Source organism: Euphorbia lathyris, chromosome 6 (genome assembly GCF_963576675.1).
Source record: "Euphorbia lathyris chromosome 6, ddEupLath1.1, whole genome shotgun sequence".
In the NCBI taxonomy this organism is placed as follows: Eukaryota; Viridiplantae; Streptophyta; class Magnoliopsida; order Malpighiales; family Euphorbiaceae; genus Euphorbia; species Euphorbia lathyris.
The window spans coordinates 15211396-15283484 of record NC_088915.1 but is presented as its reverse complement, the minus strand read 5'-3'; the positions used below and the strand labels follow the sequence as shown (position 1 = coordinate 15283484).

Genomic DNA, 72089 nt, shown 5'->3' with positions numbered 1-72089 from the left:
TCCGGCTAGTGCTTCTGACACAAGTTGAGAAGGTATCGTTGAGTTTCCAAATTATGGATACCTCTATAATTCCAAAAGAGCACACTCATTTAAAGCGGGCAGGGGGCTTACTGACTCTCTTAGATCGAGTTGTGGGAATCACTAAGATGCTATTTTCTGACTTACTCTTCCGGTGTCGGGTTACCGTTTTCCAAGAACTGTCTTCAAGCTCAGCCTGATCCGCCCAGGAAAGGACCTCACACTGCTGATTGTTTCGACCAGGTGAAGAAGAAGCATTAAAAGGCGAGACAATATTATCATTTCCAGGAGAATTCGGACGTGGAACATCCTCCGCAGTAAAGTCTTCCATTAGCGGATCTTCAGTAGCCATAATCTGATTAGCAACCGTTTCAGAGTCGGATCCCTCAGGGGCCTGTTTCAAGACCTGCGCTTCTTCGTTCCTGATATGGTCAGCTTTTTTCTTTATGACATGATCCTTAACGACATGTCCATACGGCTTCCTGTTTCTTTTACAATCATATGCCATATGACCAATACATGAGCAGACCTTGCAAAAGCTTGGGAGTTTCTCATATTGGATATCAATCCACAATTTCTTTCCATCCCTCTCAATCCCGAGCTGAACTGAAAGATCCGTAGCTAAGTCCACATCGATCAGCATACGAGCAAAATGCCCAAACTCCCCTTCAAGGGTGGCATTATCAAAGCGCATCAGGTGCCCAATTCCTTGAGCAATGTCTGATAATATATGCGTGTCCTAGTATTCCCATAGAAGTGAGTACAATCGCACATATACTTGTGTTGTCGTTGCTCTTTCAGTAAACAGGTCAAAGTCAGGAACCCAAGCTTGAAGACGGAAGGAGCCTGGCTTTACTGCTATGATTCCCTTACTCAACACCAAATCATTGACCATCTGGGATGGTAAAAATACATGGAAGTAACCCTTCCCAATTGAGATCAAACGCCACGGATCCGTAATCCCCCAAACTGTAGTGAGTTTCTGTTTCAAATCCTGCACTTTCCAAGGCGAATCTCCCTTGGATAAAACGAGTCTACCAATTAAGGAAAACTTGCATAACTCAATTCTTCTATTATATGCCTCCTGTGATATCTTAATTGATAGAATACCCCCAAGATTACTAACCTTGGCCGAAGACATAACCACTTCACGAAGAGTCTTTTTCAGTGTCGAAGAATCGAAGGGAGAGCAACCGGCAGAGGCGGAGGAACGGAACCAACAAACCTCAACTTTGGATTGAAGAGAACTCTAATGCCAATGAAATCCTCATGAGGAGCCGAGGAACCCATCGAGCAGCAAGAGGGGGGGAAGCGACGACGGCAGCCAGCGAGCGGCGGTAGGGCGGAACCCTTATTTAGCACAACCAGTGAGCGTCGCTTTTTCTCTCTTTCTCTTCGCGAAAAGTATCATTTTATCTATTAATAATTTATTTCAGGTGAAAAACGAAAAAAAAACATGAAAATGGTAAAAACATGAAAATAGTAAAGATGCAAAAAACGTAAAGAACGGAAAAACGAAAAAAAAATACATAAAATTGTAAATATGTGAAAATGGTAAAAATGAAAAAAATGTGAAAAAGGGTAAGAAATGCAAAAAAAAAAAAAAATCATAAACTGATAGTAATAATTAAAATTCACATTTCACGTTTCTTTTTTTTTTTTTTCCATTTTTCATATTTTTACACGTTTTAATCGTTTTCGTACTTTTTACATTTTTTATATTTTTTTACCATTTTTCACATTTTTCTTTAAATGATATATTAAATATTGGGATAAGTACAAAAAAAATGCCTGTGGTATACCGGTTTTGCGAACTCAAACCTGTGGTATTTTTTTTTGCAAAGAGAGGTGTGTGTTACAAACCGTTAGCAAACAAAGGCTAAATTGACTAACGGTGTTAAAATTCAAAGAGAAAAGAGTTAATTTGATCCTTATATTTATTTATTTTATAAATTAACCCCTCTAATTATTACAGTATTTAGTTTGGTGCTAATCTGGATGTGCTTTGGTCTTCCTGGTTCAAACAATGCAAAGGCGGAGAGAAGAAGAAGAGAGGAGAGAGAGAAACAATAATGAAAATGAAAAAGAGATGGAAAATATGGTATTTTTTATTTTTATTTTTGATTTTGGGGTTTATTTGTGATAATTAGATAATTAGGAGGGTTAATTTATAAAATAAATAAATATAAGGACCAAATTAACTCTTTTCTCTTTGAATTTTAACACCGTTAGTCAATTTAGCATCTGTTTGCTAACGGTTTGTAACACAGACCTCTCTTTGCAAAAAAAAAAGACCACAGGTTCGAGTTCGCAAAACCGGTATACCACAGACATTTTTTTTGTACTTATCCCTTAAATATTTGAATAATTTATGGTAACAATTAAAATTTTAAAATAAATAAAAAATTAAATTTGTGGGTAAAGTTTTCTTTTGAATTATAAAAGTAGCTATTCCATCTTATTCCATTCCACCAACCAAATATAGGAATAATTATTTCTAAAAAATATATATTCTATTTTGTTCCTTAATAATACATATTTTATGTTATTTTATTCAACCCATGAATCAAATAGCATTAAAGAGTATCCATTCTTATAAAAATGGGTCCGACCCTCCTCACAAATGTATGGTTTATATGATTCACATCACGCAACATAGTCAAGCATTCAATCCTTGGTGTTTTCCTCTTTAGACCATAATTGACATCAGCGCCAGAGTATCTCTCACACCAGCGTTCCACCAAGTTATGTTTTGCAAGATACACAAGGAAAACAACCATTTTCTACATTTGTTCACCCTCAACCTACTCCAGCTATAAACACAATTCGAATATCACGCAACATGCTTTACTAAATATTCAAATGGTGGAAATTTCTCACGATGTTATTAATATATACATAAAAATAAATCAAAAATTGATTTTGGGCTTAAGATTAGAGCTAAGTTGCCTAGGATTTATTCTCATTGGGACATATTGGGCTTCCTTAACCCAATTCTAAATGAAAATAGATTTTATTTAAGCGAAACGTATAAGACCACTTTCTTCATCTTGCTTTCATGATTCGGTTTGGTTTATTTCAATGTTTGCTATTTGCTGTTACGGTTTATTATTGAAAATATTGTTTTTTCAAAAAGTAAAGATTCTTCGTTTTTGTAAAAACTACTTTTCATGTATAAAATGCAAACGACAGTTTCCTAATCAAACACTTAAAGCTTTCATTTTTTTATATGAAAATGCAAATAATAATAGAAAATGGAGTAAATAATTTTTAGGAACATTTAACATATTTTGAACGGAAAAGTAATTGATTTGTTAGTTTTTAGCACATGCCACAATTTTTGACATGTGATAATTTATTATAATTTTTTGTCCATATAAACTTAATATGTGGATAAGTAAAAAAATTGTTTTTCCTTATTATCTATGTATTAAATCTATATAAAAACAAAAATTAAACAATTGTTATATATACATGCCCCATGTTAAAAATTGTATCATGTCACAAGAGTTAACAAATCAGTTAACTTTTTTTTTAAAAATGGTTAAATGCTACTAAATTTATGGACCCTTAGCAAAATAAGAGATATTAGGCCTTTAATGAAAAAGATTTATAGGTAAAAGTTTAAAATATATTCTATTAATTGATAAATTTTAGACTTAAAATTTCATATTAGTTTTGAATGGTATTATAATATATTTGTAATAAAAAAAATTACTATATATATATATATAAAAAATTTTGGATCCTGTCAGCCATGAACTTTAGGCGGTCACATTTTTGGTCTATATTCAAGATCGGGTTTGATGTCACTTATGAAAATATCTCATGAAAGCAAATGTTACTAAATGATACCAAAAACGACAAATGACAAGATTTTAGATCAATAGATAGGCTGTTATTCCTTTTATATTTAAGCAAATGATATGGGGTAAGTCTCACTAGTCTTTTCGCTTATTTTGAGCTGATGTCATCTTTTGGTTATGAAGTTTTAAAATAGGTCAATAAAATTATTAAATTTTTGCTTCGACCTTCATGGTGCCAAAATGATGGTATGAACAATTTATAAGAGAACTCGATATCATGTGACAGTGACACATGAAAAAAATCATGTGGCAGATACATATTTGCCACATGGCAACGAATAAAAAAAATAAACATTGACTATGATTATAAATTTAGAAAAAATAAAATTAATTGGAGTTTGATCCACATATCCCTCCTTGTACATCCCCTCTAATAAACAACGTATATAAAGAGTAGACTTGTGCATGGGCCGTCCGGCCCATTTAGTCGGGTTTGGACACATGAAATTGGTGTCAGGCCCGGCCCAAGCCTGTATAAGCCCGCCAGAAATTGAGCTGGCTTGGGCTATATGAATTTTCTATCGACCCGACCCGATATATTATATATATATATATATATTTATATATATTATAAATATAAATTAATTATATTTTTTATGAGATGATATATATATTACCTTACCACCGATAGACAATTAGTTTATTAGAATTTTTCCAAACTTATTAAGTATTGTGTTGTGTGTACTATTTTTTTTTATTAAGAAAAGTTGGTGTAACATTTTAATTGTATTTTTTTAATATACAGATGGACTTGGACGGACGGGCTTGGGATCCATATTTTAGACCCGAGCCCAGTCCGACTCAATTTATTGCGGACTGGGATGGGCTTGAACTCGTCAGGTTTTATTTAAAGCCTGATAGACCCAGCCCGGCTCGAGCTCGATCCAGCCCGGCTCATGCCCAGGTCTAATAAATAACCACTTTTTTTATTTCTATCTCACATCATCTATCCCCTCTAGTAAACATACAGTTAGTGTATTTAGGAAACCATAAAATACCTTTTTTTATTCAAAACCACGAAATACCTAATGGTATAATACTATGACAATACTCAAAAGCTATTTAAATTATTTATTTAGGTTTTTATTTGAGAGGAAGTTGGCTTAAACCCTCCAGATCCACTCCAAACCCTGGTTTCTTGCTCTTCAATTGACTCATATCTCTCCCTCAGTGTCACAGTTCATTGCCTTGCACGGTCTTTTTCTTTGGTTATCCTAGGTCTTTAACGCTCAGAAATTCTATACTTATATTTCCGGGTAAGCTCATTGTTGGAGCGACCAAATTAGGGTCCATAATTTTCTAGTTCCTCAGAAAATTCATTGCCAATTTCTGCTCCTTTTCTTTTCCGAGGATTCTTATCTTTGGAACCGATAGGTCTACCACGCTTCATGCGTGTGTGAGATTCATTAGCAGTTTGATGTTGTCCTTCAGGGACATCAATTATAATTGGAGCATTTATATCTGGAATATGTGACTTGGTCACTCTCTTTGGGTCAGTAAATGCGTCTGGCAATTGATTTGCTAAGTTTTGTAAATGAATTATCTTTTGGACTTCTATTTCACATTGTTTAGTACGAGGATAAAAATGAGACAGAGATAATTCATTCCAACTAATTTCATGTTCCAGCTGTTTATTTTCTCTCCCTAATGTTGGAAAAACTGACTCATTAAAATGACAGTTAGCAAATCGAGCCTTAAATAAATTTCCAGTAGCTGGCTCTAGATACTTAATGATTTTCCTAAATTTGTGAATGCATCTGGCAGTTGATTTGCAATATTTTGCAAATGTATTATCTTTTGAACTTCAAGTTCACATTGTGAGGCTCAAAATGAGATAATGCCAATGCATTCCAAGTAATTTTTTTTTCAACTTCTTATTCTCTCCCCTAATATTGGAAAAATGATTTCATTAAAATCTCTTCATTTGTAACAACTTCAGGTGTTTGCTCAACTTCAGGTGTTTGCACTTCTTCAGGAAGTGTGTTTATGTTAGTGTTGATATCTTCAATAGATTCATTCTTATCATTAACCAATTTTCTTTTTTAGGATTTTTATCCTTTGAACCAATAGGTCGTCCACGCTTCAGCGTGCTTAAGAACGATCATCATGTTTTTCTTCAGGATTTGGCTATAAACTTGGTCTTTTATGCTCTTCTCCATGAATGTTCTAGCCCATAAATCTTATCAAATATGCTCATATCAAGTAACTTCATGATCGACATCCATCGTTATGCATCCCACGAGCCCTCATCGATAAAACTCCATGAATACTGCACTTTGCAGTCTCACAGATCCACAAGGATAACGATCGCATCGACACGAAGTCACGACCCCGAGCAGGCGATCAATCCTCACACTCTCAACACACAACAATCTATTGACCCACAAGGGGTGAGGGTTTACAACGCCACCGGCTCTAATTTCCTTTTGTGCAAAACAAACCACCATGTCTCGATGATTGACACTCTTTTTCCATGGACGACCAAGCACTTGAAGGAAAATAGGCAAACGTTTGGCACCGGAAATATAAAATTTTTACCTATTTCCTTTTCCCAAGATCCGTTAATCGTTATTTCATATAAGGAAGGATTGAACATAAATACCTTTATGACGATCAATCTACCGTTGCAAACGAAGTGCCCACAACTTCAAAAGAGATGGAAACTGTCTACCAATATGCCCCCACCCGAACAGACCTTCTAGACCTCCTAACGATAATCCCAACGGTGGAAACGTGGAAGAATATGTCTAGAAGCTCCTGTCCAAAAATCGTGACGATCCGACGGTTCAATCTCCGGGAATCTGTGAAATCGTGAACTAACGAATTTCTCCTTTTGTATGTCTTTTCTACATTCATGAACATAACAAAACATATAAGTAAACGATTAGAACTCAACCAAATAATAGCAATCAAGATAGATTGCCTCTAATTAATCAACACAAGATCAAGGAGAAAAAGAAAGAGATGAAATCAATTGATTGGAATTTCGTCCTCTACTGTAGGGTCGAAATTCTCAGTCTGCAGGGGAGACTAGGTTAGCCGAAATTTACAGCTAAAGGGGATTTATATAGCCTCTTCCATCTAAACCCTAGTTAGATAGAATTAGGTTAGTGAATAAGAATTTAATTCGGAATAAAACTCTTATTGTTATTATCTGTAATTATATCTAAATATAAAGATAATAATAACTTATTAATAGGATAATAATAGAAGCAATTTAATCTCATTAAACCTCCTAACTTATTTATCCTATAATTAATTTAATTCACAATCATAATCTGATTATAATTGTTTAAAAATAAATTAATTCCTTTATGTATTTAATACATAAATTCGCCCCCCTCATGTTACTGGGCCTTAGTGGACTTAGTTGGGCTTCCGTCAATTAATTAACATTTGTTTCTCTTTTGGGTTCCAAGTCTTATGTGTGACCCATTAAGTTCTTATTGCTTCTAGCCGTATACAACTATTAAATTAATTTTCTCAGAATTATATTTAATCTTTGTATAACGGAATGAGTACGCGAACTGTGATTGGCAGATCCGAAACATTCCCCCAGAGCTATAAGAAGACAGATTGATTCTGTTGTTGATCTTTCCGTATTAGTTACAGTATAATTCGATCCTTCATCAACTACATCCTTGAACTGAATCTTATGACTATGGATAATGTCAAGTCATATATAGCGAGACGTTCGTTTTACTTGTACAGGCCGAGTTAACTCCAATTGGATAGGTTAAGTGAAATATGCATTTCAAGTCTTAAGTTGTCACCTTGCAAGGATTTAGAGTTAAGTCTTCCACAAGCGATCCTTGGACGTATCTCCCATTTTATCAGGAGTGACAAATGCTCAATCCAATGTATAACTATCCTGTAATTACTTCTTGTGATACCCAACGTCTGCCGTACACACCCCAGAGTCATCCCTGTTATGGATCGTGTTACAACAGGATCAAACCATCACATTCCATAATTCAGAATCACTAATTAACATTTCTTTGAGTCTTAGGATTACTTATACCTATTAATACAATGAGATGAATAGGTGACAAGGATAAATCTACCCATCTTGTTATCTCAAGTCGGGTCCCCAATCCTAATGAACTCTTTTCATTAGATCCATATAATTGTCCAGATATCTGCATATCTGAAGCTTGTGAGATCAGCTCTCTGTCTTGACAGAAAACATTGTTACATGTAAGTCTCAACAGTGTTATGTCAATCCCTATTCAAAACATATCACTTGACTTGGGGTGGTTTTAAGTTTATTAGTTTATTATAATGTTTCGTCCCACTTCATGCTTGTATGAACACTTTATAATCACTTTAAATAAACTTAGGGATTTCCTTTTATTAGACTTGTTTAGTTCTTTAAAAGAGGTTGCCTTTATACAGTTATGAAACCATATCTTATTAAAACAAATGACATAAAGAACAATTCATTTACCTTAGGTTTATATCCTGGAACAATTGTCTATAAAACACTAAACCCCAACAGCACTCGCCACGGCATCACAGGAATCTATCATCGAACCTACTTGCGAGAAGGATGGGCTCGCCCTAACAACTTGATTCCTAGGACCATCAGATCGATGTACCCAAACAGGAGATACATACCTACTCTCCCTCTCCAAACCCATACATAGGGAAACTGATGGCTCATAGATGTAAAGATGAGGCATCACAGAGATAGTCTGCTGAACCTTAAGGTTCTTCACATATTCGATCACGTCCCGCAATGACATTACAGAACTTTCAACTATATGCAAGAACAAATAAGGAAAAAACATTCTTCTCAAAGCAGATATAAATAGATGGAATAGAAGAAAAATCATAAACCATCATGAAGAAATGAGACTAAGCAATATAAAGAAAATCACATGAAGATAGGATGACAAGCGCCGAAAATACATCTTATCTCAAAGATATGTATCACATCGAAAGTACAAAATTACATCAAAATCTCAACCTCTATGTCAGAGAACTGTTACACAAAATCAAAAGTACAAACTTTACATCACTTCAAAGATTGGTAGTAAGCGACCGCTTTCTTCTAGGCCTCGGTATCATAAACATCGGGCCCGAACACCACTTTCACAGACATCTCGTGCCCGGCAGCGTGTGAGGCCTCCAACACTATCATACGGTCTGTTGAGCGATTTTTGCAAGTGCACGGTTTCGCTTGTAGTAATAAAAAGATATTGATCCCATAGAGAACGCTTTTTAACGAAAACTTATTTTAATTTAGTTTGATTCACGTTTTAGATTTATAATATGGAAAATAGTTTAATTGGATTTGGTTTTGAGATTGAATTAATAAGAATCAGATTAGAATATATGTAGAATGTTAGAAATCAATTCTTTTTTGGGTATGAATTACAAAACAGAAACATTTAGTGTTTAAAATAAGAGATCAATTGTATTCGTTTGCATTAAGCAAAGAAAACAGCTTTAATTGTAAAAATTATAAAAGTGTAATAACATAAACTCCTTCAATTAAAAGGCTTTGAACTGCAGACAATCCTCCTACGGTCGGGTTATATTGCTACCTTAACCAAATTGATTCTCAAAGAATGAATTTGCCTAAGTGTTCTACAAAGTTTCCTTGTAAAGATGTTGAATTTAACTACATTTTAATGAAAACGCCAGAACTCACTTCGGATCATTTACAGAAGTGCTACATGAAAATATATTGAATTGCATGAACTTTATTAGATGAAGTGTGAATTGATACAAGTTTACAGAGAACAAAAAGCATGGAAGCATTCAAAACGACATTGGAGTTCCAGGTCGTCAATCCTTTCCTCAAACCTCGTTAGAGTTTGTCAGGCTCCGGGGTCGAATCCGCTACTTAATCTTCTCGCTGAATCTTCGGAATAGAGATGGTTCTTCTACTACCAAAATGTAAACTAGTTTGAACATATCTTAATCTAAATCTAATTGCTACTGTGTTTGTAATTAATTTAAGAACAACTTGTGTACGGCAAGATTGCTTTACAAAAATGAAATCTAATCTCTGACTCATTTCCGAGTCAGATTTTCTGCATAAATTCTGCACTCTTCTTAATTAATCTAACTCTCTATGAACTCTGAAATCAACTCTTTATTTATAGATGTTGAAGAGTCGTGTTGAAGGGTCGTGTCCTCTGCGAAGAGATGTTTCTATCCACCCGAACGGTCACGTTTCTTTGAATTTAAACATGTGAAAATGGTGGTGAAAGACCTGCTGATCCTACCGAGATTAATTAAATCTCTATCGAGATTAGGGAGCAATTTTTATCCTTCAGAACGAAAGGGAGGGAGACCGGATTTTAGCGTGTCGCGATCGAGATTAGGAATCTCGGTCGCGACTCGGAATCTATACCGAGATTCCGGAATCTCTGCTGAGATTCAGGATTTTTCTCCCGTTTCTGACTTCGTTCTCATGTCATCGTATTTGTGTGCTGAATTCTTCGTCTTTTGGCTCGTAACTTAGAGTTTTTCCTTCGTTTTTGACCTGTTTTCGTTCCTATTTGGATTTTACCAAATATTTAGGTACCTTGCATGAAAAAAACATATTCGGACGTAAAAGTACTCTAAATAGATATAAACAGCACGATTTCATAGCAAAACTGATGTAAATATTAATGATATTTTAAGTATATTTTGGGCTTAACAAATCTCCACACTTAATCTTTTTATAGTCCCGAGCAAAATTTCACTGAATTTATCCTTTAACTAATCTCTTTATGAAAATAAAACATATATCTTTGTGTTCCTTTTTAAATTAGTTAAGCCGAAAAGATTAACTTCGCATGGCAAATTTATACGCAAAATATCAAACTAACTAGTATAAAGCCGATATATCATTCGTCTTGTATTTTCAATTTTAAAATTGAAGTATTCGGGACGATATAAGCACGCATGTTATTGAGTCTTTCGTCTCAAGGCATTTCAAAGCACAAAATTTTCTTTCCCAAACCTAAACTATTATATGAAATATATTAATTTTAAATAAGTACTTAGGTTAATTTATTTACTTAGTTACGCCCAAGATAAGGGTGGTCTTGATCGTAACTTTATATGCTTTTTATTTGTGTTCACTTAAGAGTTACGGACCATGCCATGGGTGGACGCAATCGTTACTTTAAACTTAAACATGCTTAATTTCTGCTTTTAAACATTCCTTCCATACCTCGATTGTGATAAGGGTGGTCGCAATCGTGGGCAAAAGTACCGTTTACTTAATTTTCTTCCCTTTCATACCTCGATTGTGATAAGGTTGGTCGCAATCATGGCCAAAAGTTAAGAATACGACTAATTGATTTAATTAACATGAATTATAAAATTAAAATTGTAAATTGGGAAAAAAGAAAAATAGCACATTCATCCTATATTGACTTAAAATTTGACATGTATTATGGCTAAAGTTTCCTTAAAAACTTCAATTGGTTTTAATGTAAGACGAAATCAAACTGAGCTAAAAATTGTTAGTTCAATTTAATGTCTGTAAACCTAATTGAAAATTTAAAATAAGATTTATTGTATCATGAATTTTGCATGATATAAAATAGAGATTGAAAATAAAGAATTTATTTACTTAAATACATTCACTCGAGAAAATTTTACTTAAAATCGTATTGGAGATTTGTGAAAAATGTGAAAAATATTACCCGTATAGAAATATTATTTCTATCGATAATGATAACCTAAAATTAATCATAAGTTATATATTTTTTAAACATATGAAAAATAATGTAAAGTTTTAAATAAATTGTGTTGCAATATATGTTGCATTTATAAATTTTGCTTAAAAATTTATTAACATGTATTTAAGTTAATATGGATGTCATTTATTCTTATTCGTTGCATTCATTCGTACTAAAAATATATATATGCAATATCTCCTCCCACACTTAATTTGGACCATGTCCTCATTGGTGCAAAAATGGATAAAACACGAAAAATCGTATGAAATAAAGCATACGAAAAGAAAGAAAAATTATGAAATTTAATCATCCAACATAATAGAATAAAATTTGAAATGGTACCAAACTTAAATAATAAAAGCATTGTACCAAACTAAAATAACATAAGAGATACATGAGTGGATAAAAGATAAGATAAAACCTATTATTGTGAAGGTGAACTCTGTGGAGACGGTGTGGTCACGACGTTTTGACGACGAAAAAATGATAACATTCGGCATCGGGTTGACGTGTGCTCCCTCCTTAAAGTATGGATATTTGCATCCACCGCGGTAATCCTTGAACTCATCTTGTGATTGTTCTCAATAATATCATCTAACCGCGAATTCATTTTATGGTTGTGTGCATTCATTTGGTTCAAAATACGTTGCAAATTAACTTGATCATCAAAATTATGCTCTTCCTCAACATTCCCTTGTGCTTGTGTTCGGGCTTGTGGTTCAACATGCTCCTCCTTCTCACTTTCTTCTTCTTCATCATCATCACCCTCTTTGGTACCTAACCTTTGAGAGCTAGAAGCTCCTCCACCCATGCGAATATTAAGGTGCTTAACACGTTCTTCATAGGATACAAATACGGGGGGACCTTCTCTAAGTAATAAATTGGCTCGTTGAAGAGATGAAACATCCAAAAGAGGTTCATAACCATAGTAAGTGAGGTTTTGAAATTCCGCCAATTCACCACGTGCTCCCATAACAAGTCTCGTAATAAAATTTTCCAAAGGTACATGCGTAGTGTGGGATACGGAGGCACGGTGTAAATTGTCGAATAACATGCCAATGCTATCAACTTGTAAACCTTAAAATAGACAATCAAGCACAAAAAAATCCCTAACTTGAACTTTAGAACTCTCAACCCTTCCAAGCAAAGAGAAAGATAAAAACTCATGAAAGTAGAATATACAATTATTCCGAATCAACTTGCTAGAGGTGTTCTTAGGGTAAAAAGTATCTTGGCCGGATAAAGCATGCCAAATGGTGTGTGTATCAATTTCTTTAGGCTTTTGAACAAAATTACTTGTAGGAAAACCAAACATCGCACCCATTGCTTCATAGTCAATCTCATACCTAAACCCATTATGTCAAAAAGAAATAATTTTCCTAATTGGAGTCGAGAAAGAAGCCTCCATTCCGAAAAATCTCCTAGAATCTATCGCCGGAGCAATATGAGTCATGGCGGCGGGAAAATTCTGAGTCCTAACTAAATGAGTTCGACGATTCCTACTCTCCATCACTGTGTTACACAACTCGGTTAAATCACAACTAGGTGTACTTTCAGAAGAATTAGAACTCTCGGAAGAAGTGGTCTAACTAATTAAAAGTTCAGAGGAAGTGGTCAGGTTAAAGAGTTCAATGGTAGAACCAGAAGAAAAACTCATGAAAAATAACCCAGAAAACAAGACGAGAAGGTTCACTTTTATGAGAATTGGAAGCTTTGAAGATTCTTGATGCCGGAAAAAGCTCTGAAGAAACTCGAACGAAATGGAAGGAGAATAGCAAATGAAGCGGAGAGAGAAAAAGAGAGGTTGAAAAAGGAATCGCCACTTACCTCGAGCAGCGCGCCTAGGACACCTGTCGCTCGGTGAATGGCCTGGAACAGAACAACAATAAATGCAATTCATCATAGCGGCTTACAAAGGAAGTGCAAAATCCCTAAAGGACTTTAACGGAACTTAGGGGGGCTTCTGATAACATCGAGATATTATCCACGGGATCAAAGAGGATATTTACCAAAATGGCAGCGTATTTGGACGGTCTGGGAAATAGTGGCGTATCAAGCAAGACATCCGCATGGCGAATCACCTAGATTCCACCACACGTCATTCGTAGTCAAACCTACGGGAGACCCGCCTGTTGGTCCCTTATAACGTGATAAGTTAGTTCCAAGGGGGGGATAGGAACTATTTAAAATTTTGTCCGTTAAGGCTGACTTCTTTTCTTATGAAAAGGTTTACACAGCGTCACTAAGTAGATTCAAGACATAAGCTTAGTCAACTTGTGACTAAGTCTGCTTCTTTACTTGAGTCAGGAAATAGCACTTAGAGTCTATTCCTGAACTCAGCTTCTTAGTAAACTTAACTCAGCGTGAGTTCTTTACTTAGTCAGTTTTATAGCAAGCAATATATATTAAAGGAGTTTAAGGGTTAGAAAGATATTACTCAGCAGACTTATCCTGGTTCGGCCTCTCCGCCTACGTCCAGTCCCCGGAACTCGTTCCGAGCTTTTTGAATTCTCTACTGAGCTCTTTAAAGGTAGAGCACAAACCTTTTACAGATAGAAGCTGAGTATAACAAGAGTACCTTCCTCTATACCTCTACTCACTCTTATATCTACGCTGAGTACTATAACCGAGTACTCAGCCTCTCCTTTCTATTCTTCTAGAAATGATAAAGTGTTTGCCCTAAACAACAATTGCTAAGACACTTTAGATAATTGAAAATCACTCTAGACTTTTACACAATAATATAGAAATTGGTGTAAGGTATTTGCTTTGCTTTTCTCACAGAAACTTCAAGTATGAATTTGGTCAGCGTTTCGACTAATTGAAGATCTGCATCGATTGAAACAAATGGATGGCCTTTATATAGTGACACTTGAGGCACCTGGTCATTTCAAATTTTGAAATAACCGTTGGAGGGAAACGGCTTCCTGTCGTTGTCACTCTAGGCGTGCTCAGTGTCGTTGGCCAATAGGATTCACGCATCTTCTGTCCACGGCAGCTTTTCGTCCTTGAAACAGAATGATTCGACATTTAAGGCAAAGTCCACGAGACAGCTTCTTGCGCCTTCTGAACTTTACCCAAAGTAGAATTACTTTGTCTGGAAGTTGATCGTTGTCTGCCGCTGTCTAGACTACATTGTCGTCCAACTCAGCAGCTTTCACTTGAAGCTTTTGCTTCGAAGGCTTCTCGATCCTTCTTTCGTTGAGTCGTCGTTTTACTTGATACGGCTTCGTTTTGAACTTTTGGGCCGAATGGTCTTGGTGTGTTGACTTGGGCTTGACTTCCACTTTAAGGGCCTTTGGGCTTTTTAATCTTAATGTCTTATAAACAATTAAACTCAACATTGAACAAACACATTAGTGTAATAAATCAAAGCATTTAAATTTAATGTGTTAGAATATTTTTATCATTACTTAAATAATTTTGTCAAATCAAAATCATGTGGAAAGGTGTTTCAACACCGCCATCATGCCTCGATCCGCCCGCCGAATGGTTGAGCCGATTCCCAATAAAGGCAATTAATGGTCCGTTAATAAGCTAACGGCCATGCTTAAAGGAGATCCGTAACCGCCATTAATGAGGCATTAATGGAGACTTTCTAGTTAATAAGAGTTACGACTTCACGACTATATATAGATTGCATCACAAGCTATTGAGGTACACACTCACATTCTCGCTCTAAACCCTTCTCTTGTCAATACAGTTTATTCATTATTCTTATACTGACTTTGGCATCGGAGCTTCCCCCCATCGAACCCAACGACGCCCCCCGCAGGGAAGGAATCCGGTGGAAAGTTCTTCACCCGTTAGCAATTGGTGCGGTGAAGGTGGAGCTTCTAAACTAAAAAGGACTAAGTTCACGATTTAGACATTGCAAGTGGGGAATCTAACCCCTCAACGGGAGCTACGATACCACCCATACCACCATCGATTAATCCCGCTACAAGCGCTGGCCGCGCTAATCCTACTACAAACGCTGGTCGCGTTGATCCCGATGTACCAACCATCCAGGACGAAAGGTACATGTCGCTAGAATCCTTTTGGGATATTTGCGCAAGTACCGTTGGAAGAGAGCATGGACCTGTTATGGAAAGTCGGTTAAGGGCTTACCAGCGCAGTCAAGATGTAGGAGGCGCTACGATAGGGACTAATCTTTCGCTGGATCATCGTCATCCGTCAGGACCGACCCTATCACAATGGAAAAACGCCTCTGTTGAACCCAATGCTCGTCGTGATTCATCATTTTTTATCTCTCAACCCTCGGATTCAACAGTTGTCAATCCGGTGCTTGCTGGTAATCTTCCGCTGAATCGACAGTTATTTCCTGATGTACCAGAAGGAAGTCGCAGGAATGACCAACCTCCCTTGAGGAACACAGTGAATCCATGGATCATTATTGGCGAACCTCAAGCCCCGCCGGCACAGGCAGATCCGGGACGGAATGGTGCAGTGATAGATCAGCCGAAAGGCGGACATGATGGCCACCGGCATAAGAAATGGCCTCGATCACATAGAAGGGACGGTCCAGATCCCGTTCTCATCGCAGACGCAAAAATAAATCCCCTCAGCGTGGAAGGTCGCCTTCACCTCCTAGGAGAAGAGGGAATGAGCGCCGAGCTGGATTGCCTCGCCAGGTTATACAACATTCGCTGCCAAATCGGGGTACTGGCAGACGGTCTCCACCAAGGAGGCATGACGGCGGAGGAGGAAGGTCACCCTCAGAACCTTCGTCAGGATCCAGCTCCTCTTCCTCATCGCGGAGCAGACCACCTAGTAGGAGATGTCCAAGGAGGAATCAAGGTTCTATGGCGGATCAGATCAGGGAAGAGGTACGCAGACAAAACGAAGAGAATGCCAGGCACAATCCGTTCGCCAATCGAGAATCGCCCTTCACTGCGTGGATCGAAGCCAAAGAAACGGATAGGCATTTTAAGATTCCGAACATACCCGCCTACTCTGGCGAGGACAATCCTGAAGCTCATGCGAGGAAGTATCGCATGCTACTCGAACTTAATCGTGTGAGCGAAGCAGTGCTATGTTGAATGTTCATCACCACGCTAAAAGGTCCAGCCTACGACTGGTTCCAATCCCTTCCCCCGGGATCGATAGACAGCTGGGATCAGTTAAGTAGGGAATTCTGTGCAAAATTCACATGATGCATTCCGCTAGTGGTAAAATCACGAAAGCTCTTCGAGCTGAAGCAAAAAGAAAGTGAAACTCTCCGGGAATATGTCGACAACTTCAATAAGTTATGTATCCGCATTGTTGATGTGGATCTCTCCATGGCAGTAGAAGCACTAGTGAAGAACACCACATGCAAAAGCTTACAGGTGGATCTAATCAGAAATAAACCAAAAAATATGGCGGAGCTGATAGAAAGGTGCAAAGACTTCATGAAGGTCGATGACATCGGAAGAGAGTCGGCATCTCCACCCAAAAGAGGAAAAGGTGAATCCAGGAGGCGTGATAAGGAAAAAGAAAGGCTCCCCGACTCATCCTCTCGAAATAGGCGAAGAGGCTCTAGGAACAAACCAGCATATACACCATCGTTTATGCCGTTGAACGCTTCCAAAAGCGAAGTTCTAATGTGGATAGAGAACAGCCAGCACAAGCGGAGCATTTCATACCCCGAACCAAAAGGGGGAGAGTACACCAACACGGGGAGAAACCCCAAAAATTATTACAAGTACCATAGGAGGAACGGTCACGAGACAGATGCATGCTGGGAGTTGGCTAGGGAGATTGAAAGGCTAATCAAAAGAGGAAAGCTGGACAGGTTCGTCCAGAATGATAAGAAGGGAGATGGCGATAAACCCCAAGATGAGCCGAAGAAAAAGGCTAAGGGGGTCATCAATGTTATTGCAGGCAGACCAGGGTATCAGCCTACATTAAAGAAAGCAAAAACCACCGCTCTAGACAGAGCATCGCTCAATCGCCCCTTTGCAGATGTTGGCCCGGCGGTTACCCCCCATGTAGATGCTCTCGTCATCACTATGATGGTGGAAGGCTGGGAGATGAAGAGGGTGATGATAGATTCTGGCAGTTCTTGTAACGTCATTACCAGGGGAGCATTCGCCAAACTCAAGGTCGACCCTATTCAGATTGAGACCACCATCGTAGATATTCTGGGAGTGACAGGTCACACAATCCAAACAAAGGGCCAAGTGACACTGGAATGCGAGTTAGCTGATGAGGATCAGGTATGGATGGGTGATCTGGAGTTCTCCATCATGGACGGTCAATTGGCATACAATATTATCTTAGGGCGGCCTTTCATCTCAGAGGTGGCGGCTCTCATATCAATTCGCCATTTGACGATGTATATCCCTACTGCCAAGGGAGGCGTGGTGATCAAGGGGAACCAGAAGGTTGCTCAGGAGACGTATTCGGCATCCCTGTCGATTCGCCCGCAGTCTAGTGAGGAAGAAGAGGAGGAACTTGTTACGACGGCCTTTGGAGATACAGAAATGTTTCTTATGGCGAAGGGTAAGTAGGTACGAATCGCTAGAGGGCTAAAAGAAGAGATCAAGGAGGACATTACAAAGGTTCTTCTCGAGTCAGAAGATGTGTTTGCATGGAAGGATGAGATCCTCACAGGGATCAGTCCAGATGTGATCACTCATAAACTCAACATCGCCAAGGATGCGGTCCCGGTAGCACAAAAACGGAGGAATCATGGTCCAGAGAGACAGAAAGTAATCGAGGAGGAGATTTCTAAACTAAGGAAGGCGGACGCCATTGAGGAAGTTATTTACACACAATGGCTGGCAAATGTGGTTCTAGTCAAGAAGGCAGTCGGATCATACCGCATGTGTATTGATTTCACGGATCTTAACAAAGCTTGTCCCAAAGACAACTACCCTCTGCCTTGTATTGATATCCTAGTTGATGGAACCGCGGGACACGCAATGTATTCCTTCACAGATGTGAAGTCTAGCTATCACTAGATCCCGATGGAACCGTCTGACAGGATCAAGACATCCTTCGTAACACACCAGGCGACCTACTACTTTAAGGTTATGCCCTTCGGACTCAATAACACTGGAGCAACTTATCAGCGGATGATGAATAAAATATTCGAAGGAAGAAAAGGGGACAACTTCTCCATTTATTTGGATGATATGATCATCAAAAGCACCACCATGGAGAGTCATGCAGAGGACATAAGGGAGCTCTTAGGGGTCCTTCGCCACCACAACATTAAACTGAACCCGAAGAAGTGTACCTTTGGGGCAACTCATGGAAAATTCCTAGGATACATGATCAGCCAAAAAGGAGTAAGTCCCAATCCAGATAAAATCAAAGATGTACTGGATATGAAGGCGCCACACAATGTCAGAGAGGTGCAACGCCTTAATGGGCGGATCATAGCACTCGGTCGATTCATTTCCTGCTCTGCTCGTAGATGCCAACCCTTCTATGAAGTGTTCAAAAAACAGAAAGCATTCAAGTGGAATGAGGATTGCAAGCAAGCCTTCAAAGGGATCAAACGCTTCCTCACAGAACCGCCTTTAATGAGCAGGCCATTAGAAGGTGAGAATCTATACATGTATGTTTCTGTCACTGATAAAGCAGTTTGTACAGTCATGATAAGGGAGGAAGAAGGCCAGCAGTATCCGATCTATTATGTAAGCAAAGTTCTGAAAGATGCCGAAACTCGGTATTCAAGATTGGATAAGATGGCAATGGTCGTGGTCACCACATCTATACGCCTTAGACCCTACTTCCAGGCTCATACTATTATTATCCGCACCAACATACCCATGAGAAAAGTGCTACAAAGGCCAGAAACTTCAGGGAGGTTGATGGAGTGGGAAATCCGCCTGGGCGAATTTGATGTCCGTTACGAAGGTAGATCCTCCCTGAAGAGCCAAGTCTTGGCAGACTTTGTGAACGAATTCACCGAAGAAGGTGTAAATCTTCCTAACCCAAAGGTAGAAGAGTGGACGATGTACACTGATGGTGCTTCTTCAGCGGAAGGTGCAGGAATAGGCATAGTAATCAAGGGACCACACTACATCAAGCTACATTATGCGGCAAAGCTAGACTTTCCCGTGACAAATAATGTTACCGAATATGAGGCCCTACTATTGGGACTATGCCTGTTGAAAGAGATTACACCAGAGCGGATCGTGATCAATAGTGACTCCAAGCTGATGGTCAACCAGGTGATCAAAAACTTTGAGGTGAAGGATGAAACCCTGGCCAAATATGTAGAGGAGGTCAAGAGGCTATTAAACTACCTAGATATCAAAGAAACCAAATGGGAGCTAGTCCATGTGCCCCGGGGTTTAAACACGGAAGCCGATCACCTGGCTAAACTGGTTTCCAGCAAGGATCAGTGGACAGACCTGCAATGCCCGTTTGAGGTGAAAACGAGGCCGGCATTCGCCTCAAAAATCATCGCACTTCTTACACCTGCCATGGGAGATTGGAGATCACCGATCCGCCAGTACCTTACAGATGGAACTTTGCCTGAAGACAAAGAAGAAGCTCGGCGGACGGTAAGAAAGGCAACATACTTCTCCATAATAAATGATTGCCTGTACAGAAAATCTTTTGGTCAGCCTTGGTTGAAGTGCGTGACGATAGAAGATGGACAATAGATCCTCAAGGAATTGCATGAAGGTGCTTGCGGAGCCCACGAAGCATCCACCTCCATCTTGAAAAAGTCCAGATTGGCGGGATTTTATTGGTCCACAGCGGAACTTGATGCTCAAAAGCTAGTAGAGTCCTGTCATAATTGCCAAGTTCATGCAAATGAATCTCACACGGCTAAGCACCTGCAAAAGCCCATTATTTAAGGACGACCCTTTGCCATCTGGGGGATTGACATTGTTGGTCCTTTTCCTCCTACCAAGAGACAAAGGAAGTATGTTGTAGTAGCTGTGGACCACTTTACGAAGTGGGTAGAAGCTGAAGCTGTCTCTTCCATAAACGCAAAGCGGATGGTTGAGTTTGTCAAGGACAATATCATTGGAAGATTCGGAGTCCCCCACCCAATTATCACGGACAACGGAACGTAGTTCAATTGTGGGGAGTTTAGAGCATTCTGCGAAAGTCAAGGTATTCAGAACAGGTTCGCCTCTGTTTACTATCCCCAATCCAACGGGATGACCGAAGTTACCAATCGGACGATCGTTAAAGGCATAAAAAAGAGGCTGGGGGAGCATAATAAGAAGTGGGCGGATCACTTAATGAACGTCCTATGGGCATACAGAACCACTCCTCGTACTGCAATGGGCGAATCACCGTTCGCCCTCACCTATGGCGTAGAAGCTGTGATCCCCATTGAGATCCAGGTCCCTAGTGACAGAGTCTTATTCTACTGTGAAGACAGGAATGACCAAAGGTTGAGGGAAAGTCTTGACCAATTTGAAGCAAAAAGGGAGAAGGCGTATGTACGAATGGCCGCCTACAAATAGAGGATCACAGCCTATCACGACAAACACGCCAAGCTCGTGGATCTGAACCTAGGAGACCTAGTGCTCTGAAAAGCGGACAAAATTCAATCCTTGGAAGGCAAAGGAAAATTGGGAATCACTTGGACGGGGCCATACAAAATAGACACCAAAATTGGACCTGCCACTTTCAAGATCCAAGATATGGAGGGGAACACTCTGTCACGGACGTGGAATATTCAGAATCTCCGTAAATATTTCGCCAGAGAGTATAATGTAATCAAGGTCTTGAGTACTCTTTTTCCTTTAGTAAGGTTTTATCCCATGTAGTTTTTCTTATTAAAGGTTTTAACGAGGCTCACACATAAGACCAATTCGTTGTAATAAGGCGAATCACCATTTAATAAAGAGAAAATTTTATCTTGCAAATTCTTTCTTAAGTATTTTCTTGCAGCAATATAAATATTCCAGATTCAAAAAATGGGGGAGGCAACAAACGCATTCCCACAGTAGAATAATGCTATCATAGCATAACTACTTTCTCCTCAAATATAGGAGAATAATCTCAGCGGCGGATCAATTCACCTCAAAGATAGGAAATAATTGATCACCATCAGAGACAGAGTTAAAACATTTCTCAGACGTGAGATCATTACACTCTCAAATACTCTTTCTAGAGAAGAGTTCCAAGTCCTAGTGGCAGATCGATTCACCTCAAAGATAGGAAGCAAATCGATCGCCTAAGGCAGCTTAACTTCCTCAAAAGGAATAAAAGCTTCAAAGCCTTCAAAAAGGCTCACCTCTCAGGGTACGGCTGGCCACCTACCTTGAACTAGCAAAATAAGTCCTAAAACCTAGAAATTTACTTGCTGAAAGATATAAAGCGTAAAGTAAAAGATAAGGGTTGAAAAAGGATTAAATTGTACTTAAGTTACATCCGATAACTAAACATTTACAGGAGTATCCTCCTTAGCATCTTTCTCTGAAGATGCGCCCACTGGGGGAATCACATTCTCCATAACAATAGTTCCCTCCTAAGGAACCGTACAATCAGTTATCACCTCGTTATTCTTGTCACCTGCCCCCTGGGATGCTTCGCCGAGGTCATCTGTTTCAAGATCAACAATGGGCTTGCTCTCCTCGGCTGATCCGCTCAGCTCCTTCCGAATTTGATCGCGGATGAAATCCTTAACGTTTGGGATCTTGCGATACTTAAGGCAATCCTCAACCTCGGGGACCATATACTCCGGGTCCACAAAATCAATTTCGGGATAGGAAAGCTTAACGTATGCCATGATCCATTCGCCATAGTAATAAGCACGTTCTCCCGCTAGGATTTCCGCATCCAACAAGGCAGCCTTGTGATTCTTAGCATCCTCCTCCATCTCCTCCATCTTCCCCTTCAGGCTGCAGATCTCTGCATCTTTACTTTCATTAAGGGCGATGGCGGAAGTAGAATTTGCATTGGCGACGGCAACCTCCTTCTCCAGCCTCTTTATGGTCGCTTTATCCGCCACCCCTTAGAGTAGATCCGCCTCCATAGCACGCATGTGCGTATACGCCTGTCAAAACAAAGGATGATGTAAGAAACAAAGGTCACCCCAAAGGAAATCACTCTTTCATCCAAAAATGTGAAATAAGGAAAACTCACCAAAAGGAGATCCCTTTTCCCCATCTTAGCATGGGTTGATCCGGAGAATTTGTTTTGGCTCTCTTGCACTTCACCAAGTTGACCGAGGGCCTCGTCAAGATCGTTGATAATTGCCTCATTCCTTAGAGACCCTTTATCACCATACTTGGTGAGCCAATACCCTCCTAAGTCGGGCTTAACCACCTATGCAAAAATTAAAAAGCCCAAATCAAGATCCATGACAAAAGAAGGAAAAACGGTAAAGTGAATGTACCTGCTCAAGCTCCGTCCTAGGTTTCTCGGCTCTTATGCCATCCGCCATTAGCTTTCCTCCACCAGCAGTGATAGATCTCTTTTTCTTAAGAGGGGGATCCACGACGCCTTCAGCAGGACGCTTCCCGGAGCTCTTACGGGGATCCGCCACTTGAGTATCTTTTTGGGCCTCCAGCTCCTTCTGTTTTTTACGCATCTCTACAAGGGCGCGACTTGCCTCAGACAAACCCCTGACAAGGGAACAACGAAATAATCAAAGTTCAAGGAAGAAACAAAGTTACCTTCATCTAGTTGAGTAAACTTCACGTAAGTAATCCCATCCTCTTCACGGTGGATCAGAGGAATGTCATTCATCATGAATTCCAAAGCATCGGCGTACGTCCAAGCATCTGCCCTGATGCTTTTCATGAGATCCGCCACTTTCTCATCATTGTCCATCAGTATACGTAAATCTCCAGCCATGTGCAGAGGTTTGGCATTCCAAACCGACGGGAATCCCAGGGGTTCGTCCTTTTTCACCTTAACGAAGAAATTTTTTTCGTCCCAGAGATGGACGTTCGACATCTTACCACAGAAGGGCGAATAAGTTTTGAATTTGGTGAAAGTATAGAAAGACTCGGATTTACGCTTCGTGGGTTTGTGAAGAGACCGGAAGACTCGAGGATTACAGACTACCCCCAGGTTCGAAGCTAGGTAACAGTCTAAAGCGATATCCAACCAGCCATTTTGATGCAACTGGCAGACAGTGATCCCAAAAAACTCCAGGATATCCGCCATCATCTTAGGAAGAGGAAGACGGAACCCTCTCTCCACATGACAACTATATACAGATAGGTACCCTACGGGCGGACAGGCGGGTCGCTGATGGGCTGCCGCCAACTCGGTCTCATAATCGTTGATCCACGGATAATGATCCGCCAAATCAGCTAGATCCGCGGCGCTCATACGAGACGGAGTAGACTCTGCCCGAGGCACCTTTTTCCTAATCGGAGTCGAGGAAGAAGCCTCCACTCCGAAAAATCTCCTAGAATCTATCGCCGGAGCAATATGAGTCACGGCGGCGGGAAAATTCCGAGTCCTAACTAAATGAGTTCGACGATTCCTACTCTCCATCACTGTGTTCCACAACTCGGTTAAATCACAACTAGGTGTACTTTTAGAAGAATTAGAACTCTCGGAAGAAGTGGTCCAACTAATTAAAGGTTCGGAGGAAGTGGTCAAGTTAAAGAGTTCAATGGTAGACCCAGAAGAAAAACTCATGAAAAATAACCCAGAAAACAAAACGAGAAGGTTCACTTACATGAGAATCGGAAGCTTTGAAGATTCTTGATGCCGGAAAAAGCTCTGAAGAAACTCGAACAAAATGGAAGGAGAATAGCAAATGAAGTGGAGAGAGAAAAAGAGAGGTTGAAGAAGGAATCGCCACTTACCTCGAGCAGCATGCCTAGGACACCTGTCGCTCGGTGAATGGCCTGGAACAGAACAACAATAAATGCAATTCATCATGGCGACGTACAAAGAAAGTGCAAAAGCCCTAAAGGACTTTAACGGAACTTAAGGGGGCTTCTGATAACATCAAGATATTATCCACGAGATCAAAGAGGATATTTACCAAAACGGCAGCGTATTTGGGCGGTCTGGGAAATAGTGGCGTATCAAGCAAGACATCCACATGGCGAATCACCTAGATTCCACCACACGTCATCCGTAGTCAAACCTACGGGAGACCCGCCATCATGCCTCGATCCGCCCACCGAACAGTTGAGCCGATTCCCAATAAAGGCAATTAATGGTCCGTTAATGAGCTAACGGCCACGCTTAAAGGAGATCCGTAACCGCCATTAATGAGACATTAATGAAGACTTTCTAGTTACTAAGAGTTACGACTTCACGACTATATATAGATTGCATCACAAGCTATTGAGGTACACACTCACATTCTCGCTCTAAACCCTTCTCTTGTCAATACAGTTTATTCATTATTCTTATACTGACTTTGGCATCGGAGCTTCCCCCCGTCGAACCCAACGACGCCCCCCTCAGGGAAGGAATCCGGTGGAAAGTTCTTCACCCATTATCATATATATATATATATATATATATATATATATATATATATATATAATCACGTCAAAGTTAGGTCCTAGAAACAATAAAAGTAATGATAATTAACTTGTTGAAAAATAAATTTAGAAGAGAATAAACTTAATTATTAAAATGGCAAAAAAGAAAATCAACTCCAAAAGATGAATTCCAAAATGATAACTCGATTTATTTAAAAACCCTATTATATTATCTTTTTTTTTGAAAGAATGAATAAAGTAAATTGAATCAGAAATGAGAACATCGATAAGGAAAGGTGGTGGACATGCCCATTCACCTTGATCAGACTCAAAACTAACAGCTTTCGCCAGGGAATGAGCTGCTAGGTTCGCTGACCGTCTAACAAAGGAGATTGAAACTAGGTTTAAATCTCTAAGCAAAACGCAACAATTATGTAATACATCAGATAAATATGAACGGTTAAAGCGCTGATGTTGAATTGCCTGTACCACTTCAAGGCAATCGGATTGAACTTCAACTCAGGTGAGGTTCAAAGCTTTGATCCAACTCAATGCCTCCTTAATTTCCACTGCCTCGGCCATGGATGGATTAATTAAATTTGGGAGGCCAGCGTTGCGAGCTAATAAGCAGTGACCGTTATGGTCACGAATTACCATACCAAACAAACTGAAGCCTGCATCTTGATTCATTCCAGCGTCGACGTTATACAGCAAACTACCTTGCTGTGGTTTCTCCCATTTACTTGATACAGCGATGTCGGAAGACTGCTTCGCATGCCGATCTTGTCTAGAGGCAGTCCAATTCTAGTGTACGATACTCGCTACTGTCAACATAGAATCAGGTAGGCTGAATTTCATAGGTAGGCTGAATTTCTTCTCCCATACTGCCTGGTTACGGTTCTTCCACAATTGCCATAGGATCGTTGCTATCACTTCAATTGACGAGGTCCCTAATTCCAGTAAGTGATTAAACCAGACCAAAGAATCGTTTACCCTGTCCATTCTATTGTCAGAAAAGAAAATTCCCCAGACTTGGCGAGCCAGAAGACAAGAATTGAAGATGTGACTTTCGTCTTCTCCGGAAGTGTTACAGATCGGACAAATATTCAGATGCGAACTGTGTCTTGTCTGGAGGTTGGTCATAGTCGGTAGACATCTCGATAGCATCCGCCATAGGAAATTCTTAATTTTTGGAGCTACGTCCAACTTCCAAAGCGACTTCCAATTGACCGTGTTCTGCGTATTAGCTTGCTCCTCAACTGGACTAACCCCTAGAAGATATCCACTCTTCACGGAGTAATCACCATTAGTAGTCTGTTGCCAATACCAATAATCACTCACCCCTAGGCGACCGCACGGGATTGACAGAATCAACTTCGCGTCTCTTGCGTTGAGTATCCTGTTGATCCTGTCCCTCCGCCACTCTCCAAACTGGTCTAAAAGTTCCTCCACCTTCTCCACCCTCTCTTCGTTCAACTGACAGCTAGTAGGATAGGGGTTATCAGCATCAGGCAACCAGGGGCTAAGCCAGATGTTTGATGAACTTCTTGACCCGATTTTACGACGCAGCCCAACAATGATCAGCTCGCGACTAGCGAGAATGCTTCTCCACGTAAAGGACGGATTATGGCCTAGAGTAGCCTGTAGAAAATCCCCTTGGGGGAAATAATGTGCTTTCAAGATTCTAGCCACCAATGATGTCGGGTTCTGTAAAATCCTCCATCCCTATTTTGCTAGCAAAGCTAGATTAAATTGGTGGATATTACGAAATCCCATACCACCGTCAGACTTCGGTATACTCAATTTGTCCCAACTCTTCCAGTGTATACCAGATGGATTTACCCCACCAGACTTCCACCAAAAACGGTTTAGTAATTTATTCACATCCTCATAAAACTCCTTTGGCAACAAGAATAAACCCATAATGTATGTAGGAAGCGCCTGTAATACGGATTTGATTATGACTTCCTTGCCGACCCTTGACAAAAACTTCTCTTTCCAATTATTTATCCTTAACCATAGCCTGTCTTTTAGAAACTGAAAGGCTCTCATTTTACTTCTCCCAACGTCAATTAGAGCTCCCAAGTAGTTATCGAACGCTGAAACTTCATTTACCCTGAGTTCATTGAGCACTTCGTCCCTCACCGTCAGACTGGTATTGCTACTGAAAAATATGGAGGATTTATGGGTGTTGATTTGCTGTCCAGAAGCCTTTGCATAGTTGTTTAAGCACTCATGAATGCACCGGGCATCGACTTTGTTGGCTCGAAAAAATAGCAGACTGTCATCGGCAAACAGTAGATGCGATATACGTGGAGCCTGACGGGCAATGCGGACACCATGAATTCTGCCCTCCCTTTCTCTGACAGATAAAATTGCGGATAATCCTTCCGTGCAAACCAAAAATAGGAACGGGGACAGCGGATCCCCTTGTCGAAGGCCGTGTTGAGGGATTATAGGGCCAAGCTCTCTTCCGTCGTGCGAAATCTTATAGGTTACCGTTGAGACTGACATCATAATCCATTGGATCCAGATTGTAGGAAATCCCATTTTCTGAAGCATGTGTTCAAGGAACCTCCATTCGATGCGGTCATATGCCTTGCTCATGTCGAGCTTCAGTGCTGACATGCCATTCTGACCGTTTCTCATCCCTTTCAAGTTATGTATGATTTCATAAGCTACCAGGATGTTATCAGAGATTAGTCTACCTGTCAAAAAAGCACTTTGGTTAGCTGAAATAACATCTGGAAGGACTTGTTTAAATCGGTTAGCCAACATCTTTGTCAGTATTTTAAGAAGTACATTGCAGAGAGCAATGGGCCTTAAGTCTGACACTGTTTTTTCATTCTTCTTTTTCAGAATGAGGATGATCAGAGTTTTATTTAGTTGTTGTGGCAAATTATTTAAATTGAGATAGGAGAGACACTCCGCACTTACAAAGGGGCCCACTACATCCCAGAACCTTTGATAAAACGCCGGATTGAGTCCGTCAGGACCCGGACTCTTGTCGGGCTGCATTGCAAAGCACGCAATCTTTACATCCAGTGCAGAAAAGGGGCGGGCAAGTATGCTTTTACTGTGTTTTGAAATTTTAGAGCAGACGCAATCTAGGATATCAGTGTCATCAGTTTCTGTACTGGTGAAAATGCCTTTGAAGTAGTCCGTTAACATCTCTTCTAATCCATTACCCCATGAGCGACTCTCACCTGCCTCCGTTTGAAGCTCTTTGAAGCTATTTTGCCGCTTTCTTTCAGAAGCATAGGCGTGGAAGGACCTAGTGTTTGAATCCCCATCCCTGAGCCAAAACAATTTTGCCCTTTGTTCCAGAAATCTCCCTAGTGACGTAGCGTTTTGGAGAAAGCTGATGAAGCTTTATTAAATTGATCAAACCAAAGCTATCTCACCTCCCTTTGAATCTGATCATCTATTTACGCAGCTCATCTAGTCTTCGTGTAAAGTTTGTCTCAAGCTGGTCACTCCAATTCCTTAACGCCATGCTGCAGTTTTCGATTTTAATTCTGATTGGTTGAACAATGCCAGCCCTCCACGCTTCTGTCACGACTGCCTTGCATTGTTCTTCTTGTATCCAAAAGTTTTCAAACCGAAAATGTTTATCAGCAGCCCTATGAATCCAAACTTGAAGCTCTAACAACAGGGCCGTGTGATCAGAGGCGACTGTAGTGAGATTACGGAGTTTTGTTTCCGCAAAAGCTTCCTCCCATTTAGAATTAACAAGAGCCCTGTCCAGCTTTTCTTCCATCCATCTGATAGATCCTCTCCCTGATTCCCATGTAAATTGATGACCCGTCATATTAATATCATGCAACTCGATGTCTTCCACAGTGTTTTTGAAGCCTTCCAATAGCCAATTAGGGTGACTTCTACCACCCCACTTCTCAGACGCATGTAACAGATCGTTAAAATCGCCTATACAACACCAGGCCATGCCATCCTACTCCTTGAGGGATCACAGCAAGTCCCAGGATGCACGCCTTCTACTTCTTTCAGGGTAGCCATATAACCTAGTGATCCTGAAAGGGGTTAAATTTGGGAGAGTAAAAATAGCATTGATAAAATTAAGTGAAGATGAGATTATATCAACTTGAATATGTTCTTTCCAGAGAAGCGCCAGGCCCCCTCCATGCCCCCACATTGTTAACCACAAAGTTTCTTTTGAACCCCAACTTCTTACTAACTTCCTGTACTCGGATATCTTGTAACATAGTTTCTATTAAAAACAGCACCATGGGCTTGTGGACCCGAATAAGGTCCAATAAAAACTGAACTGTGCGTGAGTTGCCCAACCCACGACAGTTCCAACTAATCAGGCTCATTGGTTCTGGCGGGCCTGAAATCCAGGTCCCGGCTTCATCTCGTTTTTTGACTGCGCTGATTCGTCCACCTCCATATCCTTCTCCTCTCTTCTGGGTCTCTTTGGGTCATGTATGAGACCTTGGATGGGCAATTTCCTAGTGTCTGGTCTGGGTGTTTATGATACATGGGAACCGAATAATCTGACTATCGATTCGACCTTCCCTGATCCTTCAGCTGATTTCCTGCCTCCAGTTATCATGTGAGGTCCCTGGCTGGTTCCCCCACCCTCACCTGTTTCATTTACCACTTCGGTCGATTCTCTTAGCCATTCCTTCCCTACCTGATTGCTATTGCGTCGAGTCGTAGCTCGTAGAAAGCTACCAAACTGTCCTTCGGTCGGTGCTGTCGGGTCATCAAAGAATAGGGAGCAAAATTTGTCCGAATGGCCTACTATACCGTAATAGAAACAAAAACTAGGTAGTCGTTCGTAATGAAAACTCACCCAGAACCAGTCGCCTCCACTACGCTTCATCTTTTGCCCCATCTTCAGCGGTAATCGAATGTCTATTGCTACCTTGACTTGCAAGTAACTCCTTCTGAGCCCCAAGAAATTTCTCTCATCCAATTCAATGAACGTACCAATATATTCTCCGAGCATCTTGCATATTGCTTCTGATTGAAACCCTACTGGAAGATCCACTACTTGCACCCAGATTATTAGGTTATTGAGTTCTACCTGTACAGCCTGCTCAAACATATCCAGTCTTTTGATGATCAGAACGTTCTGATTGAACGTCCATGGGTCGTCGTTCAGAACTCGTGCTACGTCTAGCTCATGGTATAATTGAAACAGATATCGCCCCTCCCTATCTATTTCTGTGACCGTCACTCCCTTAACAGGCCGCCATATAGAAGCGAGGGTGCACTTCATACTTTCAAAATGTATTATTTTAGCCGTAAGGAACTAACCTGCAATGAACAGCGAGGCCTTTTCTTCTATCACTGGAACTTCTTTGTTAGGAACTACCAGTCCCTAATCGTCTTCATCATCCAATCGTAGCCTAGCGTATGCCTCCATAATTCCTTTACCTTTGTCCATGTTACCTATTGGAGAGATAGATGTTGGTTAGCCGTATGTGATGGGAGACACAGGTTCGACGGTGGCAGTGGGGAGAAAAGAGATTAACCCTAGACAGACCTCTTCTCAGTCGAGAAGACTATACCACTCCAACAGGAGAGACATCTTTGCTTTTCCCCTATTATATTATCTAGTTATATCATATAAGAGTTTATGATAAACACCATACATCTACTCTTAATATATAGAGTATTTAATTGCATCAAAATCATTAGAATAAAATCAATTAATTCATTCAACTTACTAGTTTTTATCTCTCTTGAGAATTGGAGCATTTAACAACCAAAGATTTCCCTCTTGTTTTTCTGCCCCGTATAATTCCTCCCCATTTTATACACATGTAACCATATAAATACTCTAAGCTTTATACACATGTCACACTTGTTACATGCTAGATGACACATGGTGACTTAATGTTATAATATTATAATAATAAAAGAATTTAAACTAATTAATTATTATTATTATTTTAAGGGATAATTACTAATCTGACCCAATCAAGGACCCCAATTTATATATCTAACCCACCTTGCTTCCATTTTAACAAATTAGACACTTAAACCCATTTTGGACAAAATTACCCTTATTCTAGTTTAAAGGTTCATCTCCTACCTCCCGCTTCTTCCACTTCGACTTCCTCACCTGACCTTTCCCATTCAACTTTATTGTGGTCTTGGTCCCATGTAACGTGACAATATTAGTTCCAAAGGGGGGTTAGGAACTATTTAAAAAAAATTCACGTATGACTGACTGTTAATTTTTAACTTAGACTTTCTCGAAGTCTTTTAGCACGGTGAAACTGAGTAAGTTTTAGATACAAGCTTAGTCAACAGGTGACTAAGTTTGAATCTATCCTTGAGTCAGGAGATAGCACTTGAGTCTATTCCTGAACTCAGCTTCTCAGTTCACTCAACTCAGCTTATGTTCTTTATAGCGTTTAACTAGGCAGTGTTATAGCAAGCAATAATTTAAGGAGATAAGGGTTAGAAAGATATTACTCAGCAGACGTATCCTGGTTCGGCCTCTCCGCCTACGTTCAGTCCCCGGAATTCCTTCCGAGCTTTTTAGAATCCTCTTGAGCTCTTTAAAAGTAGAGGACAAACCTTTTACAATAGAAAGCTGAGTATACAAGAGTACCTTCCTCTATTCCTGTATTCACTCCTATTTCTACCGCTGAGTACTATGACCGAGTACTCAGCTTCTCCTTTCTATACTTCTAGAAATGATAAGTGTTTGTTTGCCCTAAACAACAATTGCTAAGACACTTTAGATGATTTAGATCACTTTAGACTTTTACACAAGACTGGAATTGGTGTAAGATTTGCTTTGCTTTTATCACAGAACTTCGAATATCAATTTGGTCAGCGTTTCGACTTGATTGAAGATCTGCATCGAATGAAGCGTTTGAGTGGCCTATTTATAGTGACACTTGATGCACCAGTAATTTCAAATTTCGAAATAACCATTGGAGGGAAACGGCTTCCTGTCGCTTTCACTCAGTACGTGCTCAGCGTCCTCGGCCAATCAAATTCTTGTATCTTCTGTCTTCAGCAGTGCTCAGCAGCTTTCCATCAGACAAGACAGAATGTCTCCATATTTATGGTAAAGTCTTCCAGATAGCTTTCTGCGTCTTCTGAACTTTACCCAAAGTAGAAATACTTTGTCTTCAAGTTTATTCAGCTTAACTCAGCAGCTTCGTCTTGACTCTTTTAGTCGAAGGTTTTTCGATCCTTCTCATTGCTGGGCTTGCGTTTTACTCAGTACGAACTGCGTTTTGATCTGCTAGGGCCATGAGGCCTTGATTCGTTGATTGGGCTTGACTTTCTCTTGTGGGCCTTTGGGCCATTCAACTTAATGTCTTATGAATTAAATAACTCAACATTGAACAAACACATTAGTATGAATAAATCAAAGCATTTAAATTTAATGTGTTAGAATATTTTTATCATGGAGATTTAATTCTTGTTGAATAATTTTGTCAAATCAAAATCATGTAGAAAGGTGTTTCAACATGTGGTTCATCTTCTTCAGTTTCAGTTCGTTTCAACTGCATTATACGTTTTATTTTCATCACTATATATAATTCGGTCTGTTCTTCTCTGCATTTTCATTATATTTTCATCTCCTACCTCCGGCCTGTTTTCATCTGCTGCGACGCGGCAAGGATGGCGAGAAAACGGAAGGCGGTGGCGGCAAACGAAGAGGAAGGACGGACGAAACATAAGGTAAGTATGCATCATCTTCTTTGTTGTTGTTTGCGCCATTAATAAAGCTTGAATGCGCTCGAATGCGACGTTAATGGCTACCGTGGAAACCTTGTCGCATTCGTCTGTGAATGCGCTCAAATGCGAGAATTTTACATGTATATAAACCTGTCACATTTGTTACCTAAATGCGCTCAAATGCGATAGGCTATTACCTTAAACCTGTCGCATTTGTTACCGAAATGCGCTCAAATGCGACAAGATATTACCTTAAACCTTGTCGCATTTGAGCGTATTCACAGACAAATGCGACAAGGTTGTAAGTAAAACAAGGAATTGTACATAGAATATGTCAGATTTGTTAGTGAATTTAATGTGTATGTTTAAAATTGTTACAGCATGATCCCAGGGAAGCCAAAAAGGGCAAACATAGTTCCATTTTCAAATATCCCAAGGCATCTGATTCGGATGCTCAAATAACAGTGAGATTTAATATGGATTCTGGAGTCATGATAAAGAAGTACTTGAGTGAAAAGCAGTTAGAAATCTATAGGAAAACATGTTTTGGTCAATATTTGGATATGAAGATTGCTAGTTTCTCTTCTGCAATAGTTCATCATGTCCTATCATGGGAGATTAACCATAAAGAAAGTAAACACAGGGAGATGTGGTTCAGGGTGAGAGGAGTTGATATGAGGTTTGGAGATTGGGAGTTTGGCCTGATTAGTGGTGTAAGGTTTGGGGTAAACACATGAGAATTCATGGAAAGGATGAATGAATTGGAGATGCCGCAAAGGTTGCGAAAGAAGTACTTCAAGCAATATAAGACAATAACGACAATTAACTTCTTGGAAGTTTTGCAAAGTATAGAATGGAAGAAGAAGGATGCGACTGACAGATTTGACCAAGATGCTGTGATGATTGCCATGCTGTACTTTGTGCATGGCAATGTACTGGACAATGTTAACGATAGGCATGCAAGGGATTGGATATTGGATCTTGCAGATTATCCAAAACTGTTTAATGAGTTTCCATGGGGTACGTTGGCTTGGGAGGAGACATATAGGACATTGGATTGGGCCATTAGGAAAAGAATAAAGCTAGTCAAGGCAAATGCAGTGGGAGATAGGGGACGTGTTCCATATCGACTTATTGGATTTGCACACGTATTCCAGGTATGGTTTTTAATTTTATATAATGGTATTGATTTGGTGTATGATTTGTGTATATATATGTTTGGTGTATGAATGCGCCCGAATGCGATTATTGTGTGTACATCTGTGTCGCATTTTTTGTTAAATGCGTTCAAATGCGACAAGGTTAGCAATATAACATTGTCGCATTTGAGCGCATTCAAGTAGAATGCAACAAGGTTAGCAATATAACATTGTCGCATTTGAGCGCATTCAAGTAGAATGCGACAAGGTTGGGTTGCTAACCTTGTCGCATTCGAGCGCATTCAAGTAGAACGCGACAAGGTTATAGTGCTTATCAAAGCATACCTCTTCTTTGCAGAGTTGGATTCTTGAGTTGTGGAATGTGACTCATGCATATTACAGCAAGAGAAGTGGCAACCCACTTCCACGTTTGCTGAGATGGACCCAGAGAATAGTCCCCTTAAACCAAACAGTTAGAGAAACGTTTACTGTAAGTTCAATGAGATTTCTATGTTTTCTATTTATTTTGTATTTGTTTACCAATACATCGCTATTTTTTTGCAATGTAAGGTTGCTGATCCTCCAGACGCGCGTCTTGTGGTCGAAGAGGAAGAGAAAGAGTTCGATTGGTACATGTATTTGGTGGACCATGTTGAAGGACAGGAAGCTGATATAGATGCAATATTTTCCCAAGTAGTGAAAGGTAAGGAGAAAGTGGAAGATGATGAGGAGGGAGGTGATGAGGAGGGTGATGATGAGGAGGGAGGTGATGAGGAGGGAGGTTATGATGAAGAGGGTGGTGAGGGAGCTGAAGATGATGAGGGAGGGGATGATGAAGTTGATAGATATATCATTGCATCAAGAACACAAACGACCGGGATAGATCAACTCCAGAAAGTTCTGATGGATGTGCTTGATAGGCATATCACTGGTTGGCTGTATTTACTGAGGCGACAGTCATTTAAAACTGAGGTGGATGCAGAATGGACTACAATTGATACATATTTTGTTAGATTAATGGGCCAAGTCATATATGTGAAGGGGTTGAATGAACCAGGGTGGGATAATGCACACTATTTCATACAAAGGGTAAAAGGTGATGCAGATAATTTTGTTCGCCCTTGGCACATAGTGAAAAGAGTGTTTATGCCGATCAACTACAAGCAAGAGCACTGGATCCTAGGAGTGTTAGAGTTGGGGTCTATGCACCTTCACATATATGACAACCTTATCTCAAACATGTCGGAGCAACCTTTGGATACGTTCCTCAAAACACCTTTAGAAGTCATTATTAGAGTCATGGAATTGAGTGGCTATTTTGTAGATGGACGTGAAAATGTGAGACGGATGATCACTTGGAGTAGAGTTCCAGGGGTGCCACAATAAATGTCCGGCTCAAATGACTGTGGTATTTGGACTTGCATAAACGCACATTTCTTAAGTGGATTACATGATCTCCCGCATGATGACTCATATGTATATCCATACAACTCTACGGATGGCACTTTCTTCCATTTGCGCCTTGCAGTTGAGTTGTTTCATGGCCGGTTGTTAGATAATTTCAAATGATATTGTAATAGTATGTTTTTGTTATATATAGTGTTTTATTTATGTAATTTTATTGTGTTCTATGTTATTATTTCAAAGGACAATGTTGTTTAAAAACATAGTCGCATTTTGCTGTAATGCGATCTAATGCGACAAGTTTGATTCAACCGGTGGCTTCTGAATCACATTTGAGCGCATTCAACACTCAAATGCGATAAGGTTTGTAAACAACATTGTTGCATTTGACTGGAATGCGCTCAAATGCGACAAGTTTGATTTCAACAAGGAATTTTCTGAACCGCATTTGAGCGCATTCAACACTCAAATGCGACGAGGTTTGTAAACAACATTGTCGCATTTAAGCGCATTCAACACTCAAATGCGACAAAGACAACCCATCAATGCTTCATTAGAATCATAGAATACAATGTACACTGTAAAGTTGGTTGCCCCTTAGAATCATAAAGTCTTAAAACAAGCACAATGTTAAGGATAAATGATATTAATCAACTCGATCATAAATGCTTCGAGGTAGTAGTGTTAGAACAACTTGCTGAACTTGAGATTACACTAGGAAGCCGTGTGGTATTTGGAAGCATGGAGGGACAATTCAAACGATTATGACCGATGCTCCCTCATCTGCTACACCTTGTGCGAATTACATCTTCACCCACGGATGGCCTTCTTTTCTGACCTTTTGGACGACCAGCAGACCGCTCCTCCTTCTTAGGAGGAAGCACCTTCATAGGATTCTCGTTCACTTTCCATTCTGATTGGTGACCAAGTGGATATATCGACTCACCCCATGCCAACTTAAATGACTCGTTGGTGTAGTAACGATGCACCCACCTATAGGCGTTATCCATCCTTGCTTTGGAAGCAACTTTGCATACGTGTTCACATGGAAATTGGGCTAGTTGCCATTTCATGCACGTACATATTCATGCATTTAAATCAACAAGTCCCCCCTTTACCCGATCACCGATTTGAAAGGTGTGATTATCCACAGGGAAATATGAACAACGTATTGCTGCCCCTACAAGCTTTATCATCTTTTTTTTCCGGCAACTTGGCCAAATACCCCACACGTTCTTCTGCAGAAACATATCAATCTCATAAATAGTTATGTATTATAAATAAAATAAGATAAAAGACACGTTTATAACCTGCTTCTGTACGTCTCTCGTAAAACCATTTCTGTAGTGTCATGCGTATGAACTCAACCAACATTGTGATTGGTAGACGTCTAGCCTCCACTATTAACCCGTTGAATGATTCTGCTACATTTGTGGTGATAATGTTATACCGACGACCACAGAAGAATGCACGTAACCATTTCTCTTTTCCAGCTTGCAGTAAATAGTCGGCAGCACCAGAATGTAGTGAACGAAGTGTCGCAAAGTTTTCCTCAAAATCAGATACCCGATATGATTTTGCATATTTCCAAAACGAGAATCTTACGAATTCCACGAAATTTGGCCTTGATATTTTGTTGCAAATGACGAGCGCATGCCCCATGTACAACATTAGGAAAAACCAAATTAACTGCTTGTATAATGCTCTGATTTCGATCTGATATAATGGCTAGATCTTCAACATCATGCAGACACTCTTTCAATTTATTCATAAACCAAAGCCACGATTCATTACTTTCTTTCGGGCCAACTCCAAATGCAATAGGAAAGATCATTTTGTTCCCATCAATGGCAACTGCAATGTATAATATGCCGGGATATTTACCTTTTAGAAAAGTTCCATCAACGGCTAAGATAGGTCGAATATGTTGTTTAAAACCTCTCAATGAAGCACCAATAGCCATAAAGAAAAATCTAAATTGATCTTCATCATCTGTCTCGATATGTGTCATGGTTCCCGGGTTTGTACTCTTCAACATCTCACAGTAGTCCGGTAACAACATAAACGATTCCTCCGACGAACCACTCTGAGCTTCCAATGCCCAGTGTCTTGCTCTCAAAGCTTGCATATAAGAGAGATTAACGGAAAAATCTCGTTCAAAATCGAAAACAATATCCTTTGGTCGATGTACCCGATTTTCCAAATCAAACCTATTTCGGAGTAGTATCCCTGCAACACGTTTCCCCGCTTGCCTATGGTGCGGACATATCTGATCTCTCCCACAAGTGTGCAAGTCCATACCATCCATTCTTGAAAGCCTGAACAAATTGGAACCTGGAATGACGATCCCTCTAGCCCTCCATTTACATTTGTCCAGATCCTAACATTTCACTTTAAACAAAGACTTGTTTGATTTGTAAACCTTCCATTCAAACGAATTTTCAATTGCATATTTTCCAAGTGAATCTTGCAATTCAACTTTGTTTGAAAATATATCATTGACCCTCAAAGTAGTCCCTCCGTTTGATTGCTTAGGCGTAATCATATTCACGGGCGCATCACATGGCTTTGGACACCATCGAAATGGATCAGTCATCCTTTTCATTCTATCTTCATCACCATCCTCATATGGGATACGTTGGACGCATTCAGATTGCTTAGCTGTTTCATGAACACTTTTAACAAGAATTTCATTCTGAGTGATATCTTCATTTTCCACATTGTCACCATTATCGTAACAATAATCATTATCATAATGCTCATCATAATGATCATGATTATCATTATTCAGATAATCATCATTATTGTAGTTCTGATAATCAATATCATTTCCACCATCGTTATCATCCTTACCATGTATAGGAGCATCCATTTCGATGGTGGGATCATTACTTACTACTTCCGTTGGTTTGCTTTGACCAACATATCCATCCTTGTTAGGTCGCAATGCTGAATTTCTTTTCTGTAGACTCCTTCTGTGAATTTATATTGATGATCAAATCTTCAGTTTATCTTTGAAAAAACTTGGATTTTTTTTTATCTGCAAACGTTAAATAACAACGAGGATTTAGTCCTAGTGACCATCCTCAATAAATAATAAAAACTATAAAATAAATAAATACTTATATTATAAACCAAGGTTCGGAATAAAACACGAAAAATATAAATTTTTGTTAAAAATTTGGCGTTCCCCGGCAACGGCGCCAAAAACTTGTTGAGTGATTTCCGCAAGTGCACGGTTTCGCTTGTAGTAATAAAAAAAATATCGATCCCACAAAGAACACTTTTTAACGAAAACTTATTTTAATTCAGTTCGATTCACGTTTTAGATTTATAATATGAAAAATCATTTAATTGGATTTGGTTTTGAGATTGAATTAATAAGAATCAGATTAGAATATATGTAGAATGTTAAAAATCAATTATGTTTTGGGTATGAATTACAAAACAGAAACATTTAATGTTTAAAATAAGAGATTAATTGTATTCGTTTGCATTAAGCAAAGAAAACAACTTTAAACTTTGTAAAAATTATAAAAGTGTAATAACGTAAACTCCTTCAATTAAAAGGTTTTGAACCGCAGACAATCCTCCTACGGTCGGGTTAGATTGCTACCTTAACCAAATTGATTCTCAAAGAATGAATTTGCCTAAGTGTTCAACAAAGTTTCCTTGTAAAGATGTTGAATTTAACTACGTTTTAATGAAAACACCAGAACTCACTTCGGATCATTTACAGAAGTGCTACATAAAAATATATTGAATTGCATGAACTTTATTAGATGAAGTGTGAATTGATACAAGTTTACAGAGAACAAAAAGCATGGAAGCATTCAAAACGACATTGGAGTTCCGGGTCGTCAATCCTTTCCTCAAATCTCATTAGAGTTTGTCAGGCTTTGTGGTCGAATCCGCTACTTAATCTTCTCGTTGAATCTTCGGAATAGAGATGGTTCTTCTACTACCAAAATGTAAACTAGTTTGAACAGATCTTAATCTAAATCTAATTGCTACTATGTTTGTAATTAATTTAAGAACAACTTGTGTACGACAAGATTGCTTTACAAAAATGAAATCTAATCTCTGACTCATTTCTGAGTCAGAGTTTCTGCATAAATTCTGCACTCTTCTTAATTAATCTAACTCTCTATGAACTCTGAAATCAACTCTTTATTTATAGATGTTGAAGAGTCGTGTTGAATGGTCGTTTCCTCTGCGAATAGACATTTCTATCCACCCGAACAGACGCGTTTCTTTGAATTTAAACATGTGAAAATGGTGCTGAAAGACATGCTGATCCTACCGAGATTAATTAAATCTCTACTGAGATTAGGGAGCAATTTTTATCCTTCGGAACGAAAGAAAGGGAGACCGGATTTTAGCGTGTCGCGACCGAGATTAGGGAATCTCGGTCGCGACTCGGAATCTCTACCGAGATTTCGAAATCTCTGCTGAGATTCAGGATTTTTCTCCCGTTTCTGACTTCGTTCTCATCTCCTCGTATTGGTGTGCTGAAATCTTCGTCTTTTGGCTCGTAACTTAGAGTTTTTCCTTCGTTTTTGACCTGTTTTCGTTCCTATGTGGATTTTACCAAATATTTAGGTACCTTGCATTAAAGAAACATATTCGGACGTAAAAGTACTCTAAATAGATATAAACAACACGATTTCATAGCAAAACTGATGTAAATATTAATGATATTTTTGGTATATTTTGGGCTTAACACGGTCCAACCTCACTAAATTCTTCTCACGTTCCTCAGCAAATTTTTGCAAGTCGGCGACTTCTTTTTCTCCTAAAATCTCTCTAATTCTCTGCATATCTATATATAATATAAAACAGTAAAGATGGAGCTGGGGGTCACTTCTTCATTTTTTATTGATAAAAAATATAATATATTAATTTCAATTATATTATTATATGAGATAAAGTGCAAAAATACCCCTAATATTTACACCTATGAGCAATTTTACCCCTAACATTTAAAATGGTATAATTTTACCCTTAACATTGACAATCAACAACAATTTTACCCATAACGTTGTCAAGTTGGGTTAATTGGAGAAATTATTTATCAAATTGTCTTCTCGGTCATGAATCTTGTCATCTACACTCCACATTTGCGTCATTTTATCACTCATTAGTAACAAATAAAAAAAAATTAATTAAACGTGAAAATTTTAAAAAAATATATTGTATTTTATACGAGTTGGACAAAAAAATTCAATTATTTCACTGTATTTAAAAATATTAATCTTCAATTTTATTATTAAATCACAAAAGGTATGAAATCTTTATTGTAGAATCAACTTACGTGCAATTGGTGCAGAATAAGGAACAAAATATATATGTTTTATAACAATGTCTAAAATTAATCAAACTTACCAACGTTAGAGGTAAAATTGCTCTTGCCTGTCAACTTTAGGGGCAAAATCGCACCATTTTAGACGTAGAAAAATTGCTCATCCATAAATGTTAGGAGTATTTTGCACCTTATCCCTCATTATATCTATCTATGAAAATATTATTTTATTCGCATCATATCTAAAAGTTTTACATAATTTAGATTAATACCTAAGTTATCTATTAAAATCTCCCTAATTCTCTGCATATCTATCTATATATAATATAAAACAGTAACGATGTAGTTGATGTGTCACTTCATCATTTTTTACTGATAAAAAATATAATATAATATAATAATTTTAATTATATTATTATATTTATCTATAAAAGAATTATTTAAAGTAAATGTAAAAAAATAATAAAATTTAATTTAGATAACACATTTATGTCATTAATTTTAATTATTAAATCATAATTTTTTTTAATATTTATGTGTCAAAATGAATCCGTGCATCATACGGATCAAAAACTGGTTGAAAAAGAAAAATATAAAAAAAAATTCAAGAATCCGACACATCAGCTTAAATAGAAGTTGTTTTAAATATGATAAAAAATTCCTAAACCCTTGTTTAGAAGGGAGTTAATGAAGGTAAATGAGAGTAATAAATGAAGGTTAATGGAAATTAAACGTTTACTTTCTTTAACCTTCAAACTCCAACATTCAAATTGGGGGTTAATGAAAGTAACTTAAAGTTCATTAGAATTTTTTTTGTATCTCTGCAAAGTAAATTTAACCTTAGTTCTTTCTTTATATTTGAACTTCTAAACGTTTTAACTCTCATTAATATTTTATAAACTCCTAAATAAATTTAATTTTTAACTTTAACTTTCATTCATATTCTATTATCTCTTTTAATTCTCACCCAGTTAACATTTAAACTCCCAAACAAAGACTAAACATTTCGATTTGGTTTAGTTTTCGAACTGAACCAACTTACCACTACAAATAGGTTTTCATGTTTGGAAGAAGCGCATACGTTGTTAAGGGCTCTCTATTTTTAAAGAGCCCTTGAAAAATCCAGTTCCAATGAAGTCGGATATGTTTACGATAAAGATGCCACAAGGTAAGATAATATATAATATTTTTTTTAAAAAAAATCTGATTATTTGTTTTACTTAATTTATATTATATTTGTTTTAAATTCATATTATAGTTTGTTTTATATAATATTTGTTTAAAAAATCTGATTATTTGATTTTTTAATTATATTTGTTTTAAATTCATATTATTCGTGTTATTTAATTTTTAATTATAGTGTTATTTGATTTTTTTATTATGTTATATATTTAAATATTTAATTTTTAGTTATGGACCTGTTTGGTAAATAGCGTTTTGGGATAAAAAGAGCGGTTTTGTCCAACTTTAACGGATTGACCACTGAAACCGCTGATTGAAGTGTTTGGTGGACAAAAGTTTGAGAGAGAGTTTTGGGATGAAAACGCTAATTTAGAAAAAAGCTTCTTTTAGTAGCTTTTTCGATTAGCGTTTTGCAATATTAAAATTAATGGAATTCTTTAATCCTAATTATTTTAAATATATTTTTATATATGAAAAAAAGAAATATCCTTATTCGTCTTTTTGCACAAACCGTTATTATCAATCAGTTAATTTTTACTAAACAGCTCCTAGTCAAATCAGCTAATGTAATCAACTAAAAAAAAAGTAAAAAGCTAATTGCCAAACATATATTTGATTATTATGTGAAAAATGAATATAATAATAGTAGATGTTTGGAAAAGATGAATGACGGTCACCTCTTCCACAATATCTCTCTCGGTGGTCGCGGCGGCGCTGTAAGCTATTCCTCTCTCTGCATCTCCGTTCTTCTTAGTTTTCCGTTTCTCTGATCAAACTATCGCCTTTTCTTTTGGCTGGGTTTTGGGTGTATCGTATTGTTTGCTATCTTGAAACCCTAACTTCTTCTAATCTTCAATTTTACTTGTTAATAGCTATGTTTCTGTGTCGTTGCCTTTACTATTCTTGCTTCTCATTAACTTATATTATCTAAGGATTACCTTAGAACTTAACCTGGATAATATTGTAGTAACTTCCTTTTCTCTCATCCTTCTTTGCTGAACTCTTTTTGTTCACTTTGAATAACTCTTTTGGCTTTCCGCTTGTTGAAGTTAGCATAGGCAAATAAATTTTTTTAATGGGAATTTATATCTCTTTCTAGGATCTTCCGAACTTGTCCAATTTTTTCCAAAGCAATTGTGGAATTGCAATATAAGAGAAACAACTTCCAGTCACTGGCCGTAACTAGGGAGAGATTGAGTTAAATGGTTGGTAAACTTATGCACTATGAGTTAATGGTGCTAATTGAGTTGGTTTCTTATTTCCATATGATTGTTATTCTTTAGTATGGTTTGTTGGCATTTGTACAAATTCTTCCTTTTTACTCGAATATGCTTTTTAGTTTTTATTTGTGATATTGTCTTGATAACATGTTTCTGTCTTCAGAAAATATGCTTACCTTTATGACTGGTGCAAAGCAAGTATTTGAGGTAACTTTAGCAGAGGTCGCACAAACGCAACTGAAGGGTAAGAATGATGTTCTCTTGGAGTTCCATGTGGATGATACTGCTTGAGCTAATGAAGTATGTTTTTATTGTTTTTGTGTACCAATCTAATACATAATATCTTTCTCGCAACATTTCTTGTACATGTAGCTAGTGTCAATTTCAGTTTTTTTTTTTCCCTATTTAGGACTCTGGTTTGTCATTTCCTAAGCATGTCACTGTTATGCTTACAGAAAGATTCATTGATGGAGATGAGTTTTCACGTACCCAGCACAATTTATTGGTGATGAAAACCGTCCTGCTGCTGAGGTGATTATTTCTGTAATATAATTATCCATATCAGAGGTATGAAAAAACACATGTTTCCTTTTTGTCTATATGTGATCTGATTGTCTATTAACCCTGTACTAGGTTTTGCGAGATAGCATAATGGCAAAGGCAGATGGTAATGACATGGGTGGGGTTGCAGAAGCAGTTGTTACATTTGATGGTGTTGCAATTCTGACTCCAAGGTAAAAATTCTGGAAGACAAAAATGAACACACAGGGGCTGGTTAGAGTGGGCTGTCAGCACCACCTATACTATGCTTCTCAAAATTTTCTCTGTGCTTTATTTTTAACTCTAACTGTAAATTTTAATAAATCCCCATAATTCTTAAACATTTCTAAATACCTTAACATTTGAAGTTTATCTTTTCAAATCATTTTTCTGTTAACTATGAAGCGTTTTCTATCTCAAAGTCCAAAACTTAGAAAAATCCATGAACACCATAAACGTAATTAGTTTCTACTTTAGGATCTCAAGTGCTTGAAATATGTTTCTTATAGCCTTTTGCTTTCAACTGTGCTAAGTCTAATCATGCATCTGCCACCACAACACAAAACACGCACTGTTAAGCTAGTGTTCTACTTTGTAAATAACTGTGATGCATCCACTTCTGTGACTGTTATGCAATTTTAATTTTGAACCCTATTCTATTTGTTTTTTTTTTTTTTTTGACTGAGTATTTCCTTTATTTAGGGGTCGGTACAATGTTGACCTTCATATGTCGTTCCTGCGCCTCCAAGGACAGGCCAATGATTTCAGAATTCAGTATAGCAGTGCTGTTCGCCTTTTTTGCTCCCAAAGGTATTCTCCCCTTCTTTAAGGAAATTAGCTAATAGCTGTTACATATTTACTTGAATTTGCTAATTACTGATTTCAATGGCATCTGCTTGTTCTAAGTTTTGTAATTTTTCGTACTGCAATTTTTTTCATTGCTTGCAACTGTTTTATCTTGGTGAAATTTGTAAAGAGCTTCACTTTTTTCTTTTACAGTCTAATCAGCTTCATACCTTTGTTATTGTTACTCTTGTTCTCTAAGCTTCATACCTTTGGTATTGTTTGCTATTTTGGATCTTATCACTTGTGTGATTTCGTAATAGTTGTTGTTCTTTTATGCACTCAGTATTTGATGCCTCTTTTTTCTGCAGTTTGATACTGACAGTGTGGTCAATATTTCCTTGTCAATGAATGAAGATATATTGAATACGAAGTACAAGAGCAGGTTAGAATCTACTTACGAGGTATTGGCTTAAAAATCTTAAATATTTTGAACTTGATTCTGTTAAGGGGTGTTTGGTTCAAAATTTGGAACGGGAATGAGAATGGGGAACAGAATGTGATGGAATTTGAATCGGAATGACTATTTAATTTTTTGTTTGGTTTAATCTCGACTTGAATATGATTTGCTTGATGTTGTTTGATTTTATAATGGTTGGAATCGGGATCAATACAAATTTGTTAAATGTATATTTTTTTTTAAAATTATAATAATATTAAAAAGTTAACAAAATTAATAACAATAATAAAAATAAAATCTTGCCAATTAAATTGGCAAGGGAAGGCTTGCCCCCAATACACCCTTGTGGTGGGACCCCTCCCCGGACCCTCGCTCAGCGGGGACGCGTAATGCGACCGGGCCGCCCTTTTTTTTTTTATCAAACTTTCATTTTATTTGATTTTCAGACCCTTCTCACTGTGTATATATATACAGTAAAAACCTCTATAAATTAATAATGTTGGGACCAGGAAATTTTATTAATTTAGAGAGTTATTAATTAATCGATAAATTAATAATTATTAATTTATAGAGTGATTTTAAATTTTTTTAAAAATAAAGTTTAAATTACTAATTTAAATAAAGTTTTTTATCTAAAATCAATAAACAAATAAGATTAAATGTGCATTATATGAGTTAATTGAACTTGGAAGTTCATTGTATTAATGTTAAAAATATTCAATGTATCATAGTTAATGAATTACTATATAAATTTATATGGTTCAAATCATACCAAAAATAGATTTCTTATGAATCTGTCACAACGAATTTAGAGGAAACAACCACTGAAGACATTCATGAACTTGAGGGAATGATTGGTCAACTTGGTTACCACAATCTAATGGATGTCAATCAAATATTGAATTATCCAGGTGAAAACAATGAATGCTCAAGTTTAGAAGAAATTGTGTCGAGCGTTAAGCAAAATTCAATTGAGGATGAAGCTGAGGATGATTCGGTACCTTTGAAACCAGACACAAGAAAGGAAGCAATTATAGCATCATCAACTTTTTACAATTTTTTGTTACAATTTGACAAGGATACGCCGGAACTTTTGAATGCACTGAGAATAGTTAGAGATGAAATTCAACTAGATTTGAATTTCAAGAAAAAACAAAATACTATATATTCATATTTTTGCTAAATTATCCTAAGTATGTATATCTATATATATATATATTTCGCATATGTATTTGAGAAATTATTAATTTATAGAGGTAATAATACAATGTATTTATAAAGGGTTGTTCCAGAAAATTATTATCTTATTAATTTATTAAAATTGATCATTTTTTGAACTGGCCCAAGTCGGGACTAGAAGAAATTATTTTAAAGAGTTTATTCTATGTGCAGGAGATGAGATAACGATTGACCTGATAAAGTCATAGAGATTGTGGATACAGAAGGCCATATTCAGCTTTCAATGATGATTTTACAGCATAACCATCTTGACAGCTACAGAATTTTTCTGGTTTAGTCACTTCAGCACCAGACAGTCCACGTAGTACTGTTGTGAATACTTCATTTAAGAGTCCATATTCTAGCAATCGTGATGAAACAAATTTCTATACAGAATTAATTTGTTTCATCACGATTGCTTGAACATGGACTCGTACATGAAGTGTTCACAACAGTACTACGTGGACTGTCTGGTGCTAAAGTGACTAAACCAGGAAAATTCCATAGCTGTCAAGATGGTTATGCTGTAAAATCATCATTGAAAGTTGAAGATGGCGTTCTGTATCCGCTCGAGAAAAGCTTATTTTTCTTGCCCAAGCCTCCAACCCTAATTCTTCACAAGGAGGTTTCATTTGTTTTGTTTTTAAACTTAATCTTGCTAAATATGAACCTAAGAGTCCTTTTATCTTTTTGGATCTCAACCTGTTATTAACTTTTTCCCCTGGTTTTCTTGTACAAGATTGATCATGTCGAATTTGAGAGGCATGCAGCCGGTGGTTCAAATACGCACTACTTTGATCTTCTTATTAGACTCAAAACTGAGCAAGAACATCTGTTTCGTAGCATTCAGATAAATGAGTACCACAATCTCTTTGACTTTATCAGGTCAATCGCTGTCTCATCTCCTGCACATAGAATTTTCTTTTATTATTATTTTTGTTGCTTCATCTTATGTCTATATATATATACAGTGAGAAGGGTCTGAAAATCATGAACCTTGGTGATATGAAACCTCGGGAGGGAGGAGTGGCTGCTGTTCTCCAGAATGATGATGATGATGCTGTTGACCCACATCTTGAGCGCATCAAGAATCAAGCTGCAGATGAGAGTGATGAAGAGGTGAAATTTTCCTCAATATTTGAATTGAGCTTAGAGTCACTGAGCTGTAATTGTTATTATCAATTCATCTAAATGTGTCTTCATATCATAGAAACAGATTGTGCAATCCAATTGTTTCTACTTGTTTGAGATGTTAATGTTGTATCGATTTTGACAGCCTGATAGCATGAACCTAATAATTGCAGGATGAGGATTTTGTTGTTGACAAGGACGATGGAGGATCTCCTACTGATGATTCTGTAGAGGGCAATTCGGATGGTAGTGACAGTGGAGATGAGAAAGAGGCAAGTCATTTAGTATTGTTCTCTCCTTTGCTCTTGAGAATTGAAACCCTCATATTGTAACATATTGTTGGATACTGAGCTCTTTGGTGGTTAATTTTCAGAAACCCGTAAAGAAGGCACCTGCAAAGGAACCCTCATCTTCTAAGGTAGCGGCTAAAAAGAAGCCTAAAGATGGAAACGAGGATGCATCTAAGCAGAAAAAACCGAAAAAGAAGAAGGATCCTAATGCTCCAAAGGTAATCTCTGCATTCATGTACTTTTCACAGATGGAAAGAGAGATGGGCATATAGAACTTTCTTTGGAAGTGGAACTTGAATATAATTTTATTGGTGCAGTTATTTGCTAAAACATGAAAAATGGTAAAAACATGAAAATAGTAAAAATGCGAAAAACGTAAAAACGGAAAAAAACACGTAAAATTGTAAATACGTAAAAAATGTAAAAAATTTAAAAAACATGAAAACATTAAAAATGCAATTTTTTTTTGAAAAACTGATAGTAATTATTAAAATTCATATTTCACGTTTCTTGTTATTTTACGATTTTTTAAAATTTGTTTTTACCACTTTTCACGTTTTTTCTTAAATAATATATTAAATATTTGAATAATTGATAGTGGTAGTTAAAATTTTAAAATAAATAAAAAATTACACTTAGAGTAAAGTTGTCTTTTGAATCAAAATTAGATATTCCATCTTATTCCGTTCCACCAACCAAATATACTAATAATTATTTCTTAAAAATATATATTCTATTTTGTTCCTTGGTAATACAAATTTTATTTTATTCAATTCCATGAATCAAACGGCATTGGAGAGTATCCATTCTTATATAAATGGGTCTTACCCTCCTCACAAACGTATGATTTATGATTTACAATCACACAATATAGTCAAACATTCAATCCTTGTTGTTTTTTCCTCTTTAGACCATAACTGACTTGAGCGTTGGAGTTTCTCTCACACCAGCGTTCCACCAAATTATGTTTTGCAAGATACACAAGGAAGAAACCATTTTCTACATTCGTTCACCCTCAACCTACTCTAGTTATGAACACAATCGGATTCTCACGCAACAGACTTTCCTGGATATTCAAACGGTGGAAATTTCTCACGACATTATTAATATATAGTAAAAATAAATCAAAAATTGATTTTGGGCTTAATATTAGAGCTAAGTTGCCTAGGATTTATTCTCATTATGACATATTGGGCTTCCTTAACCGAATTCTAGTACATGTCAAAAGAAATGAAAATGGATTTTATTTAAGTGAAACGTACAAGTCCACTTTCTTCGTCTTTCTTTCATGATTAAAAAGGGTTGATTTTGTTTATTTAATGTTTGCTATTACGGTTTACAGTTTGCTGTTGGAAAAATTGCTTTTCCAAAACGCATAGATTCTCCGTTTTTGTAATAACTACTTTTTATGTATAAAATGCAAACGACAGTTCCCTAATCAAACACTTAAAACTTTTATTTTTGATATGAAAATGCAAACCGGAATAGAAAATGGAGTAAATAAATTTTAGTAACTGATTTGTTAGTTTTTAGCACATGCCACAATTTTTGACACGTGACAATTAATTATAATTTTTTGTCCATATAGACCCCTCCCCGGACCCTCGCTTAGCGGGGACGCGTAGGGCACTGGGCCGCTCTTTTTATACACTTAATAGCGGCCTCTTGCCAAATAAATTGACAGGGGAAGGCTTGCCCCATTACACCCTTGTGGTGGGACCCCTCCTCCGACCCTCGCTCAGCGGGGACGTGTACTGCACCGGGCCGCCCTTATAGACTTAATATGTGGATAAGTAAAAAATTTATATTTTTCTTATTTATCCATGTATTAAATCTATATGAAAACAAAAATTAAACAATTGTTATATATTCATGTCTGGTGTTAAAAATTGTGTCATGTGGCAAGAGTTAACAAATCAGTTAACTTTTTTTGTTAAATACTTGTCCTTATGATTTATGGATCCTTAGCAAAATAAGAGACATTGGCCTTTAATGAAAAAGGTTTATACGTAAAAGTTTAAAATATATCCTAATAATTGATAAATTTCAGACTTAAAATTTCATATTAGTTGGGGGTTTTGAATGGTATTATAATACATTTGTAATAAAAAACTTACTATATATATATAATTTTTTTTGATCCTGTCAGCCATGGACTTCAGGCGATCACACTTTTGGTCTATGTTCAGGGTCGGGCTTGATGTCATCTATGAAAATATCTTATAAAAGCAAATGTTACTAAATGATACCAAAAGAGACAAATAACAAGATTTTAGATAAACAAATAGGCTTTAATTCCTTTTATATTTAAGCAAATGATCTGTGGTAAGTCTCACTAGTCTTTTCGCTTTTTTTAAACTTATTGAAGTTTTGCTTTTAGCCATAATAAAGTCATTCACGGTGCCGAAATGATGACATGAACCATTTGTAAGGGAACTCGATGTCACGGGTTAGTCACACATGAAAAAGAATCATGTGGCAGATACGTATCTGCCACATAGCAATGAATTAAAGAAAAAAAAACATTGACTATGATTATAAATTTAGGAAAAATAAAATTAATTGGAGTTTGACCCACCTTTCCTTCCTTGTACATCCCCTCTAACAAACAACGTATATAAAGGGCTTAATACATCATTTGCCTCCTGAACTTGTCCAAAAAGTTTGATTAGCCCCTTAAACTTTCAAAGTGGCTCGACAGCCCCGTCAACTTGCATAAAATATTCAGTTAGCCCTTGAACTTGCGTAAAATGTAATCAATTGATCACTCAGTTGCAAAAAAAGTAAGTTAAATGCGGAAGATGTATTCCACACATCTTAAAATGTTATTACGTAATTAAAAAATAGATTAAAAAAAAGTCATTACTTGCTCAAATTATAAAACTTATCTTCTCTAATATTAGAATCACATAATCGTTTTACTTTTTTTTTTTTTAACGTGTCCAATACATCTTCCGCATCTAACTGAACATTTTATGCAAGTTGAAGAGGCTATTAGGATACTTTGAAAGTTCAGGGGCCAATCAAGCTTTTTGGACAAGTTCAAGGATCAAATGATGTATTAACCCTATATAAAGAGCCACTTTTTATCCGTATCTCACCTCGTGTATCCTCTAGTAAACATACAGGTAGTGTATTTAGGAAACCACAAGTACGTAATAGTATGACAAAACTCAATAACTATTTAAATTATTTATTTAGCTTTGGCGTAATGCTCCTCCAACCCCTTTAATTTGTCTGAATTGGTCATTTTACCCCTCCAACTCATTGAATGTTCTATTTACCCCCTTAACTTCATAAAAATGATATTTCTTACCCCTTTAACTTGTCCAAATTGGTCATTTTACCCATCATCAACTCATCGAATGTCCTATTTACCCCCATTAACTTCATAAAAGTGGTATTTCTCACCTCTTATGATCCTATTTACCCCCCATAAAAGTGATATTTCTTATTCCTTTATAGTGCAAAATTAATAGGACATTCAAATGAGTTTGAAAATATATTTTTTTAATATCAACTTTTTTTTTTATATAATTTGATAATTATATTGATCCTTCATGTGTTTATTACAATAATTAGATAATCAAAATTTAACTAGACAAAAAGTTGAAAACAAAAGAAATGAATAAAAGATACAAATAACAAAATATTAATATAAACAAGTTAAAGACATTATATGTAGGAATAAGGTACCAAAATAGGCCTATGGTTTTTGGGGAAGTATCAATTTAGGTTCCACGTACAAAATAACACCAATATAGGTTTAACGTTTAAAAAATGGTATCAATTCAGGCCTCGATAACGGATTGTAAGGGTGAGAAATACCACTTTTATGGAGTTAAGGGGGTAAATAGGGCATTCTATGAGTTGGAGGGGTAAATGGACAAGTTGAGGGGGTGAGAAATACCACTTTTATGGAGTTAAGGGGGTAAATAGGACATTCGATGAGGGTCCATAATTTCAGGGTAAGCTCATTGTTGGAGCGACCAAATTAGGGTCCATAATTTTCCAGTTGTGCATTTTGTAATTTAAGATGGAATTCTTCCGGTTCTTTTTAATTGCTTAATTTTCTTTGATCATTGGGATAATTCCAATTTTCTAATGTAAATTGGACTCAATTCCTCTTTCTAATAAAAATTATTTTGCACATATATATTTTTTTCAATTATACAGCTAAAACGATCCAAACCCTGATTTCATGTTCTTCAATTGACTTAGGGCTGTCAATATGGGTCATGACACGATAACACGATTCGCGTAACCCGCAAATTAAGCGGGTCATGACACGATAACACAACCCGTATAATTTTAGACGAGTTAACGTGTCGAGTCAACCTGTTTCACTAACCCGCAAAACCCGTCCCATATAACCAGTATAACCCGTTCAGCTATTGAAAATATAAAATTTCATTATGGGTATACTAGTAATTTTAGAGCTTGATATATATATGTATCAAATTGTTAGGTTTTCCAATATTAGGGGTGTCGATTGTCCAGCCACCAAAGACCTATTCTCTCAAAGTTTTCTCCTTCAAAAATTTTCAACCCTTTCCACCGCCGTCACCTACCTTTCTGTCGTGGCTGCCGGTACCTTTCCGGCGCCGTTATCGTTCCGCGTCGTTTCTGATCTCCTTACCGCCGTCCTCTCTGTGAAGAAGAGGTGTCCCTTCCGGAGCCAATCCCCTCCATAACAGATAAACAAGGCTTTAATTCTTCATTTTTCCGGCAGTTTATCTACTTGTATGAAACTTCCTCGTGATTCTGATTTGCTTTTGTTTTTTTTTTATTGGGATGTGATTATTTTACATATAAAATATATTTAGAAGTTGAGCTATCTTTTTGGATATGTAAGAGCATGAATATTGAATTATCTGCTGTCTCTAAGTGCATTTATAAAATTAGTGTAGGTTTTAATGATCAAATAATGATGTTGAATTGATAAGTTTATTAGTTGGGCTTTGATTCATGTCTAATATGTTCATCAGTTGTCATAAGTTTATTAGTTGTTTAATGGATTTGCCGAAATTTTATTAAAAGTTTAAAGTGTTAATGGGTCAGATAACTTGTTTAGGATGTTCTGACTCGTTAAGTATAAACGGGTTGTGTTAAAAATCGACCCGTTTATTTATTAATTTAGTTAAACGGGTTATCCAGGTTGACCCGTGTCAACCCGTATTTTAAACGAGTCGTTTCTGGGTTTCAATAAACGGGTCACCTGAGTAGGTTGACACGACCCGTTTATGACCCATTAACCCATTTTGACACCCCTAATTTGACTCGGATCTCTCCCTCAGTGCACAGGCTTCTTCTTTGGCCATCCTAGGTCTTTAACGCTCAGGAATTCTATACTTATATTTCCGGGTAAGCTCATTGTTGGAGCGATCAAATTAGGGTCCATAATTTTCCAGTTGTGCATTTTGTAATTTAAGATGGAATTCTTCCAGTTCTTTTTAATTGCTTAATTTTCTTTGATCATTGGGATAATTCCAATTTTCTAATGTAAATTGGACTCAATTCCTCTTTCTAATAAAAATTATTTTGCATATTTTTTTTTTTCAATTATACAGCTAAAACGACGTCGTTTTAGTTGTATAATTGTATTAGGGCTTTTCAGCCAGATTAATTTTTTTTAATTTTTTAATTTTTTAATGTGGAGTGGAGTGGAGTTGAGAGAGAAGAAGAAAATACAGAGCTGAAGACGAACATTAAGAGTCATTAAAAATGGTGAAGTTTTGTGACCCGTGACATTGTTGTTTTGGCACTTGGGGAGCTGCCAAAACATGCATTGTGTTGTGAATATATATATCCTAAACTCTAACATTTGCTGTACTAGGGACTTATTTTGATGATTTTGAGAGGTTGATGATCCAATTAATTTCTAGGACAAAGGTTAGGGTGCAATTTGAGCTTTAAGCCAAAAGCATAACACTCATTTTTATTTTTATTTAGCCATCTGAACTAAGCCTGTTAATGGAGGTCAATGGCCTTTGCTCTATTTATATTGGGGAAGAAGAATTGCCCAAACTGTTTCCAATGTTACTGTTACCGTTTGGACAGGTTTCAATTGATGAAAATGGTATAAGTCAGGGACTTATTTGATGAGTTTGGGAGATTAGGGATTCAATTGAGTTTTAAGATAAAGTATAGGGTGCAAATTGGGCCTTAAGCCAAAAAAAATCATGGAGTTTGTGGTATAAGTGAGGGACTTATTTGATTCTTTTAATTGGTTTGATGGAAGAGTTTGTGTTTTGAAGTTTATGTATATGCCTTTCAATTACTGCTATTTTGTCTAAAATTTTTTTTACATAGAGTTTTGCCCCCCCTCCCTCAAATCCTGGATCCGCCACTGCATGTGTTTAATTTATATACACAGCATTTGTTATTTACTCCTCTTCATTCAACATCACGAATCGCAGGAAAGGAAGGAGAGGAGCTGCTGCCTGCTGCCGCCATTCAACCTTCTTGCTGCTGCCGGCCACCGTTCATTTGCTGCTGCTGCCGACGCCGTTCGTCTCCGCCGCCGGAAGTTGGGGAAGAGAGATATAGAGGTTAGTTTTTAATTTAAGGTTTTAATTTTAGGGATTTGATTTTAGGGTTTTAATTTTAGTGATTTTGATTTTAAGGTTTTAATTTTAGGGTTTTTGACTAAATTGAATTGAAATTGATAATGTGATAGTTAGGGTTTTAATTTTAGGTGTTTTGATTTATTGAATTGATTGAATTGAATGTGATTTTTTTAGGGTTCAATTGAATTTAGGATTGAATTGAATGCGATATTGAAAAACTTGTAAGAAACTTGTAACCTTATTAAAACTTATTAAATTGAATTGAATTTAGGTTTGATTGAATTTTTCCTTACATGGTCATCACAAGGATAGTCATGAAGTTTTCATAAGAACTAAAGCAGACCGACTATTGATCTCAAGAGTCACCTTCTTATGGCTTGTACGCCTACGCCAAGCTAGCCACAAACCATTGAATAAAGCCCAAACATTGGCCTTAACAACTGAATGGACGCCAATGTTCTTGTGAAACCAGCAACCCGAGTTCCCTCTCAATCCCTAATGATTCCTCCAGAACCAACCCGAAAATTTAGAACCATCTGTGTTGATTATAACCAACCTCGATGGGGTGTCATCGAGCCAATTAACTTGTCTGCTCTTTGCAGTGAATGTCTGCAACCAAAAGTAGCATTCAGGGTTTTGACTAGAGCAATGGAATGGATGTAAGCTCGAATATTAGTGACAATCTCCCCATTATGCTTAGCCTTTGTGAGAAAAATTTCATTGATCTGTATTAGACCTTAGAAACCAGCAAGTAGTCCCAAACATTAAACTCTAATCCTCCCGATCACTGTTAGGATTAAAATGAAACCATAAGCTGAAACCAAGATCCATGAGCTAACGTGCAATCTCGGAGTATATGACAATCAATTCTTCGTAGATCCCGCACATGGCACAAAGACTATCAGTAGTTAAGCGCCATCAGAACTTCTCGACATTAGTTAGTAGCTTTCCTTTGTGCACCAACCAAAGAAATTTCAATGCGTTAAGAACTAGACCACTTCCGAATCCAGTTCCACATCCTGTTCTTAGAGAAGCCACAGGGCGGATCAACCATTTCATAGGCCATAATTACAAATCAATTTCAGAAGTCTAAATTAGTGATTTTTCCTTTTCTTATGAACATCGAAATAAACCCCATAATTACAGTCCAGATGTTGAAACAGAAATATCAGCCGATGCCTAACGGCTGAAATCATCATGGAATAAACACATAATAAACGTCAAATTGCTGAACCACTTTAACTATACTTCACAAAACAGAACAGTAAAAGAAGACAGTGCATTGAGAAAGCACAATTGGATCCTTTGTATTCTGTGGATAAAAATTCTAATCTGACCTTCATCTTAGCTCGCGAATAAATTTGCTCCAAAATGATCTTTGAGTATCAATTTGGTCCTTCAACTTAACATTATTGGACTAATTTGAAGCGTCACATGTGTCACTTTTGGTTCAATTTGACTTAGAAGTTAAGTTGTGGACTAACTTCATCGTGCGAGAAGTTGAACAACCAACTGACCGTTTATCCAGAATTCTTCTAAGCATTCTCCATTCGATCTCAAACCTGAAGAAAAAATGAGCAAAAATTCTTAAATACCAAAATTCAACTTGCAGACTGGAAATTCCTTACTAGTAATTTTAGATAATATGGATCCTGACCTGATAACAATTATGTCAGGTATATATCTTACTCTTTGTTAATTGGCGCATCATCATCTACATTAGATGCAATCATCTTCATTTTTGTCGAGCCAATTAACGGAGATTGGAATATATGCCTGAAAGATTTGTTAGTCAATGGGCTAGATTATCCAAAAACACAAGATTGTACTAGTAGTTTTTGGATAATTTTTATATATGGCTTTTTTCCATAATAAAGTCAGTAGTTTTAGCAAATACACCATCATCCACACTTTATCCTTGTCATAGAGAACTAATACAAGCACTCAATCAACTGTGTTTGACTGTTCCAACTTTGTTCTAAGGTTGGCCAATAGACTGACCTTTTAGAAGGGAGCTGAAAATTTCAAGATGGTTCACCTTGAAAATTTCTACAATGGGACGGGACCAGTACTGGTCCTGTCCACTCAGATGATGCCACGTCAGTCCGACTGCTGATGTGACATTATTTGAGTGGACAGGGCCAGCACTGGTCCCGGCCAACGGTAGAAAATCTCAGTGCACCTTAATAGAATTACATATTACACACTTTCACTAATAACTCTTTCAAAATATAATAGATTTAACAATCCACCACTCAACAGCTAAAGACTATGAACATCTTTCGATTAAACAAGATGGTCTTGACTTGTTCTACCATAAAATTTATGGGAACTGAATCATGATGCAATTGACAATGTCTAGCGGCTTCCAAAGCAATTTATATATATAGGAATTCAGTTTCAGGAAGCAATGATTACCATACCAGTAAGAAGAAGCAGAAAATGATAGATTATGTAAGTGCAACGGTAAAACGTTGTTGTCGTGTGACCAGAGGTCACGGGTTCGAGTCTTAGGAGCGGCCTCTTGCCAATTAAATTGGCAAGGGAAGGCTTGCCCCCAATACACCCTTGTGGTGGGACCCCTCCCCGGACCCTCGCTCAGCGGGGACGCGTAATGCGACCGGGCCGCCCTTTTTTATGTAAGTGCAAAAAGTGTAGCCAAATGCAAACTGGCTGCCTAAAATGCTTAAAACAGGTCAAAATAAGCATGTAGTTGTAGAAAAAACAGTCAGAAGTCTATCTCTTATACATGTTCAATAACTCAGCATGCCTAATATTAACACCATTTGGCTGAGAGGATGGATGAGCATAAAACACCATGAATGGGGCATCTAAATTCTTCTTACTCTTAATTGAAAAAGAAAGCGTTATCAAGGAAAGAAGCAACCCTACCTTCAATATGGTCAGCGAATAAACAAGGAACTTCACATAATAATGGAATCAAGCTTTCCTTTTGGCAGGTTTTAAGTATACCTTCAAATAATGCATAAACAAGTGAAGCATTAATTAATATATATATATAATAATAATAATAATAAACATATTGTACCATAAACACACACACACATGCAACAGTAGAATAGCATACCTCGTACAAAGTGAAACGGATGTATACCAATCACAACTTCTGCAGTAGCAGAGCAATCAGGATAGGTAATCTGCAAAATCCATGATATATAACTGCCGACAAGGCGTTGTTTAGATGCGTTTAACAACAAGGGAAAGCACCAGTCGTAGCTAAATTAAAATTGATCATCTGGGACAAAACCCCTTTCCAGCATTTCATCATGAAATCGAAACGCTTCCTTCAAATTTTCCTGGGAGACATGGCCATTTATCAAAGCTGTGAAGGTGGATCTATCAGGGTCTACCCCTTTCTCTATCATTTTCCGTAAGATCAATTCTGCCTCTGACATTCTACCTTGCCGACAGAATCCATGCAGAATTACATTATACGTAATGACATCAGGTGATATCCCTTCTTTTTCCATCTTCTTGGTCAGAATAAATGCCTGGTCCATATTTTCTTCTCTTACAAATCCATTAACGAGGGTATTATATGTGATACTATCAGGAACAACTCCTTTAGAAATCATCTTTCCCATGAATTCATTTGCCTTCGATGCATCACCTGATCTACAATAGCCCTTTATAATGGTATTACAAGTAATAAGAGCAGGCCGGATGCCTTTCATGAACATTTCATCCCACAATTTGAAAGCCTCTGAGACATCACCCAGATTACAGAAACCATTTATCAATATGGCATATGAAATGAGATTGGGAAAAATCTTTCTAGAAATCATATCAGTCCATAACTCATAAGCCTTTTCCATGTCGCTTGCCTTGCAAAACCCATCAATTAAAGTGTTGTATGTCACAATGTCTGGCTTGATATTTACCTGAGTCATGGTCCCAAATAGACTTAAAGCTTTTTCCATATTCCCTCCTTGCAATACCCGTAAATGAGCATTGTATATGTGTAAAAATCAGGAAATATGCCTCTTTCAACCATCTCTTCAAACAGTGCATTCGCATCAGCGAGCATCTTCTCTTTGCACAACCCGTTTAATATTGCATTATATGCAACCACATCCAAAATACAACCTTGCTGTAGCATTTCATCCCGCATTTTCAAAGCCTCTAACATCATGCCTTGCCTACAATAGCCATCTATAAGGATAGTATAAATCACATGATCTGGAACAAAGCCAGATTTCTTCATTTCTCTAAAGTACAACAGTGCTTGATCAAGATGTCCAGTTTTTGCGAACACCCCAATAATTGAACTGAAGCTAACAAGATTAGGAACAATGTTTTGATGCAGCATATCACCAAAAATTTCTTTAGCTTCCAAAAAATTGTCTTTCCTACAACTTTCAACAAGCAACGTATTGTAAGTGGTAGTATCAGGGTTCAATCCAATATTCAACATTTAATGCAAAACCTCCTTTGCTCTAGCATATTTTCCCCTTTTACATAAGCCATTCGTTATAGCATTATATGTAAATAGACACGGTTTCAATCCCATATGCAACATTGAATTAATAACCTTAAAAGCTTCATCTAGAAGCCCTTCACGGCAATATGCATTGATAAGCGTGTTATATGTCACAACATCTGCAAAAATTCCTTTTTTCTCCATATCCAATAACAGCTTATTGACATCATCAATCTTGTGATCTTTGCACAATGCATTAACCATAATATTTAATGTATAGACATTCAATTCCATACCACTTCCAACAATTTCCCTATACACTTCCCATGCCAAATCAACCCAACCCATTTTCACCAGTCCACCTAAAAGACTATTACAAGCATTTATAGACACAAAAATTCCTTTACTTCTCAAGATCCTAAATGCTTCATTCCCTTCCTTTACCTTTTTGGCTTGGTAATAAGACCTAATTAGCAAATCAAACACTAAATTATTCAACCCGCAACTACTACTCACTGATATCAAAGACTCAACAATCTCAACCCTTGAAGCTCCACTTCTCCTTATCATCCTAAGAAATCAAGGCTTGCGCATCAGATGACCTTCTACAACGTACCAAATTATAAATCATTGCACTCAATGACATTGATGTATGTTTGGTACTCTTACTATTCGATATAACATGATCTATAAATCTTTGACTGAGTTGCAAATTATCACTACACAAATGTAAAACGTCAACTACAATTGATGGGTTTAAGTGAAGAAGATAATTGTGCAAGGACTTTACGTTACCTTGTCTTAAATTGAACATAATTTTTTCCACTAGGAAAGAATCAGGTGTCGCTGTTGATGAAATTGTTTCTTGGTTTGGATTTTGAAAAGAGTCAAGGGTATGGAGATAGACATATTTGGGACCCTGATTTAGATAAGTTATAGCATAGAGCCTTTTGTGGGTGTTAATGATGCTCTGGTAGCAATTCTGACATGGTACAAGATAATTGGCCATCTTTGTGAAACACTACATTCTGATGTTCTGTTGTTTCCCTTTTCCCTTCTATGAATTTGGGAATTTCGTCAACTAAAGAGACATAATTCCAACAGTCAACAGATTAATAGGCCTTTCCTATTTCCTTCAACTCAATGCTGCAAAAAGACATGCTTTGATTAAGCACAGGAAAAAGCACAATTGGACTCAACATAATGAAACCAATCCTAACCAAGCAAAATGAAGCAGAACAACTTCAATGCAGTAACAGCACAAGCTAACTGAAAAAAATGAACACCAAATAAACGACAGTAAAAAATTTGAGTAAAATTGCTAATGAAGGCTTTTAAGTTGTTCACTATATGCAGTGAGACCATAAAGAAATTATGTCTGAGGCTTCATATGTTATAGACTTTTATCATCTTTAGATTTCAGGAGGAGGTGACGAGTAGGCTCACTCTTAAGGATATGACCCTAATTGCCATAACTTATCTAGTTGGTGGAGCGTATTGTTTGGAGGCCTCTGGCTTTGAGGTGTGCACCAGCGACCCCATGCCTCCCAATGCTTGTGTGATATATGAGGAGCACCTTCATCAAGGCCTACTAGTTCCCATGTTTCCCTTCAATAGTGAAGTCCTCCAAGGACTGCAACTAGCCCCTTCACATCTTACACTTACCGCCTAGGCGCAGTTAGTCGCCTTCTATGGTGGAGTGGGAATAGGATGAGTGCAACCACCTTTAGGAAGTTTTGATATCCCTCACATGTTCCAAAGTCCTATTACGTTTGTTGGAAGACGCAAAGGGCGACCGAGGGTTTCCTTCATAATGACATAGGGAGTGTGTCGGAATGGAGATATAAGTTTTTTATAGTGCGTAAAGACTCCCCATTCCCTTTTCCGACCTGTTAACGTTACTGGTCTCCATCCTAGGCGATGGTCGATAGAGTCGGACATGTGCATTTATATTGGATTGTGGGCTCTTGGGGGAGGTCGGGACCTGCCACTAGTATCGTGACCGAATTGGTCCAAAAATTCATTGCAGAGTTGAACTTGTTATGGAAGGGGTGGAAGTTGCTATAAATCGAAAGCTTGAATGTGGCGTTGTTCAATGAAAGCGAGGGTTCCTTGTGGAAAGGGTAAGGCTACTTGAACTAGTGCCGATGAACTTGAAGAGATATAGCCCTGTGCAATGGAGTATGACCTTTTCCATATTTCTTAGTATTGTTCTCCTTTCTCCCTTTTTCATATTTTGTTATGTGAGCCATTGTCTTCTTCCCCTGCTACTTCTGGCTTAAGATTAATAGTTTGCTTTTGCATGTATCATGAGTGATCAAGAGCGATACGAGTGGTTCTTGGACCTTGATTTGACTGCGGTCGATTTGAGCTTACCTACTGCGGATATTGTGGTGAGCCTTTGGGAGCTAAAGGTTCAGGGCCTGGGTCTCCTTTATCGGGTATTGTGGTCTTAAAGTCCATATTTGAACTTATGAGTTCACTAACGGATCAAGAAATTTCCAAGCACTAGACGATGGCGACAGTTACGTGCCTCATGTTAGGACATGATATCAAAAGAGTAAAAGATCTATTGAAATTAGGTTCTCAATTTTCTTATATGAGATTTCTATCTGATTTGGAGAGCATAATGACTTGCAGACCGAAAACATCTTTCAAGCCCATACTAGTATCAAGTAGGTCTATAGGATCGCATACTACGAGAGTCTGGTTGGAATGCACATTCAGGATAGCTTAGAATGTCTATAATAGTTATACACATACATTTAAGTAAATATAGGTCAGTAAGACATGACTTGTGAATTGAAATTTAATTCAGCCCAACCCTAGTAAACAATAAAACGAGAATTATCGGATAAAAATTACTGAAATATAAATTAGATAAAACTATATATGTATATATATATATATAATATTATAATATTATATATTATAATCTTATTAGACATTTTTTTTAGAAAATCTTATTAGACATTATTCTTTCAAACAATGAAATAGTAATATCTTAAACTCATAAGATAAAAGATAATATCTATAAAGAAATAGATATTATATTTATTAAAGAAATTAAGGATTAATTTTTCAATTAAGGAAAAGATAAATACTTTATTTAATTCAAATAAGGAAATAAGATAATTAAAAAAAGAGGAAATAAGATAATTAATTCCAAAACTCCCCTAATTAAGGATTGGGATATTTTATTATGGAAATTAAAATATTAATATGGATTAAATTGGATTTGATTCCATAGTTATTATTTTAATTAATTAGGATACGATTAATTTAAAATTAATTAAAACCCTAAATATAAAAAGGAAAATGATGACATCTTTTATTATATTTTTTAGAATTCATGATTTTCTCTTTAAGAGAAAATCTTAGCCGTCTTCCTGCACAATAGAGCAAGGTAACCGAATTCCGTAGAGGGATTTCAAGGTGCTAGCACACAACTCATTCGGCCGTGTATGATAGTAGAGAGGGTTCACATTTCAACCTTTATAACTCAAATCAAATATTCAATTGATCAAATTCAAGTCATGAATAACACTATGCTTTTTAAACTTGCTTTAATTACATGCTAGATCGTGATGTTTTCTATGTTAAAATGCTTTCCACACGTTTTAACCGGTTATAGAATGTCCAACACCAAATACATAAGGCTATAAATGGGGAAGAGATTCCACATTCCCTTTAGGGTCCATCCCAATGGGAACGGAAAAATTCCCGAAAAAAATTCCTCACAAGGTGGGGATGGAGAAACTTTTTATCTCCGAAATATAAATGAGGATGGAACGAAGAATGTCCTCCCACTCTATGGGGATCTGCTCTCCAAAATTAAGGTGCAAAAATACTCCTAACGTTTACAGTCAAAAGCAATTTTACCTCTAAAGTTGACAGATAAGAACAATTTTACCAATTAAAAGAAAAATAAAAAATATATTGTCTATTGTACGAGTTGAACAAAAAAAATCAAAATATTTCGCCGAGTTTATAAATATTAATCTTCCAATTTTATTATTAAACCACAGAAAATATGAAATATTTTTTTTAAAACGAAATAATATGCAATTGTTGCAGAATATGGAACAAAATATATGTGTTTTATAATAATGTCTGAAATTGACCCAACTTACCAATGTTAGGGGTAAAATTGCTATTGTCTACCAATGTTAAGGGTAAAATTGTACCATTTTAGACGTTAGGGGCAAAATTGCTCTTGACCGTGAACGTTAGGGGTATTTTTGCACCTTATCTCATAAAATTATATATATATAATAAGTATTAATGATTTTTTTTATATTTGTAAATTCATTGCCATAAAATTTCACCCCCTAAATTTTGCCTTGTCTAGTTTTAGTTTTCCTAACCTAATTCGGAATGCCAAATTGATCAAGACCCATCTAAGATCAGACGGCTTGGACCTTGGCCTCCCCTTCACTTCAGAGTTCAGCCCTCTCTTTCTCTCACTCAATTCCTCCAAATTAACTCTTGAGTCCTCTTTCCCCCAAATCGCGACTCCACTGCCAGTTTCATCTCTGGTGCAGGTAAGCTAATATTCTCTTTATATTGATCTAGACATGGACATATAGTTTGTACTCTATGGCATCTGTTAGGGCACTCTGTTTTTATTGCTACCAAAATTTGTTGTTGATTTGTCTTTTTCTTGTTTGTTAAACCTGTACTTAGCGTTGATTCTACTAGCTTTGATGGGAGAAACCCTTGCTAAAAGTCATCGTTGCTGTATTTTCTCCTTGATTGTGAATCTGATTTTTCCAGAAGTTCTTGAGATTATCTTCTATTGATTCTGCGTTTGGTTCAGGCATTTTACTTGGTCTTGATTATACTGATTGTATCTCTTGTAAGCTGAGAGGTCGATGAAAGTCCTGTGATCTTGTAAAATCTGTAATTCATACATAGCTGTTATGAATTCATATGGAAATTAGCCACAATAGTGTTTTTTTAGTATGAATTATGAAACTATTCCTTTATTAAATATCTAAAGTGGCTTTAGAAAAATATCGCCTCGAGGCGAGGTAGTGGTGACAAACAAATTAGCAAACTACAAAAAGTAAAATCATAACCGAAGTTGACTAGTTTAACTTCTGAGATCATTTGAATTCCCTGCCTTTACCTCTTGCTCGTACTTCCAGCAAGGATCCTTGTCGCTTTTGATGTATTAAAATTACTAATACTCATGTCCAAAAGCCTGCAAAATTTGGAAAATTAGACAATTGTAAGCTACTATTTTATACACTTTCACAAACTTTCATACAGTTTCAGACACTTTCACACATTTTCACTTCACACGCTTTCATAAACTTTCATAACAGTAGCATAAACTTGCATAAAATTTCACACTTTCATAATAGTAGCATTAGCATAAACTTTCACACTTTCACTTCACATACTTTCATAAACTTCCATAACTTCGTAACAATAACAGAAATCACAAAATTTGGGCAGCATAACACTTGCACAAGTCATAATAAAGAGTAGAAATTTGGGTAGCATGACAGTAGGATGAAGATGAAGAAAATAAAAATAGAAGAAAGGAAAAGAGTAAAAAGGGCGGCCCGGTGCACTACGCTTCCCCGCTAAGCAAGGGTCACAGGCAGTACCTGTAATCGGTGGTGGGTGGTCGCTGGCCTTCTGTCTCGATCTGTGCTGTTGTGGCTTCTTTTGCTTTTTTTTATTCTTTCAATCGTGAAGTTTCTGTTGTCTTAACTGTAACATACCGCCTGAAGTGCAGAAGGCAACTGCGCGTCGCCTGCGGCGGTCAGGCGGTTGCCTTCTGCATAACGCCTGCCTTCCAGTGTAGAAGGCGGTGGAAGGAATGCTTGGGTCGTCTCTCGCCTCAGGCGACCCAGGCGGCCGTCTTTCACAACTATGATGATCTATGAAGTTGCAGTTAGCAATAACATCTGTAAATACACCACTGCTACAGCAATTTTACCAGTGTGCTGATGAATAAAAAAGAGCAAAATACAAAAATAAATGTTGTGGTTTTGGTAATTTTCAAACAGTCTTGTGTTTCAAAACGTGTGTTTCGAGGTTCATTCCGTCAGCAAACAAAGTCCATTCTCTAGCTTAAAAAAAAAAAAAAAAATTTCATAGTATCAGTCAAAGGGGGTAATTTTATTCATTATTTTTTTTAACACTCTTTTCTTTATTCAATCTCTTTTTTCTATCCATTCAACATGTGTAATTCTGCAAAGCTATTCTCAGAAGATCGAAGAATAGAGATCGCGCTAAAGAGACATAATTCCAACAGTCAACAGATTAATAGGCCTTTCCTATTTCCTTCACTCAATGCTGCAAAAAGACATGCTTTGATTAAGCACAGGAAAAAGCACAATTGGACTCAACATAATGAAACCAATCCTAACCAAGCAAAATGAAGCAGAACAACTTCAATGCAGTAACAGCACAAGCTAACGAAAAAAATGAACACCAAATAAACGACAGTAAAAAATTTGAGTAAAATTGCTAATGAAGGCTTTTAAGTTGTTCACTATATGCAGTGAGACCATAAAGAAATTATGTCTGAGGCTTCATATGTTATAGACTTTTATCATCTTTAGATTTCAGAAGATCACTATGACTATTTCCTTTATTTGTAAATATGGTTTTTGTTTGTCGGTTTTTTATCGTTTCTTGAGGTGCAATGTGATGCATACGAATGTGCCTTGCTTTGCCTATTTGTGTAAGGAACATAGTGTCTTGTTGCTCTTTGAGATGATATCTTCATAGTTGCAAATGCTAAGTCGATCCTTTTGTTTCAGCTGTAATTCTTACATAGAGTGTTTCCGCAGGATTTGTCAGCTCTGATGAAAGAAGAAGCTAGTATTGTCCCAAGTGATGAAATGCAAAATGGTGGTTCAATGCAAGCCCAATCCATCATATACAATTCTAAGGTTTTCAGTTTGCATAGCTTCTTTACATTTTGTTGTTATGTCGGTGTAGATCAAAAGCAATTCTTCTTTTTATTTATATTTTATTTTTATGGAGTTGACATTTGTAAAAAAAATGCCGAAATTTCACATTGCAATTTGTTTGTTTTTAAGACGTCCTTTAAGTTACTGGAGCTTATTTACTATGTAAAGTAGGTCAAAGAACTGATTGTTAAATCATTTAACCTTTGCAGAAACTTCAAGATGATCTACACGCAGCAGGAATCAAAATCAAGCAGCATGAGGATAACTTGAAAATTTTGAAAAGTCAACGAAACAAATTAGAAGACTCAATACTTGATCTGCAAGGTATGCTAAATTTTATTTTTTGTGCCTCTTCTAGAGGATTAGTTCTTCTTGAAGATTACTCAGCTAAGAAGTATTTGCATGTACAGTTCACTTGGATACAAGCACATCTGGGAACAAATTTATGTTGTGTAGACTAGTGTAATGGTTTTTAATTTAAGCATGGTAACTACCTAACAAATTCGACTGAGTCAGCTGTTTTTAGTTGTTGGCCATCAATTCTTGGTTCTCCAGGTGCTTTAAGTACTGTGGTGGCAATGTTTAGATCTGTCATTCGTATACACTGTCTCCTTCAATACAACAACAACAACAACAACAAAGCCTTAATTGTTATTGTCAGCTATTAATATGAAATGGACCTTTAACTATCAGCTCGAGCTTTTAGTTCAATCGGTTAGCAGTTATTTAGGAAGTTCTAATTCTAATAGGAGTATGAGTTTATTTTCAGAATTTTTATTTAGGAAGTTTGAATTATAATATCAGCAGGAGTCCTAGTTCAAGTCTGCCTTTTGTACTCTTATAAGTTATAACAGGGAAGTGTTTATCATTAATAAAGTGAGCATTAATTGAAAAACAAATTCCGAGGTCAGGAAATTAATTCTCATTATAGGTAAGCTAGGTCGAAAAAGAAAAGAAGATTTACTTCTTGATTTCATTGTCAAGGACCCGCAACTCAATCCAAAGCTCAGAACTTGTAGCGTCAGCAGTTTTTTTTATCTCAACTTCCAGTCAGTGTTTATGAATTGGAAGGATTTACTTTTAGATGCTAGAATTTGTTTGGACATTTTATCTATATAATCATTTGTGATGCATAATATCTCTTTTTCCATTTACATTTTTTTGCTACTGACAAGTTTCCTTTCAGTTATTCTTGGTAATTATCACTCTGCAAGGCCTCCTAGTGGTGAAAGTGAAAGCCATTCCTCCAATCAGAGTGAGGCAGAAACAGTAAAGCAGATTCTGCAGCATGAAACTTCTGCTGCAGGCATTCTGTGTCAGCTGACAACGCGTTATGGTACTTATGCACCTCAACTCGCATTCGCTAAGGACGTGGTTGGTATTGTTGCTACTCTGGGCAAGGTGGATGATGATAATCTTAGCAGGTTAGTTTGAAGTTGCAAGTTATCTGCTATTGATATTTATTATCTATCTAACATGTAGATTCTTCCTCTTCTATGAAATAAGTCTTATGATTAGTTTCCTTGCTGATATAGCATACTGTTCCTGGTTCAATGTAGTCAGTTAATTTATGTGCTCCACAATTCCAAGAGCTCTTATTATTTTCAATCAGTGAAATGCCTCCGTACTTACTGCCACGCTGATTTTGTTTTAAAGAGCTCCATGATAATGCAGTTGTTGTTAGTTATCTGCACTGTTTTCAATCTGTTTTTACTTAATTCTTTCTTAATTGCAGGCTTTTTTCGGAGTACTTAGGAGTAGAGACAATGCTAGGAATTGTTTGCAAGACCTATGAAGGTGTTAAAGCTCTTGAAACTTATGACAAGGAAGGTCATATAAATAGCGATTCTGGAATTCGAGGCTTTGGTACTTCTATCGGACGGTCTCTGGATCGTCGATTTCTTGTCATTTGTCTTGAAAATTTAAGGCATGTATCTCTTTCTTTTCTTTATTGCAGTTTGGAATTCAGCTCTTGAATTACGACTTTTTTTCCCTTGTAGACCTTACTGTGGTGAATTTGTGGATGATGACCCTCAAAGAAGGCTTGATCTTCTAAAGCCAAAATTGCCTAATGGCGAGTGCCCACCTGGATTTATTGGTTTCGCTGTTAACATGATCCATGTGGATTACATGAATTTGTTGTATGTATCCGATGTCTATGGCCTCAGAGAGACTCTATTTTACAGCCTCTTTTCTCGCCTGCAAGTTTACAAAAGTAGGGAGGAGATGCTACTTGCTCTTCCACTTATAAGTGATGGAGCAATTTCACTGGATGGAGGGATGATTAAGCCTAATGGTTTCTTTTCCATTGGGAATCGGTAAGTGTTTTGCTTTCATTATTGACATGAAATTGTCTTCCAATCGGATCTAATGGTGAATTACATTGTTTCACAGTATCTCCTTTCGTGATACTTTGGTCTAGAATGGCCGATTCAATTTTGCCATCATATGTTTCATGCGATGCATCTGGCTAGTAAATAACATATTTTGGCATACCCTATGTTTAGAGTTACATGTGTGTTGTGTGTGTATTTCTCATTTGGTATCTCTTCTTTCTGGATTTTTTTGGTTCCGTAGGACTGATGTGGATGTAAGATTTCCAAAACCTTCCATGTCAACAAATCCACCTGATAGCTGCATGGAAACTGAGAATCAGCTGAAACAGAAGACATGGGAAAAGGAGAAGTTGACAGAGGATTTAAAGCGAGAGCAAATGCTGTTGAATTTTGCAAGATTCAATTTTGAGAGAAAGAAGGAAGAGTTTGTTAAGTTTCTCGCACAAACCTCTGCATACACAGCTCAGGTATTGCCCTGAACACATCTTAATTAAGGGTCTGTTTGTTTTATATACTGTTGGTGTTGTTTGCTGTTGTTTTCTAAAAAACAGGGATTCCATGCTTTTGGGCCTTGAATTTATTAAAATGCACATGGGCCAAGGGAATTGGATTGGGGCATGAGGTGGAAATAGTTTGTTACTAGGGATAGTTACATAGATGTCAAGAAAGGGGTAGTTTATTACAAGTTTCCATACTTATAAAAGAAATTGCAATTATGTCAAATGAAGATTAACTTAAAACCACTTTTAACCTGAATATCCCTTATAAAAGGGGTTAATATTTTCTTATTTTTAAATAAATAAAACAATAAAAAACTAAATAACTTCCTAATTTGGAAAAATTAAACGGTAAGCAGCAATGAAATTCCATTTTTTCCTGCATTTTTCTTTTGAGTATATGGAATTCAGAAATTTGTTCATAGTTGGTCTTCAATTTCGTAATCCTTTCATATCGAATTCCATCTTTTCATACGTTTTTCTTCTGAATATATATGGAATTCAGAAATCTGTTCATAGTTGATTGGAGCCATATATATGCTTCTGAATTGGAGTTCACTGATTGCATGTTGCTTTTTCCTCGATTCTCAAATTCATCTGACAATTACACACAATGTGTAATGAATTTCAGTATTATACATTAGATACCACTTATTTAAAATCCTCCATTGTTTTTCAGGTCTTGGATCCTTAGTGGAAAAAAATTTCATTAAACATGCAATTATCTTCACCATTGTTGGGCAATGGAAACTATGTCGATGGTCAAATTTCCGATATTAGTTAATTTTTCATTTGTTTATTGAATTAGTTAATCGAAAACCAATGAAGCTTTTCTCTTGGATATTTTTATGTGTCTTGTGAAAGATTGTTGAATTCTGAACAATGATATTTTGTTATCCATGGTTTACTCGCTTTTTTAAGTTCCATCATCTAAACTCAATTCATACCGGAGTTGTGAAACGAGTTGATAGGGCACTTAGGTTTATGCCTTGTGATCTGTTTTCTATTCACGTATGTCTCTGAGCCAGAAATTTAACATGGTTGATGTTTTTTTTTATTATTGATGCTTGTTTTCTGCATATATGGAACCTAATTTTTACTGTTAAGAAGAATGCCTTTATTATTAAGATTCGTTTTATATTGTTAAAGAGGAGATTCATGAATCCGTAAGTTTTTGGTTTGTTAATTTTAGCTACAATTAATTGGATGTATAATTATATGTTTGCATTTTTTTTTTGAATAAATTATACCTTATCTTACACGCATTGATGCATATTTTTTAGGATACAATCTCCTTTTGGGATCCAATATTCCGATTAGATCTACTTTTGGTTTTCAAGTTTTCGTATATTAGTTGAACATGTTTACATTTCGATGCATGTACATGTTAAAAGTTGTTTGAATAATGATGTGAGAATTTGCTAGCCTGTGGATGTGATTTTTAAAAATGGAACATCTTTTGCATTTTCCCAAACAACCTCTCATATTAAAAAGAATTTCTTTTCATTATTTTCTTTGCAAATAAATCTCGTTCTATATAAATATTTCTCTTGTTAGGTTGAATGTTTAGCTATCCACATCAATTGCCTCATGTTGTGGTGTATTGTTAGATTTAGAAGCTGTTGTCTACTTTTCATCATATTAGAAGAGCAAATGCATCTCATTAAGGAGCTTCTTGCTGGTTGTGAAAGCATTGAGTGGCAGCTACCTAAAATTTGACATGTTCATTGTTTTTTGGTCTATCACAATTTTATGTTTGTAAGTTTGACCCCAACACTAGGTAAATGATGGCATATTTTTTTTTTTTTCTATATTTTCTTACACAATACCATTAACAAAATAACATGGACAAGCACTGAGGGTACTCAAATTAACAACATACTTCTTATTTTATAAGATTTTAGAAAGTGAATAGAATTATTTTTTCCTTCTTTTCAATTGATGGTAGAGTTTTACACTAATATTTGCAATCTCAGTTGTCATAAAAACCATTCTTGTGACCATAAAGGTTTTACCTGGACTCCAATGAATTTGAAATAATAACCAGTTTGCTCTTATCAAGCAGTTCTAGATATCTGCATTCTTAGAATCATCCGAACCAAAAAATACCTATCTGAATTAGTCCATGGAGAGCTGGAGTTACTGGTGGATATAAAATAATAAAAAAATAGCATATAAGTATTAGAGCTTGGTAGCACATGACAGAGAATTAAATGCTGTTAATTATCTTGAAACTTCTAATTTGGAAGAGAATTGAGTAGAGTTCTTGTTAGGAGTGATTCAATATTGCTCTCGATATCTAAATTTAGTAATGTGGTCGGGCGTGATGTTCACACGCCCCACCATGTGGTGGGGCGCAAACTGCTAAATTCCGAATTTTTTCAAAAATTTAAACAGAAATTAGAGAGTGTTGAATCGGAAAAATAAATTCACTTTAGCGGCTTGGTCATTCTTGTCTCTTCCCGGTGATAACGGATTGCTCGCCATGAACCGTGTAATCTTTGATTTCGGGAAAAAATACCTTTGGGAGAGTTTGAGAGAGTTTAGGGATTTCAATTTTGGGCTAAAGAGCGGTAACGTCTTTTTTCGGAGGTGGAGGTGGGAAAATGGGGTTGTATATAGTAATCCAGTTATTAAATTATAAAAAATATGAATTTTTTTAGAACCAACTGTTATGCAGTTAGTACAAAATAAGGAATACAATATTTGTATTTTATAATAATGTCTGAAATTGACTCAATTTGTTAATATTAGAGTAAAATTGCTCTTGACTATTAATGTTTTGAGTAAAATTGCACTATTTGAGACGTTAAGGGTAAAATTATAAAACCTGGTATCAAAATTATAAGATGGAATTATAAAACCAGATGAGATGTATTGAAGATAATTGAAAAGCAAATCGGGAAGAATGAAATGTCGAAGTCTATGATCAATATGGACATCATGTGAAGTAGTTAGCTCTTGTTATTTTATCGATAGTGATTTGAAGTTCATGAATTTTTTTATGAATTGAGAATGATATTAGCCCAATCTTTTTTTCTCTCTTTTTTTCAGTTATTATCGTTTGCTTATTTTTTTCATTTTATTTTTTATTTTCTGAGAGTTGCGGAGAAGGGCAATTTTGTTCTAGATATTTGCTTGATTGTTATTGTTGTTTTCACATTTAACTTCATCAAGTTTAGTGTTTATTTAACTTTCTTTCCTGACTATGATTTACTAACAGTGATGGGCGAGATATGGTGAATATAAGAGATTGAGATCCTCTCAATCCATGTTGAAGGAAGGAAATTGCATATAACTTCGTTTCTCACATTCGTGTAATCCAAAGAGAAAATTCAGTTTTTGCGTTTTGGATTCCGATTTTTTGTTTTCCTAAGAATGCACTGGGTGTAATTGACTATACCAATGAAAAAAATAAGCATATCATTTTATTGAAAAATGAATGGTGAAAAAAAAACATACAGTTATCACATTTTTATCAGTAAGATCCAATGCACCAGAACCATATTATAATTTCTTATTATATGATTATGTTACATAAATTCTATTCTATATTGAAAACTATAATATAATATTAATGGAGTCCATCAAATTTTAAACCCCTAATTTGATATAATCGTTGACTTTTTATATAAATTATAATGTTTATTTACAATAAAATTGAAAAAGAAATAGTGTTGAATTGATTGAACATTTGATATATTATGTCTATAAATTTAGAATTAATAATTTGATCATTTAACATTATATTAATAAAAGTAACTAGCTGTTTTAGAATTCTTATGTTAGAAATTAAATTTGACTTAGAGAATTAATTTATTGTGATATGTATTGAATTGAATTAGAAAAGGGATATTATGTTATAAATGACATAGATTAAGTTAAAAAAATAGATTTATTATACTATAGATTAAGTTAATATTAAATTGTGTTTATCCTATTATTTTAATTTAACATAATTGAAATACATATTAAAACTGCACTGATTTCTCTTTTTTCACATCCTTTTGGTAGGGGTGAGTAAAACCG

General features: G+C 36.9%; 1 protein-coding gene and 1 pseudogene across 12 annotated transcripts; one reads left to right on the top strand and one right to left on the bottom strand.

Annotated features, from left to right (window-relative positions):
• Positions 1–42265: 42265 nt before the first annotated feature.
• LOC136232980 (protein DEFECTIVE IN MERISTEM SILENCING 3-like) lies at positions 42266–71499 on the top strand. 12 transcript variants are annotated; one of them, XM_066022476.1, is made up of 20 exons: positions 42296–42356; positions 42740–42845; positions 43024–43104; positions 43316–43391; positions 43494–43594; positions 44103–44210; positions 44555–44647; positions 46601–46746; positions 46833–46980; positions 47166–47264; positions 47366–47500; positions 53702–53833; positions 62687–62836; positions 65105–65206; positions 65437–65551; positions 66414–66651; positions 66963–67154; positions 67228–67545; positions 67805–68030; positions 68740–68986. In XM_066022476.1, exons 7-20 carry the CDS (start codon positions 44591–44593, stop codon positions 68752–68754), a joined length of 2073 nt encoding a protein of 690 aa, XP_065878548.1. In that variant the 5' UTR covers positions 42296–42356; positions 42740–42845; positions 43024–43104; positions 43316–43391; positions 43494–43594; positions 44103–44210; positions 44555–44590; the 3' UTR covers positions 68755–68986. The 12 variants fall into 12 exon arrangements, with proteins under 12 accessions (XP_065878553.1, XP_065878549.1, XP_065878546.1 ...); XM_066022480.1 differs by having other exon boundaries at positions 43316–43427; XM_066022475.1 differs by having other exon boundaries at positions 43024–43160.
• Positions 55624–59502, bottom strand: LOC136233905 (pentatricopeptide repeat-containing protein At5g01110-like; annotated as a pseudogene).
• Positions 71500–72089: the final 590 nt, after the last annotated feature.

Bases quoted from the DNA above. Each gene is read 5' to 3' on its own strand.
- LOC136232980 (XM_066022477.1), top strand. From the start codon at position 44,591: ATGAATGAAGATATATTGAATACGAAGTACAAGAGCAGGTTAGAATCT. The intron at 46,747-46,832 runs GTCAATCGCTGT...ATATATATACAG, and splicing joins AATCTCTTTGACTTTATCAG to TGAGAAGGGTCTGAAAATCA. The intron at 53,834-62,686 runs GTTAGTTTTTAA...AAATTGATCAAG, and splicing joins TGGGGAAGAGAGATATAGAG to ACCCATCTAAGATCAGACGG.